We start from the raw sequence: 72,089 nt of genomic DNA, 5'->3' as shown, positions 1-72,089 counted from the left end.
TATCATTAATTAATTATTGTAGGAAAAGAAAGTTAGCGCTTTTATTTGTTTAGTGCAACGAATGATATCTTCCAAACCGAGTCAAAAAATGCGGCGCTAGTTAGTACATAGAATCATTACCTCCGATCGATCCGGAAATTAACCTCAGTGAAATACCCAAATCTAACACTCAGGTTCTACGAAACTTACTTCGTGAAAATATATATACTCGAATAAGTATGTCTCCTATTTGAAACACATGCAATAGACTCTAGCTATATAAAGACTTCAGAACCCCATTACTTAATTATTCATCCACATAGTCTCCTGTATCTTTAATTTCTGGCTTCTTTGAGCAGTCCTCAAAAGCACCATATGAGTTTTGATTCCATGGATGATCTTGTAAGGCCAAGACCCGCACCTTTGGATCGTGCTTTCAGAGGTACTACTGAAGTAACCTTCAATATCATCTATATCCAAGTACTTAATATGGCAGCAGAAACCAATCCTCTGCATGCCCTTGTTGCTTTTATCTTCTTTGGCCTTGTGGCTTTTCTGCAAATAAGATATCCGGAAAATCCCACCCCATTTCAACTTCATCCAAAGACCACCATAGTCTCCATTGCTAGCTTTCTTGTTTATTGCTTGGCCTTCTTGGGTAGACTCAAGTTTGCTACTACTATAAGGGTTCATCACTTTGACACCATCATGCACGTCTTTGGTTCACTCTCGTTGATTTGCTTGGTGTTGCTGTTGCTACCTAATACTTGGGAATCATATAGTTTCATTATGTATACGTTATGGTTCATCACTCATGTGCTCACCATGATCAGAACCCGTTTCAGGGAGATATGGCTGAAACGTCGACAAATAAGGAGGGTGGTGCGTCCACTGTTGCCATCCACTTCAATGGATTTGAATTAACTGCGGTTCACCCATTGGGTCTGGTTGATGATCGCCTGAAAATTGTACTCGTTCGATCTTTTTCTATTTCAGCATGTGCATGTTGTTGTTGTTGTTGTATTATCCTAATTTCTTAGTCAACTAACTGTAAGACTATGAGCCTAGGAAGTACTGTAATATTGTGACAAGCGTGAACAAGATTGGACTATCTTTGTGTCTTGATTGGATAGATATGTTTTGTTTTATCTGTAGAAATTAAAAATAAGTATCGAAAAATTTATAATAATTTTACGCATTCAGTTAGACTGATGGTTGGATACGTGAATTTGATTGCTTAGTCTCAGTTTCCTTGAAAAATAAAAAGGAGAAATATTATGATTATGTATGAAGAAGTTTCTTCTATATATGAATACGAAATAAGATATTTATTTTTTATTGGTTAAAAATTGAATAAAAAAAGGGAGAAATAGGAACTTAAGAAAAATCATGTGGGGTCATTAAGTTATGTGTGTTTTGTGCAAAATTGCTATCGATCATAAGTCATGGGTAACGTTTGTTTGCATATTTGAGAAAATGATGTCAAGGACATAACAAATTTGACATTCATTTTATCCGATTTCAAAACATTTTTTTGGCATATACATTGCTCTATTTTATTTTCTAAAATCTAATTCAATTTAGTTGCCTTGTAATTAAACCGTTCAGTTTTAACGAGAATGTTTGACTTATAGGCCGGGGAGATTCTGAGTCAGAGGAGACATCCCAGAGATTCCCAATAGGTATTAAAATACAAATAGAGTATCACTTAGTATATGTTTGGATTTGCAAATAATCTTCACATTTCACGTCTGATTCACATTAAATTCTTTACAAAATATAAAAGCCAGTATTGGTTGCTTTCACTTTTACGTGCTCCACCTTTCAGTAATGTCGTCGAACCAAACACAACGATTATTATTAGTGACAACTCTCAACTCTAGTTGCTATAAAGTTCCTTAGAAAGATGCATTACACAGGCTTTATTTAGATAAAACTTCATAAATATTTATAGGAAAAGAAGAAAAATAGAGAAAGGTTAGCTTATTCAAAAGTTTGAATTAATTTATGTACAAGTTAATTCGAATTAAGTTTTTTCATATTAACTTTTTCAAAAATTAATTTTAATTTATGTATGAGTTAAATTTAACTTAAATAAAAACTTATTTCGATTTTTTTTTATTCTTCTCCTATAAGTGTTATAATGAAATTTATTTAAACATTATTAGGATGTAGGTAGGAGAGTATTCCAAGCAGCTAACATAACATAACTGCAAAGCATGATATTCACATTCCACGCTAAGATTTGCATTGTAATGATCATGTTAGTTTTGGTGAATTTCGGATCATCATATGTCTTTTATATGCTGACAAGGTTAAAATGCATTTGATTGAAAATGTGAGAGGTGATGTAAGAGAGAAATATAATGATTTGAAGAACGTGATAAAAACTTTGCAAAATAATTATTTTGTCATGATTTGTGATAGAAAGATGATATATATTAAGAGCCAATTATTTTGTCATGATGATTTGTGTTTTTTCAATACAAAACTTTGCAAAATCATATGTAGAATGTATTCAGCACGTGTTCTTCTTGCCCGATAAAAAAAATACTTATATCAAATGAATAACTCAAGTTTAAACTTTAAATTAAATAAATGATCTATTAGCATACGGATCTAAAGGGGTAGGGGCTCAAGCCTCCTCCTTTAAAACTTTTCATATATATATATATATAAAAGTTAATTAGTATAAAATTAATTTTATATATTTGTATTATAATAATGATTAATATTAGTTAGTATAAAATTATGTAAAATTAAATTTTTTTGCAAGATTAAAGAAAAATTAATATAAAATTTTATAAAATTAGTTGTGTGTTGATTATTATTACAATAACAATTAAGGTTATAATAATTTAATATAAAATTAATTTTAATTTTGATGTATAAAATTAATAATTTTTTTTAAAGATGATCATTTATCAAAATTTAGACATTTAAATAGTTATAAAAGAATATTTTTTCAAACCCTTTGTAAAGTTTCTAGTTATCATCAATTCATTTTTTAAAGCAGTAATGTATTAATATACGTTATTTAATATATGAGAAGAAAAATTCACGTGTCATTATTCTAATTGAAAAACTATTATGTAATAATGTTGCCATACCATATATATATATATATATATAATATTGGACTTCATCCTAGATACTTTGGTAGTGGTACTGGAATAGAGTATGGTACCAAGTGAACTGAATGTTGTGGCATTCCTTTACATGTTTTGCCTGTCATTGGCAGCATGTTCATATATATATATATATATATATATATATATATATATATATATATATATATATATATATATATATATATATATATATATATATATATATATATATATATATATATATATATTCAGACAACTAAAATTCTAAAAAGGCCCAGCCAAATTAGTGACATTTTTGGGGTCCTGGACTTTTGTGTATAAAAAATAATGTATAATATTACTGGTCCACAAATCTTGTGTGTAGAAATAGGTCCAAAAATAACAGGCCCATTGTATTGAGCTTAAACCAACTAAGGTTATGCGAGCCACTCTGCACATATACACACATCCAGCCACATGAAGAACATGGGATGTGCACGAGAGATTACAATTAAATCAATTTTGTTCATTTTCTGTGCTGGGTTTCGAAGTTGTGGAGTCTTCTAGGTTTGTCCAAAATTTGTAGCTGCTTTAGTGGTTTATGTGGATTTTGAAATTCTGAATGTTCCCTCTTTGGCTCGCCATGTTTTTCAGTTTTGATTGCCATAAACATTAAGTGTGCTCACGAAGATGAGGACATTTGTGTCCAAGAAATTCATTAAACAACCCATGTGCCTTGCATGTGACCACTTGGAGGGGTCAACATGTAATAAGTTCATAGTTGAGGGGTACAAATTTATTATGATTAATAAAGTTTTTAAGATAATTTTTAAAAATTTATTATAAATAATAATATAAAATTATTTTACAATACATAATATATTTTTATAAACTTTATTTTGGTTCCATATCCTCTTCTTTTTTCTTTTTTTTTCAATCAACCAAACAACAAACCATGAATAGTGAAGCCATATTTTTCAAACACAAGAAACTGGTGGTTTCTCTGTGTAGATATATGACACGAAGGCTCTGAGCAAAAGTGAAAAGTGAAATAGAGAATATGGAGCAGCGCTGACGCATACTTGAATTTGGAGCTGTTCTTGCTTTGCCAAGGGAGAAGACGAAGAGGAGGAAGGGTGCTGAGAAGTATATTTTTAATCGTTAATATTTTTAAATTATTCATAATTTTAATTTTTAATAGAACAAAAAATTATTTTAAATTAATTTAAAAAATTAAAGATTAAAATAATTTTTTTAAAAGATCAATCTGTAAAAAAATGATTAAAAAGGTAATTTAGCCTATATTTATCTATTTAGTGATTTTCACGCATTTTGATAAAAACTCACCTATATAATATTTATTTAAAAATACAAATACATTTTTCTTGTGACAAAATTGTAAAATTATCTAATAAAAGAGTATTAACTTGTGCGTAATATCGATTCAAATATTTGATAAAGACAGAATTTATATGTAGTTTTTTTTTTGTAAATACTTTTAGTATTGTGTTTTAATCAAAATTGAAGTTCTATTTTGATAATCTATATCACAAAAGTTTACATAAAGGTTGTTGAAGTGAAACTTTTAATTGAAGAACAAGATAAAAAAGACACTTAAAGAAGTGCATCGAAGTTTTTTCTTTTGAGAAGAAAACTTAAAGTAATTCTTTTAGATACTTCTAGTATTGTTTTTCAATTAAAATTAATGTTTTATAATCTGCATAATAAAACCTTGTATTAGAAATTATAACTTCAATTTTAATTAAAGAATAACATAAAAAACAGTTAAAACAATAATCTAAGTTTGTCTATTTGATTTCAGTAAAAAAGAAAAGTCCATTGATGAAAGTAAGTATTTGTTTTCTTTTAACCAAGCTTGGCTTCCGTGTGTTTCTTTAAACCACACCCACATAAAGTATATTATATCAATTGCTTTGTGACGCCTAGGGAAGATTTTCAAAGAAAAATTCAAACTAATATTCTGTAGTCTTCTAGAATTTATATTGACATTCTTCCTTTTGCATTTTGTTTTTGGAAAAGAGAATTTCTGTAAATAACTCTTGGGGACCCAAAAAGGCCTCTTAACTGATGTTCTTGGAATGGAAGATGAGTTGTTGAAAAATTTATTTCTCTTGTTTATTATTAGGAGGACCTATTGCAAGGCTAAAAAAGAGCCTTATCTGTTCCCCGGAAACAAAATCAATAAAGGCTCATACACAAAAAACTTATCAATGTGTTCTAGGCTAACTTAATTAGTGATTTTGGGTTGAAATTCAATTATCTTAAATATTTAAAAGAAATTTTTTTATCATTTATAATAATCATGACAAATTTCAATAAAATTATCTCTTATAAAAAAATAGTGTAAATGTAATCTATAAAATAAACATTTCAATTAACTAACATCCGATTATTCCCATCTGACTAATGATATTAAATTTAAATCTTAATTATGTAATGATATTAAATATTCATAATAAAAAGTTTATGGTCTTTAATAATCTTATTTAATCAAACAGAATTCTACCTATAAAAAATAATTATAACATGGTACGAAAGAAAACATACATCACTTTATAAAGTAAAATAAATCAATGTATAATCTTTAAATATTTATTATAAGCACTTATAAAGTAAAAGCACTAGTTCAATTTTGGGTGGTGGCCTGGCCTAGCTATAGCAGCCTTAACCAGCCAGTCAAAATCTCACCTGCTGCTGCAATATTTTGGCGTGGAGTTTGTGCTCAGAGAACGATGCTTGGAGCTTCTCAAGGGCCTACAACTCTTGACCTTTCTATAACAATCAATCGTGTCGTGTTCCAATTTCATATAATTTTTGTTCTATTTATTTTTTTATGGACATTAAGTAAGTAAGATGTTATTAGATTTTGTATATACAGTTTTTATAAATAGTTAATGAATATAGATTTTTTACTTGCTAAAGTTGTGCAAAATTTACTAGAAGCATTAGCTTGGTCTTAGTTACATGTATTATTTGTTAAAAGAAACAATTTTATTCGAGTCTTATAGAATTATTATTAATAACAAACTTTTTAATAAATATTTAATATAATTTAAATTTGATTTTAAAATAATCTTGAAGTAGTTGATTAATGTATTTGGTGGTAAATGATATTATTTGAAGACTTAATCTTTGATATTATAAAAAATATTTTTTAATAAAAAATAAATTTAGCTTTTAATTTTGATAAATGATAAGTATTGATTACTTGGTCCCGAAAATTGATAGCATTCATTTTCCATGTCTCTCTAATCTCTATCACTTTCTTCCTTCTTTTTTTTGGAGTAGTATTATTTAACTCTTCCTCTTTTTCTTCTCTTTCTATTATTCTCTTTTTTCTCACCCATTAAATATTACAACGTCAGAGAGGCATTCGTATCATTTTACACCTGCTCAATAAAAAAAACGAACATATTCATATAAATACTTCTACTGCAGATTCAACCTTTCGTTCTCTGACAGTTCTTTCTCCAAACCTACCTTTCTATCTTTTCTTTTTCATCGGAGCATTATTTGATACCCTCTTGAGTCCTCTCTGCAGCAACGCATTTTTCCTCATTCTCTTAAACAATTTAACTTCTCCTCGTTTGATCTGCATAAAATTGCATTAATATAAAAAAAAATGAAGGTATGGCTCATTTCATACTTGTCAATTTTGATTCTTCTTTATTTGCTTATTTCTTTTCTGAAAATGGACAATTTTCTCCTTTTAACTTTGACTCAAAACTTGAATTCATTGTTGATTCACTATGAGCTTTATGCCTTCGTTTTTTTTTTCTTTTCTCTTTTCACTTCCTCTGTTTTCTCCTTTTTCCTCCTGATTCAAAGATCTGGGGTACCCTTATATGAATTTTGATATTCCCTTCATCAGAATCCTGGTTTTGGATTTAATTTGAATATGTGTGGCCATATGTGGGATGGTTTAGATCACAACTTTTCCAATATATAATATGCTTTTGGTTGGTAGAAAAATTTTGTTTTCAAGTGTCACTTTTTTTTCTTGTTCAGATATTGTATGTTGTTCTGGTAAATATTCTGTCATTGATTAAGGTTACAAAAGATTTATTAATTTGAATATGGGTTGAAACGGTTTCTAATTTTGCTTACAGAAGTTTGTACTAAAGTTAGATTTGCATGATGACAAGGATAAGCAGAAGGCCTTGAAAACAGTTTCAACTCTTTCAGGTACTAAATAATTTTGTTGTTCACTTTGCTAGTTTGGGTTGTTCCTCCACTCTTTTTTTTTTTTTTTTTTATAAAAAAATTTAACCTTCTATTATCTTGGAAAATGAATTATTTAGAATCGATCAAGAAGACAGTAGTAAAGGGCTGCACGTCTCTTAAACCGCGGTCATCAGTATTTTTGTCTAAGATACTTTAATATCTAATTTTTTATATTCTGAATGTTCAAATCAGGGGAATGAAAGATAACAAAAAAAGAGAAACTAAAAATGGCCAATTTTTTTTTATAAAAGAAATACTAATACTAAGATCTCTATGCGTTCTTAAGTTTCTTATGTATATTTACTTATTCTAATTATTTAATATTAAGTATACTTTTTTTAATGTTTGCGGTATTCTGGAATATAATGTTTTTTTTTGGGTCAATTGGGAGCCCCTCGAAAGTAACTTATTTATTCCCTTAATTAAATCTTACCTCGAAAAACTAAGATGATCCACCCCATTTTGTTTCCCTTGAGGACAGAACATGCTTAATACGAAACATGGGTCTAAAATGACTTGATATTGCGTAATAAGTTATTTTGTTTTCTATAGTTGAAACTGATCAACAATGCTCCAATTTTAATTAAGACAAAGATATGTAATTATGTATACATGTCGATAAATTCTCCAAAGGTTAGAGAACAGAGCTTCTGATATAGCAATGCGAAAAGCAGTTATATATACTTTCATCGAACAATTTACATTATAATTTGCATCTAATATGATTTTTTTAACAGCCAAATAATATATATATTATGATAAAAGCAAGTTAGTTAGCACAAGGAGTGATAGCCAACTAGCTAAGTTAAAATTGTTTTACATAACAAAAAGAACCCAATATACATTTATATTTGTCTCTTCTTTAATTATAACCATTCAAGCATTTCCATGCAAACCGTAATGCTTGCCACAGTTGCCTTACCCACCCTTATCTTCATATGTTCCATAATTCCTTTGCACCCCATGATTTACATTAGATTCATTATTCAATTTACCGGATCCAACCCCCACACATAAAGTGAATAATTAAACCCTCGTACCTTTGCTCTGCACCAACACCAAGTCCTATATCTTGCCTCATCAAATATTGCTTTGGTTTGCCACTCTCCTCTGTTAAAAGTCACCTTATTTCTATAAAACCATATTGTCTAGATAAGACTCATCCACATAGATCACCATGCTAATTTTCGGTTCACTCCTCTCAAATTACCAACATGTTGCCAAAAATGTTGTTGATTATTTGCTGCTAATACTTGTTGATCACCCCACCACGTATAGCATTTGTTCCACAAATCATGTGTCCTCCTGCACTCAAAGAATAAATGCATCGCGGATTCCACTTCTAGGCAACATAGATTGCACAAATTTTTTAATCCCACTGGTATGATGTTCCTCTTGCTAAGATTCAGCTTTGTTTGCACACGATATAACTCAGCTTCCACACAAAACCTTTAATGTTTGATGGAACTTTTAGCTTCCACAGTTGGCAAGAAGATTCCTCCTCATTCGAGATATTCCCTGCATGTGGCTGTAGATACATCTCCTTCACTACATACTTCTCTTCTTCCCCTTGATTCCACTTCCAACCATTCTCTTCGTCCCTTGTAAGTGCTCTCACGCCAATGGCTGTCATCATTTACTATATCAACTTATTTTCCCATTGAAAGCATCTTCTTCTTCTCCATTCCAAATTACACCTCCATTCATTCCCTTCTCATCCTCCCACCTCCGAAATACGTCCCTCTTTTGTAACCAAGATAGAAAACAACCTATTAAATTTTCTTAAAAAAACATTCTTGACCTCCCCATGATGTATACCCAAAACTCACGTGTTTCTCATTCCACAAAACTCTCTCCACTCTATTTTGAAACCAACCTCTACTCTCACCCCCCACCCCACATGTGAGTATTAAGTCATTCCACCATTGGGACCCCTCAGAGACAACAATTTCATGGATGAATCTATCTAAATCCTCGATACCATATTTTTCCAACACCATTTTTCTCCAAAGACCCTCATCCTCACTCAATAATCTCCACATCCATTTCCCCAACAAAGTTTTGTTAAATGTTTCTAAATTTTTAATCCCCAACCCCCCATGTCAATGGGTGAAGCAACCAAATCCCATTTAATCCAAGCCATTCCTCACCCTTTGCCATGATTGACATTGATTAAATAAACTCTTCAAGTTGTTTCCTGGCCAAGAGAATTCTTGTTTGATAGTTTGGTTCTGATTGGATTTTGGCATCCTTCACATTTGAAGTTATAGATAATTTCTTCTAAGAAAAATATTTGTTCTGCTTGAGGATTTATGTTTCCAAAGAGAAAAAGTCCTAATTAATAACAAGCTTGTGCAACATCTTAGGAATTGATGCCATAGCCATGGATATGAAAGAGAAGAAATTAACAGTGATAGGAACAGTTGATCCGGTAACTGTGGTGAGCAAATTGCGCAAATACTGGAAGGCAGACATAGTAGCAGTTGGACCAGTGAAGGAACCTGAGAAGAAGGAGGATCCCAAGAAAGCAGAAGCAAAGAAGGAGGGAGAAAAGAAAGAGGAGGGAAAGAAGGAAGAAGGAAAGAAAGAAGAGAAGAAGGAGGATGATAAGAAGAAAGAGCCAGCCCCAGATCCTGTTTTGGAATGGGTCAAGGCTTATAGGGCATATAACCCCTACATGACCACAAACTACTATGCTCCAAGCATGGAAGAGAATCCCAATGCTTGTGTCATTTGTTGAAGGATAAAACTTAGATGTAATTTTGTAAGTATATTTGGTGTTTATTTTCGACCAAAATTGAAGTTTATCTCGATAATCTACATGTAAACTTCTATTATGTAGATTATTGAAATAAAACTTTAATTTTGATCAAATAACAAGGTTATAAGGAGCCTAAAGATTTGTATGTAAGTTTTGTTCGTTGCTAAATAGTAAGTTGTCCAAACACAAGGGAAGGACATACCTTTTCAATATGGTAATATATTCTATTCTCTTTCACTCCCATATGAGCGATCAGCCAAAAGTAAAGGAACTCCTTGTATATAATATGGTGATGTCTTGTTGAGTTAATACTGAGAGATATTTTCAATGTGTAGAGAAGAAGGAATAAAATTTTGGGGATGTAATTTAAGCATACATTTTTTCCTGTAATATAAAAGTTGTTTTATGATTGTATGTATCACCCACATCCACTAAATTAGTGTAGAGTGTGTGCTTGTTAAAAATATTATTTAAAATAAAATAAGAGGCTATTTTTTGTGGGGTTGGGTTGGGAAGCAGCCCCAACTCCGGATCTACTGGCACATCTTCAACCACTCCAAACCATAAAGAAAATGTCTTTTTTATTTGTTAGTCCGTAGCATTGTCATTTCTTTTTTCTTGTGGGACATGGTGGCTGAAAAGCATAGTACCCCATTATTGAGATTCTTTTTTCATTTCAGAGCTTTGTCTTTATCTGCATTTCGTGTTACACATATAGGTCCAATTAATCTTCATATATCAGGTAGTTGATTGATTGTTACCTTGATCAGAATTAATCACCACATACGACATAAGATTTATTACCTTTGATGCACGACAATTGTGAGGTTCGATGATTGAAGCGTCATGATCGCTAAGTGCACTGTTAGCTGGTCATAATTGCCATCATCATTGTTTTTCTAATGTTGTTTATAAGATAATTGGCCTTCATCATTCGGTCTTATCTAGTAAGAAATAAATATTAAACTTTTGGTTATCTATGGTTTGTTTTGTTATATTTTTGTAAATCTATTCATGCTCATGTATTAGATTTGTACTCATTCTCTAATACACTACTTAGTGGAGTATGGTTAAAGTGATTCCATCACCTCGCTCTCAATAACTTTTTGTTTGTCATTCTCTCCAAAAGAAAGAGCAAATAACTTTAACTACCGTTAACTTTAGTTAGGCATAATTTCATCCAAGCTTTGCCAAAAAGAATAAATAAAAAATCATCCAGGCGTTTTTTTTTATTCAAGAAAAATTATAAATATCCAGTCATTTTTCCTTCACTACATTTATCATATCTATCATTTTTTATTTATTTATTTTCCTTATCTCAAAATGAGATGTACACAATCATCACACTATTTTCAATCCACCTGGAGACTCTCTTCCGCTATTTAACTAATTTGCATTTGATCAGTTTTTTTTTTTTGTTTTTTTTTTTCATATGTATTATTTACAATCATAATCAAAATATAGTCAGATACTAAATATAATTACATAGTAAAAATTTGAACATTAGACAGTTAAACCACGTTGTAGGACACGGGTCCATTTTAATTGCCTATGAATCAATGCAACACATGCTTCCTTCTGAAATGTTCTCTCAATTATTATTTTTTCTTTTTGCCAATATATAGACAGTACACCCGTGGAGCTAGATTAATTTCTCTTTTTCACCTGGGCTTAGGCCCCTCTTTTTGCACACACAAAAACAATCTCCTTTATTTTCACCTTTGGTGATTTCAACCTTTTCTTTTCATCAAGGCAGTTTATTTTAACCTTAGATATTTAGAAGCTAGTGACATGAGAATTTAAGACAAGGCAGAATGTCTGATACATCAATTTAAGGAGATAAATAACTTTTTTTAAAAGCAAGGACATTTAAAAACTATGCAACTAAGTAGAAAGAAAGACAAACAATAATGTAAATAAGTAGAAAAATGGGTGCTAAAATTTCATTCATATAGATAGAAAAATTGGCAGAAAGAAACCATTTAAGTAGGCAACAAAATAAGTGAAAAATGATGTTAATAAACAAAAATGGGTTGTGTAATGAACTATAAATTTTCATACATATATAAAGTAATAAAATATACATAAATAATTTTAAAGTATTTTTTGTTTAACATAATATTATTTACTATATTATATAATATAATATATGTTTAATTACTCATTTATCTTTTGTAAATAATAATATATATGGAGAGTAATAAAATATACGTAAATAATTTTAAAGTATTTTTTCTTGTCTATAATTTTTTTATTTGTATATTTAAACATAATATCATTTATTATATTAAGGAATATAATATAATTTTAATTACTCGTTTAGTTTTTTCTGATAAATTACCCATTTTGTTTTTATAGTTACAATTTTTTTCTTTTTAATCCAAATACTTAAAAACATTTCTTTTTATAGTTCTTACACGTGATTATTCCCTTTTAGTATGGCATTAATCCCTTTTAGTCTTTAATTTTCAACCCAACTATAATATATTGGGGAATATTCGATTAATAAAAATTCAATGGGCCAATTTAAGAAATAAAATCATAAAAAAAGAAAACAAAAATAGTTAGGAATAGCTAAAAGGAAAGATTTTTAAGTATAGGAATTAAAAGGAAAAGATTTTGTAATTATAGGTATCAAGTGAGTTATTCAGCCCAACTATAATATATTTGTGAATATTCGATTAGTGAAAATCCAAAGGGTCAATTTAAGAAATAAAATCATAAAAAAGAAAACAAAAATAGTTATGAATTTCTAAAATTTAATAAATATTAGAAATGCTATTATAAATTAGAAACAATGTCAATACTTATGAATTTTCTTTGAAATTTTGTATGATTTGAGAAAATTATCACCACGATAAGTTCATTCATGCTTACTTTCTAGTTACAAATTTGAGTACTTATCTTCTTTTTTATGACTTAAGATGCTTTTTAGAGTTGTTATTAGGTTAATTAGGTTTTTCTATTTTATTTTCCACTTTAAGTTAATATCTACGGTTTTTCATTGTTTTTGTAGGATTGGATAGCATAGAATCAAGTCCATATTGAAAGCCTTGTTTTTTCTTTTTCCCGTTAGCGCAACTTGATTGTTGTTCAGTGTTATCTTAAACGATAAAATATCCTAATATTTATCTGATAAAATAACGACAAAAAAATATTATGTAAAAAGTTTTTTAGTTTTTGAAAGCAACATTTTTTCTTAGAGTTAAATTGGAAAAAAAAGTTAGTTACTAATTGACAACTTTTTTTTAAAGGCACTCGTTGATAACTTGTACGAGAATAAAGGGAGTATTTATTATATTAAAATTAAAAAAACACAGCAACTGATGAAGGTATTCTTTTAAATTTGTATTTCAAAATATTTAATACTTTGGCATTGTATATTTTCTGATACACGATTATCAAATAGAATATTCAAACTCTTTATCATTCTAATAAACATTAATTAAAAGTATGTTTAAACTTCTTTTCTTCCTTTTTAAAGAACGATAATGGAAAATTGAAGCCAACTGATGAAAAACAAAACGTAAGAACTAGAAGAACATTCAACAGAGTAACAAAACTTATATGGTTTCCTATTTCTTACGACTATTGATGACTTCATTTTTTTTAATCAATCAAGGTCACCGATGATGGTCGGTGAGTGAGTGATATATTAATCTTCGTCAACTTACGCATATATATATATATATATATAAAAAGTTCCAACTGGTCAGAAGAAATGAAGAAGGCTTATCCAAAAATAGAAAACTGAATATCAGAAACATTTTTGGGGTTGAGGAGAAGGAAGAGTAGGGGGCATAAACCATCAAGCAAAGTTCAAAACGATAAAAACAATTAATATTAACCAAAAGAAAAAAAGGCAGGAATGATAAGAACAATAAACAGTAGCAGCATGAATGAAAATCATGCAAAAAAAGTGTGAGTATTGATTGTTATACAAGTTTTCTGCTTCAAAATTCAAACTGGATTTATGTTTTTGTCGGGGTTTTTTCTTTTTGGTTTAAATCAAGGAACACGCCAATGCATATGTCAAAAAAGCATATGTTGTCTCAGTTGAAAATACGTGCAAGATATAAATGCAACTAACTTCCATATATAAACGTCAAGGAACAAACACAAACACGTAGGATTCTTATCCTTATATATAAGGACGGTGTTTCCAATCGCAGTGCCTGTACCCCCACAGAATTGGTGAAAAGATTTCAGAACTTTTACTCCTTGATGCTTCTAATTACTGTAATTAATTAGAACATGGATCAACGTTGAAATTTTTTTGTTGACTCAAAGTCAATGTACATATTAAGCGTCAACATACATTTATGGTTGTGTTGCACAACATACAACATATATGAATTGTCGGTGATATATCTCATCTCTCAAATACAACTTTGCCTCATCTTTTTTCTTCTTCTTTGTTTTAACCACCACATAATCAGAGTCTTTGATTTCAAGTGTACGACCTCGAGATATTTCTATCAGATTTAATTTTTTGGTGGATTATGAAACTAATTATTACTTAATCACACTTAAAATTTGAGGATTAAACCTAATTTTTTTTTCCACAAATTCAACATGTCAATTGAATTATATATATTCATTGAAAATATATAAATTAATAAGATTTGTTTTACAGAATTTCTTTTTTGTTAATCATACAAAAATGTAAAGTATTTATTAATTTTGTCAAATGATTAAATTTTCAAAAAATATGACAAGGTAACTATTTTTAGCAAAATCTTCATTATCAACAAGTTTTTTCATTAACATTAATATTCTAATCTATGACCTTATAAATTCTGAACTTAAATTGAACCAGCAACATTTAAGTGTAAAAAGTTGTATGTGATTAATTAATCTGAACTCATGAGAATTATTATTTTTAATGTAAATATTCTAAAAAGTTAATATAAATTATTCATAGGTGTGTACGACATGCAATTTATAACTAAAACACTTATGAAAGAAACTCTTTACACCATATATAGTGTGTAAATGAACATGCAGTTGCAGTGACAATCCTTGTATAAAGTTTGAAGACGGTGTAAATGAACACCTCAGTTTCTTAAATTAACCGTGCGCATGTGAGGGGCAAGCATAAACGAAGTCAAGAGACTACTACTAATAATTTGGTTTTTTCTTTTAAACTAGCGATTGACTAAACCTAAAAAGCATTAATGGAATAGATTAATATATAGTAATGCATGGTTGGGTCAACGACATGCTTTGGGTCAGAAATCTTTGCCCTCAATTCACTTCCCCACTGCCTGCGATCGATGTTCTTTCTTATGGTGTCCGTCCACATCGCTAAGCTAGTCGATGCCAGCTATATGGACAAATGGTTCAAATTCAAAATACATTTTTTTAGATCCTCACGCTACGTTGGTTCAAAGAAATTAAACATGGAGAGAAAAAAGGAGAAAAGATTAATTTTCTTATTTAATTTGGCCAACGGGGAGTGAAGGAAATGAAAAGTGAGAAAATGACCCCTCTTGTTTTTTAGGTGTTTAAATGATCCTCTTATTTAATTAACAGGGGAAGTAGAGGAGGAAAATGCATGATATATAGATATTCTTAAATAAAATTTGTGAATAATAAAATGCTTAAATTGGTCGGTAATAAAATTTGTGGATAAAATTAGTCCTTATATGAAATGGATTTGTTACGTGTTTCTCTATGTCAGTTTCTGATAGTGTTTTTGGAGTTTTCAATTGGAATATTGCATTTCAAGACTGTAATTAATGTAGTTGTATTGTTGTTTTACGAAATAGACTTTCTACATCAATACTGAATAGTCATCATAAACAATATATAAAATTAGTTTCTTCATTAAATATATTGTAGAAATAATGGATATAGACATTGATTCTAGCCATACATTCTAAATCGCTTACAGAAAAAATTAGAATGTAAAAATCTACTACTAAAAATCTTTTTTGTACTATTAAATAGAAAATAAAAGTCATCAATAAACTACAAGTTTTAAACCAAGTATTTATTGAATATATATGATGAAAACTTACAAAGTAGAAAATTTTAAAAACAAAATAACTAACATATTTTTTTTTTTTGCAAAATGAATAATTAATACTATAAAAACTGGTTAAAAGCTAAAAAAATCAATTGAAAGCTAAAAGTTGTTAAATTAATTTATTGAATTATAAGTGTTTAATAAAATTATATGTTGAGGGATATAATAAATGTAAAATGATAGAAATATATATGTTTATACTACATTTTTATATTATTTTATATTGATAAAAATATATTTGAATGCATTTATAATTTTAATTTTAAACTCTTGTAATTTTCTTATTTATAAAGCAATAGTTTTAATTGAATGTTTTAGTTTCAGTTATGTTTTTTTTTCATATTGTATATTCTGCTATCGATCTTATATTATATCTTAAAATATTTCTAATAAAATTTAAAATAAAATAAAAATAATATATATGGTTAAAATAAATAATGTAATATAAAATATCTAAAAAATAATGTTAAATGTTAGTTGTTATGGAGTTGAAGAAAGAAAATGCTGGAAAAAAAAAATAAGGAGGGAGAGAAAGGAAAGGTCGTTTAATTTCATCCTTTCTTGTAACTTTTAAGTATGTGAATATCTCTTTCTTTACGAATAAGTTTGTTTAAACTCATAAAAAAAAAATTAAAAAACAGTTCAAATATATATGTATTTTTAAGAATAAAATAAAATACATATAAATTTTTTTATTTTATTAAAAAATTCTTAAAACACATGTACTTTAAACAAACGGGTTCATTTTTGTTTACCTTTCATATAATACTTTTTTCTTTTTCTTTTTTTTCTGTGAACTGACTCAAGTCTTTGAAACCTTCAATGATGTTTTTTTTAGTGATCTGGCTTGTTAATTACTCATTTTTATCTCAAATATAAGATTATTTTAATTTTTTTATATTAAGATCATTTTCTAATTTTTAAATATATTAATTATTTTTTCTATACATTCTTACTTAATTTTTCTTTTTTCAAATATTAATGAAAAATAATTAAATGAATAACAAGATAACAAAATATAATTTAAAAATAACAATACAAACAATTAATATATTTAATGTAATTAATTATTTTTCTTAAAAGATGTAAATTATTTATAATAATCTTATAATTAGAAAATAAAAAATAATTAATTTTCGATATTTTTGTTTTATTATGTTGTGTGATAGACAAAAGAGAAGATATACAATGTAAATCATATTTATTTTGCTTCTTTCTTTATTATCATTACCTTATTTTATTTTATTTAAATTTGCATTGCACAGGTATATGTTATTTAAACTATAAGGTCAATACTAAAAAGGTGTAATTGATAGAGTAAAGTGGGAGAGTGTTATAAATTCCAATTATCTATAAGGTCAATAATAATAAAAAAAAACTTTTTTTGGGATAACATTGTTATATTCAATTATCTAGACGCGTTAGAGTTTGTCCCATAGACTGTACCATTCCATTGGGTCCATTACCAATAATTACTTGTTAATCATTCCCTTTAACACTACTTAGTCAAACTTATTGAGTCAACATTCCTAACTCATCACCCAGGCGACCATGTGATAAATTATTCGTACTAATTCATTTAGATATTGGTCGGTCTAATTTAATTTTTACTTTCTTCTTTTTATAAAAAAAATGTATTAAAGATAGTTTTATAAAATTTAAAAATAGAGTGATTTTAAATACAGATTTTTAAAAAGTACTTCCAAATAAGTTGATTTGAAGAACTTTATTTTATTTTTTCTTTTCTATTCCAAAATTTAAGATTATTAAAAATGCTATACAATAAAATTTAAACTAAAATAATTTTAAATTAAAATTATGAAATTAACAAATAAATTTAAATTTAAATTAACATTGGTTTTTAAGGTTAATTTTAAACAACTAAAGTTAAAAAATGTTATTGACAAGAAAACATTTAGTACGTATTTACTTTAATTTGTTTTGAGAAAACAATAACTTTTTTGAAGAACTTAGTGATTTTTTTTAAAAAAAATAAGATATTGTTTTCTAAAAACAAAAAAAAACAAAAACTCTTCTAAACATACACTCAATTCACTTTTCATATTTTCAATTTTAACTATACATATTAGTTACCGAAAAAATTCGTTGATACTTTACACTTACGTACGTAGAAGATAACTAAAAATAAATTAAACTCCCATGGACAAGATTAATATTGTGTAGCAGTTGGACAAATTAAAGAGTCAAGTTCATGGTAGTTACAACACTTATCCATTAATAAAAAAAAATTGATATTTTTACATTTATTTTCTTTAATTTGCATCTGTTATTCCCCCGTACATATTTTCTCTCCATCTATTTGTCACTCTCAGTCTCTTTTAATCACACAGTCCCTCTTATTTTAGCCTTGTATTTTTTTTTTTCCTTTGTACTCATTTCACACTCCACCCATGACGGGGAACATTACCCTATGATATATAATCATGAAAGGGATACGTTGCACAATCTCCCAATAGCCAAGTGGCTGATCAACTGAGTCACGTTTCATTTCAAACGAACCTTCGATTCTATTCTGCTGCATATATATAATTGACCTAGATATTTAATTAGTTTGTTATACATATGTGAGTATGTGACCATACATTCTTAATCTAGATTCAAAGGTAAGTAGGTAGCCAAGGATTAAGAGTCTCAAGTTTCGAGACAGCTGGGATACCACCACATTAAGTAGTAGACCTAGGATCAATTCCTATTATTAATAATTCACGTAATATATAAATTATTAGTGCATGTTGCTAACAGTGTGAAAGATCACTGTCAAGGAACAGGAAATGTTAATAAACATGTCCCAGACGACAAGAAAAGTTCCCAATTAAACAAGTCAATTCCAAGAAAATCTGAACAGTTGGATATACTCAGATTTTGTTTGCCACTTTAGCCCCAGATATGAGTTATCAACTTTGGTTTCAGAGACAAGGATTGTAATTTGGATATGCAATTCATTGGAAACGCAGAATGTGTCCATAGTGTGTGGGTCACTGTGTCCCCTTCTCATGGTGGAGAAAGACCTGAAAAGTTAACACTCAATGGACCTTTCCTTACACATAAACCCGACCAAAGGAAAGAACAGGATCCAACAACTTATAAACCCCACTACACTAGAATTTGGAAAAAGCCATGCTCGCCAGGGATATTTGTTGATCGAGCACCGCATGCAATCACACGTAGTAGAACAACAAAGAATCTAGATTGCAACAAAAGCATAAAACTTGTTTTCAAGATCCATCATGTACATATATACCTTAATCTAGACAAAAGATTTTATTAGATACAGGGGATAATTGGACTGGATTGTTTCTCAAAATAAGCATTTGATTTTAAGAAGAAAGAAAATGGAGGTATCGCTTATGTAGAAGGTTAGTAAAGCTAGTGTTGGGCTACCTTCACTAATTAATATTAAAAATCAATTAAAAACCACTTATTTTAGAACCGGTAAGTAATTTTATTTTTCAAATATAGTTGTCCTCAAATATTATTTTTTTGTTTTAACTTCTCATTAGTATATAACTATAATAATTCACATCAAATACAATTTATTTTAATAAAAAATACAAATTTGAAATTGGCGTGTAGTATGAATCAACGAGCTAGTGGTATATATAATGAGTCGTAGTGCATTCAATAAGAGTATATAAGTTGTTAATTATCATACTTTAATATTTTTTGGGAGAACATTATTGGATTGGATGAGTAGATATGGACATTGAAAATAAGACACTTATTAAGACCCTTTCACATCATATTATCATACTCCCCGCGAAGGCACGAAAGAAGAACAATATTGAGTTTTCCATATATTATTTGTCATCAAGAACCGAATCTTAAAGATGTGCTCCATGTCACACTCCACAGAACTAGTGAAGCCGGCCAAGCATATATATATGCAGCATGCGGTCACAAAAAATTGCGAACTTGAATCAAACAACCAACCTTCAATTATATATCGAATTAACCTTCTTCTTCTTATTATTTTGTTAACATGTGTTGTAAAAAAGAATATGATTCCATTTTAGTTAATTATTAATAGTTTCTATTTTGAATATATTTTCCCCAGAGAATTTGAACATGTGAAAACAATATATTAGATAGATAACCAATCACAATAAATTTTTAATTAACTGACTCACTAAGCAATCACATGCATTAATAATCCCATCTAAATGATTGATACAATCCTTATGTACTTTTAGATGATCACACACATATATAAAAAAATTTAACTCAATTAATTAAACAAGATGTTAAATATTATAATTTTTTTAATATTTTCTTTAATTTTTATCAAAAAAAATATATGGTGTCATATATTAATTGGGTCAATAATTTATAATAGAATTGTTTAATCTCATTTTTGTTTGAGTAAGCTAGGCAACCCAATATAAAATAGCTAAAATAAAGCCATTTTTTCCCATTCATGTATTAATTACTTCAGTTGCACAAATAGTTGCAGTCACACCCTAGCTACTTGACTGTTAGCCGTTTGTAAATAGGACAACCTACACACAAAATATCATAAGCAGCAAACACACTCTAGACACTAGGTATAAATAAACCCTATTAGCTAAAGAAAAACAAAACCACATCTAGCTAGACTAATTAATTTCAAACGCATGCAGACTCGAACAACATCATTATTATTCTTGAAAGATATAAACGCTCGTGCAGAACCCTGATTCAATTAATCAAGTAGCTCCAATAAGTGGTGACGTAGGAATAGGTGAATGAGGAGACATAACACTCTCCTCAAACATCCTTGAAGAAAAACTGAGCCTAAGATTCGGTTGCCAACGTTTGAATCCCACAGGTTTCTTAGTTTCTTTACCCACGAATGCACGAATCCTGTTGAGTGCAACATCCACAGTTTCATCATCCATGTTGGCAAAGCAAACCCTAAACCAACCAGGCTCAGAACAATTGAAGGAAGAGCCTGGTGAAACATTGAGCTTCACCTCATGAATAATCACACGCCATAGCTTCAACTCAGCTTCAAACGTTGGTTCCTCCAACAAACACTTCAGGTTCATCCAGCAGAAAAGTCCAGCATTGCTTGGGAATCGAGTAATGTTAACCTCTTCAAGCCCCTTCATGAACTTGTCATGCCTTTGTTCCAACCTCCTCGAATTCTCCGAAAGAAACCTAGTTACAAACTTTTCATCCGAGAGCATTGATGCCAACATGTGTTGAGTTTGCGTAGAGACTAATCCGAAACTCGACATTTTCCTTCCACAATTCACCACTTCATCGTTGAATGAATAAACTATGCCAACTCTGAAGCCAGGGTACCCCATATCCTTAGACAAACTATAAATCACATGAATTAGGTCACGTTTGCAATGTTTCATTTCTTGAATCACTTCAGCAACGCTCACATAACTAGGGGAGCTGAAAACAGTGGCAGCATAGATTTCATCACAAACCAAGTGAATGTTTTTCTCGTTGATGAAGCTCACTAGGCTCTTCAACGTGTCCTTGTCTAATGTTGTGCCCAAAGGGTTAGAAGGGTTTGTTATGATCAACCCCTTCACGTTGATGTTGTCTTCTTTGGCTTTTTTGTAAGCTACTTCAAGAGCTTCTCTTGTTATCTTGAAGTTGTTGGAGCTATCACAGTGGACAGGGATTAATTGCACCCCAGTTCTCCAACACAAGTCACGGACGAATCTGTAGTAAAATATGAAAATTAGTATATCAGTCGTTTTCATTCTGTCAAAAGCATTGATGTCATTCTTTGTGTTGTGTAATGGTAGAGGCTTGCGTGATCAAACATTGATATGACGTTATTAATCAATTAATTTTGCCTCCTCTTAATCGTGTTATAACTTTTTATAATATGAATCTAATCACCCAATCAATAGTTTAATTCTGCTTTGACCGATCGGTCATTGTGTATATATAATGTGTATTGTGGTCCATACGCATTAAGTGGATAGGTGGACAAAGAATTATAATTAAGGGTCTTGAATAAAATTTTATATAGTTATTTTCAATGAAAAATACAGTTTTTTAGAACATTCTAATTGTAAAATTAAATATATCAATGCAGAAATCAATTTCTAAAATGAAAAGAAAATTGTGTTTGGTACAACAGCAAATTCTTTGAAAAATACTATAGGATTATTTCCTTAAAAAATACAGAAATCAATTGTGTTTTTGTAAAATTAAATTTTTCTCAAAATTTGTTAATTAATGTCAAGATATCTGACCGAAAAAGAAATTCCAAAGATAGAGCTGCATGTGTGCGTAACTATAGGATTGTGCTGACGTTCCTTTTGGAATATGAGGTGACCGTACACACATTTTCATGGTTTCAAATTTTAAGGTCAATATATAGTTACCATCAACTTAGCTTGTATGATGGAGTGTATAATTTGGATTTAACATATGAACAAGAATACCATACGCTTGTGTTGACAAATAACACTGTAGCAGTTAAATTATTATCCCATGCTTGTTGACAAATAAGCTTGTGTTGACAAATAACCCTGTAGCAGTTATATTAATTAAAAATATTTATAATAACTCTAAACTAGAAGATTATGAGAGAAGTTGCAAGAAGCTACATTACATATATATCTCAATACAATGTTTCATTCGTTTAGAAACAACTTTTTGCAAAAGTTTTTCAAATTAAAATAAATATAGCATGTTAAGACATTGAATTCTACCTTAATTCAAAACAAAAATATAATTATACGGCTTTATAAATGCGTGCTTTCCTTTTTCCACTTTTAACGTGTGATGGGTGAGTACTACAGTGACATACATTGAATGAACACAAGTATAATGGAAAAGAAGGTACATACCCTGGATAAAATGGGGTAGGAATCATAAAAGCATCTCCAGGATCAGCCAAGCAGAACATGATTAGTTCATTTGCCCCTGTTGCCCCTCCACTCATCAATATACGGTCTGCATCAAATTTGACCCTACCTCCTCTCACTTTTGACATAAAATTTGCCATTGCCTGAATTTTTTAAAAAAAAGAACAGAAACATTACTTATTAACAACACAACACAACACGCGCTTACTGGTTATAAATCCTTTTATATATAACATATTTCTTTTAATTTGTTTACTTATATTAAATAGAGAATATTGAATAGCTATTTTATATATTTAAGATATTTAGTACATGTATTTTTATTAATATTTATTTTTATATAGTGATATGATAAATATTGAAAGAAAATATAAAGAGAGAAAATAAAACGAAAATTTCACGTGAGGTGAAAGTTTTACGTGAGATGATTATTCTCTTTTAATTAAGAGGAGTACGTAATATATTTTTCGTGACATATATACTGTTTTAATTTTTATCCATTAAGATTTATTAAAAACTATAAAATAATGAGTGAATATTAAATAAAGAGTGAGACTAACATAAGTTTTTTTATTTCTAATAAATTTTTATGGTATGTACCAAATTAGAGTATGTTAAAATTAAATATGTGTTGATATATAGTTGTTAGAATTTTTCTTCTTTAACTTATGTTTTTCTGTTGCTTACATTTGTGAACTCTCGCAACCCATGATAGTCCTGAAAGTTAGCAATATTTCTGAACTGATGCACTCCTTCAGGAGTGCAAATGGAAGTCTTGGGATTATTTCTTATCCACTCTTCAATCAGATCAAAGCAGAGCTGGAAAAGAAAAAAAAAATGAACACCCCCATATGAGTCAACTTATTATAATATCAGAAAACTGCATTTCATCTTTGGCTACAACAATATTTTCTAGCTCACACACATACCTGATTTTCAGCAAGACCCATCTGGATAACACCTTGAGGATTTTTTTTAGGGTGAAATGGGTTTCTATCATATGCCTTCAACCCATCAAAATATGGAGAATTCTCTCCATGTTTGTCATTGTTGGCAATCTTGGACAGAAGCTGTTGGTTCTGCATGTTTAATATTAGTTTCTCCGGAAGGTATATATATTTATATGATCACTCTAGTTTGAGTTGCAAAAGCTGTGGATTGTGCTTGCTAGGATAGCAAATTAACAAGTGCTGATGAGGAAATGGGAGAGAATATTGGCTCATATTTATAGGCAGAGGTTGAGGGTGTATCGTAGAAGATAAAAGATGACGAGGAAGAAAAATCTATTTCGAACTTCAATACTAACAAAGACTGAAGAAAAAATAAGTTAATAATGGATTTGTGTTGGTCAAATGCTAATTAATTCCGTGCGTTCTTATCATTTCATTCATTAGCTCATCACGTGTGAAAAGACCTATACGATCGACCACAAGTCACAATTAAATCCACTGTCAACTCTTTTTTTCTTTTTAAAAAATATTTTTATTCTCGGTTTAGTTGTTTAAATTAATGACTTTAGTTTTTTTATTTTTTAATCGAGAAATTTATTTTTTATTTTTAATTGAAATATTTGGTCTCTTATTTTTAAAAATTTATAATTTTAACCTCTACAATCTATTTCAAACATTTACTATATACTTTTTAATACTTTTTATAAATTAAGTTTAACAATAATTAAATAATTATATATATATATATATATACACGTATATCAGTCAATATTATGAAATTTTGAAATTGATAGATTTAAAAAAATAGAAAATGAAATGTTTCAATAAAATATGAAAGGATTAAGGTTTTTTATTTTTTAAAAGTAAATTATAAAATATTTTAATTAAAAAACAAAAAAACTAAGATTACAGATTTTAAAAAAATAGATAAATGAAAATTATATTTTAATCATTTAAAAGTTTCACTTGAAAGAAGATATATTAGACGCATTTTATATTTAAATTTTTATTGGATCTTATGATTTGTATTAGACTTAAAGCCTTTTTTATTAATTTATCTGACTTTTAATATTTTTTTATCTTATATTTGAGTCTTTATTAATAGCCTTGATAGCCTTTACGTCAGTATTTTATCTTATATTTGAGTCTTTCCTCATAGGCCTTGATAACCTTTAGGTGAGTATAGTAAGCTAAATATTGATCGTGCAAATTTTTATTCAGTTTAACATTGTGAGAGAAAAACTCTATTTATTTCTTATAGGAACTATTCTTAGTTTTTATTTTTAAATTTCTTAACTGAGAGTGACGAATTTTCATCTTGATTTATTAATTCATTTGAATTCTGACATTATTTTATCATTTATTATCTTAATCCATATTTTTTCTTAAAAAATTAGCTAAAAAAATCAAGGGTTCGATGCTGAATTTTTTATCAATAAAAAAACTCTTATCATTTGATACCAGAGCTACATTTTCAGCATCAAGTTGTTTAGGATAATGCGATAATTGTTCTAGCATTGGAGCTTAATTTTGTTGCGATCTCGATTCGTGAATTTTCGGTTCAGGCGAGTGACGTTGCAAATCTGATCGGTGCAGAACTGAGCTTGCGCCAAGTGTTGATGCTGGTTACGTGAATTGGATGTCAAATTCTAACTTGTTTGTTCTTCGGTGGATCCAATCCTAGCCTGCTTGTGTGCGTGTTGCTGTTTTTGGTGCTGTGCGTCAATTTCCTTTGCAAATTCGTGAGTCTTCTTTCAATTAATCCTTTTTTTGTGCGTGCCTTTGATCTGTTTGCGTCAATTTTCTTTGCTTTGTCACTTACTGTCACATCTTTTTTTGCAAACTTTAGTCTCGTGTTTGTTTGTTTTAAATTGAGTCAAATTCTGCACTATATGTTCTTGAATGTTCTTCTTAATTTGTTCTTGAGAGTTGTGGCAAATTCTTTATTTTGATCCATAAAACTTTTGGTTTAAGTAAACCTAGATGCTGTTTTTTTAAATATTAAAAAGTTTGAGGACTTAGTAGCAATAGAAAAGTACTAAAAGGTAAAAACAGAAAGTGTTATGACAAAAGTAAAAAGAAATAGTGGCCAAATTACAAATATGAAACGTTTTGGGGGCCAAAATGCAATTTAAAAATACCATTGGATAAAAGAAAAACCTGCTCAATACAAATTCATTTTACACCATTGCTTAATTCTTTCATTTTTATATACTTTTGTGTCATTTTATCTCTCTTGAATATATTAGTTCTTATATAGTTGAATACTAAATTCTAGGTTTCTTAGTTTGCTCTTACCCTTGTTTTCTAATCTTATCTTTTCTTAGCATTTTAATTTGAGCTTCATTTCATTTCTTTTTTACTTTTATTGTTTGTCTTTAAAATGTATATTGATTTTGTCTTTAAGTTGTCTCTTTCTTTAGAATCTTAAGTTGAGCTTAGATTAGTTACATATTTTACTTTGAATACAAATTCTTAATTAGTGATTGAGAGAACTTCTTAAGAACTAAAAAACTAAAAAAGAGGTTGAGTGAAAAAAGGATAAGTGCGCTTATAATATAAAAAGTCTTAAAAAAGACATATACAAGTGAATATTTGAGTGAAATATTAAATTGAGTGGTGAAGTCCATGATTTTATTATATTTGTGTTAATCACTCTCTTGTAGGTGTGGCTTCATCAAGTAAAAAAAATCTAACAAGAATTTTTTTAGAGAATACATAGAATTCAAAGTAATATTGAAAGGTTGGACAGAATGTGAAAGGGAGGAGATTGAGCCAAAAAAAAAGAGCATGGAGAAAAGAAGCAAAAGAAACACAAAAAGAGAAAGTTAGGGAGCATAAGAATATGAAGGAAATGAATTATGAAGAGAGTATTAAGAGAAATAGTCATAAGGAGAGACATGAGAGAAGTAGAAACAAATAGAGAAAGATAGAGGCAATAAGTGGTATGACAAGCAATAACTCTAAAATTTAGATTTAATTGATAGTAAATTTTGATTAAGAATGATTAGAATTTCACTATTTTATTGTTGTTTTTGATAGAATAATAGGAATTTTAATATCATTTTGATACTTGACCTATCGAATTCAAAAGAAAGAAATTATAAGAGCTTTGGAAGAAAAATAGATGAAAAAACGTGAAAAAAAATTAAAAATTGGGATAATTCACTTAACGCATTAGACAAATCTAATGTGTCAACTCGCTCAGCAGTCAGCATAAACTTAACGTGAAGAAGCATAAAGACACACTTAACGTGAATCTCGTGTTCAACATGTCATTATACCTGCTAAGCCCAAAAGGGTGCGTTTGACGCGAGTTCGCGTGAATTTTAAACTATCTTAAGCTTATAAAATAATTAGAAAACAAAGGAGAAAAATACACCGATACTCAAAACTTTCTGTTGGATACACCCAAAGTCTGAGCATCTTTAATACGAGAGACCCTTTTTCTATAAAAATTCTTTCCTTCTCTTCCTTTATCCATCACTTTTCTTCTTCTATCTCTATCAACTTATAAAATGTAAAGCCTCTGATAATAATGAGAGACTAAATAGCATTGTTAAGAGTCTGACAAGATAAACTCTTGTAATGTAACTCTTTTTTACTATCTATTTAATGTAATTTCAATTTTATTGTTCCTTTTTATGATTTATTGTTATTAATTATATAGCCTGATCACCCATGTTCATACACCGATTTAGGAAATAATGCATTGAAGTTGATTATTTTCTAGAGAATTGGAAAATAACACCTAAATTAAATCTTGTCCATGAAAAGAGTGACGTTTGTTTAGTCTATTTTATGTATATTTAATCTTAATGTGATATTTAATCTTAAGGTGATTTATTATTTTACCTTTGCAAATGAATTTAAGAAAAAAATAAATAAATTAGATTCTTCGTGTAAAAAATTAAAGAAAGAGTGTGTTTTTGGACTAAAAACTAGGATAACATTAGATAAAAAAATTATTAACATTATATCATGAATAATTTTGACATCTTAAGCTCTAACAAATTCACATTTTGAATTTATTTTTCACATTCCAAAATAATAATTAGAGAGAATTTACTTAATTTAATTCTTGCATAGATAATGAAGTTTGCAGAAAAAAGTTTTAAATATATCATTGTCGGTGAACCCCTATTAAGCGAATCTACTGAGTCAAATTAAACATAACTGCATGACTAAGTTAATTAATATTTGGTATTTTTTTTAATTCTTAATTATTCTTTTCTGACTTTAATGTTTAGTTGGATGGTTCAGTCATATATTGACTTGATCATCCGTGTTTCTCGGTGGATATAACATGCATATAATTATTACTCGTCATGAAAAATTTTAAAGCAAAAATTAATATGTAAACGAAAATGAAATGAAAATTAATTTCGTTGAATATAAATATTCGTCTCTAACTTACTTGTAAGCCTCAATTATGTAATTTATATAAAAAATATTAATTTAGTTTAGAATAAAAATGTCTTAAATTTATATTTTTTTCAAAATTATCGTGTCATTGATAACCATTTTCTCTTTTTTATGAAGTATTTGTTTGTCATTAACTACTCTTTTAATTATAAATGTTTTAGTCTAAAAACATTTAATGCAGAAAATATTATTAATTGGGTCTTACTATAAAAAACATCAAATACTATTTTAATTTGAATCTTATAATAGAACAGAGAGATTAATTTTAATTTGAGTCTTATATATAGAACAAGAGATGAGAAGATCAGAATATATAATCGGAGACATATTAATTCCTTATACGTTTTATTGTGTTTAATTATGTTGAAAAAATAATTCTTTATATGACTAATTATTTTCAAATATAGGAAGATAGGCACTGACTTGAAAAAAGGAATACTTGGCCGGTATTAGACTCTACTGTGAAAATAGTTAAGTGAAGCCTAATTATGGCACGTGCATATCGAAGCACATTAAGTTATGTTATAGACAATTAATAGAAAGTTTGAAAGGGTCCAAACTCCAAATGGCCCTAGGGCTTGTGGGACGGCAACAACGTATCAAGCTTTGGCCCCCACACCTTTTTCAAGTTCCTATTTTCAAATTGTTACTAGAGAATGTAAGACCAGCTTAATTTGCCATGTATAGTAAACAATGACTATGAGACTAATTAATATGGGGTAGGGTTCCAATTTTCATGGGGAAAATGTCGAAACATTTTTTGGACGTGGATCACATGTAGCATATATAGAATGCAAGCTTCTACGAGGAACCGTACTTGAATGAAACTTTGAGAGCATGCATTAATCTTGGCTCAGCTAGCTAGGGTCGTCAGGATTCTCACGCGTAATTTGATCATCGCTCTTTTGAAAATAGAAGCCATGAGAAACATGAGTTTTTCACCAAATTGGCTTATAAGTTATTTTCGTTTAGACACTGCCTCTTTTTTTCATCTCTAGGACCAGATGACCAGATCAACGCAGGCACCAAAACTAACAACACCCTTTAATTTAATTTGCAGCGCAATTATCTCCTGAGCTAGAAAATTTATTATCTCATGCTAGAAAATTGAAACTCCATATGCATTATTTGGTTCCAATTCCATTTTTTCTTAATTAGAAAATATAAGGTTGAATCAGTGATTAGAAAAGAGAGGAACACAAGTTATAGATTTGAAATCTTTCAATTAAAATTTCTAATTAGATCTAATAATAAATTAATATTTATCGATAAAAGAAATTATATTTTTGTTTGCGCGCAATTTTTTTATGCATGAATGCATCTTGTTTCTTCTACGTACACATGTGTGCTGCTTGCTAATTCTTTTTTAATATTGTTTATACTTTATACATTTGCTCAGAGCCTTCCACATGGCCTTGCTAGTTAATAAATGTTAGTTAATTTCTGTCCTTTACATTGCATGTTACATACATACTCACTCACGTCACGCCTGCATATATGCACATGTATGTAGAAGAGGAAGAGTATAACCATTTTTTATCATATATAATGAAGTATTAATATTAAAAAAATTAATTTTAACTGTATGAATTAAAAAAGAATTAAAATATAAATTATTATAAATAATAAAAAATATATTTTTAAATTATAAAAAATAAAATATAAACTATAAAGAATAAAAAAATTACTTTAAGTATAAAAAATAAAAATATTAAAATTATAGAAATTAAATGAATAATTTAATTAAAAAGAAAAAGGAAATGTGAGGAGTTTTAGCCTGCTGGCGCATAACAAGTTTAGTACTTCCACTTGTTATTGGTATAATATAATATCATTGGCCACCTTGTATTATATATGAGGTTTTATGAGACATCGGAGAATTACATACATTGATCATATGTAATGCACATCTTAACGGCAAACCACAGGCCACGTATTAGCGAAGCATGTTCGTTATTGGTGAGATATATCTATTAATTTAATTGATTTTCAATTTTTATAAAAAATTTAGTTAATCGTTTTTAATGATTGTTTTAATTATATTTTTTTATTCACATTATTCAATCTCCAGACCTTATATAAGAGGTCTCGAATCTAATTTTACACAACATCAAGATAATTTATTGTCATCATTAGCTTAATTATTAGATTAAATTAGAATTGTAATTTCTTGTTAATTTCTTATTCGCAATTTTGGTCCTCATTTTCTTTCACAAATTTGAGTCCACTATTTAAAAAATTATGCGTTATTCAAATTCTTAATTTTACATAGATTTTATTTCTTTTGATTTTTTTTTCAATAGAACCTTATAGACTTAACATCATAACATGTTAATTTAAGATACGAAGAAAAAATAATTTATTTAACTAAAATGTAAAATGTAAAAAAAATAAACATATGCAAAATTAAGGATAGAATTAAAATTGCAAGAGAGAAAAATAGAAAGATGAAAATTACAAGAATAATAATTAAAAGAAACTAAAATTATAATTTAATTTAATTATTACAATAATTTAGGTTTTTCTAATAACTATAATTAAAATAATGATTCCTAATTATTGTAAGACAATTAATAATTACATATAATTCATTAATGTAAATAATATTAAACTCAGTCTTTTCAATTAAGATCTTTAGAGTCTTATAAATAAAAAATATGATTAAAATATCATTAAAATTGATTAATCAAATTTTTCATTAAAAATAAATTATTAATAAAATTGATAGATAATTCATACCAATATAATACTACTTTACAATAACTAAAACTAATCATCTAAAAAAATCAATTTTCATCTTGCATCACATGATTCAAAGAGTATTTCTCAGCTAAAGTACACTGCCCCGTTAGTGCATGGGAAACCCAGTGTCCAAGATAAACTCCAAACTCAATTTGTAATTTTGCAGCAAAGTTTTTTGGAAAATCCCTTTCCACTTACGCTTCAAGCAACCAACAAATCAACTTGCTGACGACCGATTTGATGAATTCCGACAGATATACGTATACTGATGTACATATATACACGCGTGAGTGTGATCATGAAAATTCAAGAAATAACTAGTGTGAGTGTGATCGTGCAAATAGTCGTATAATAGAATATAATGAGGTTATGACTTGGGAGATTTGACTTAAACGAGATACCTCAGAAGGTTAAAATTTTGAATTTAAAATTACAAGAAAATAATGAAAACACTGGGCATCAGCTTTTCGAATGTTTCCCAAGGTTTTTTTTTTTGAAAAATGTAAATTATATTAAACCCAAAATGATACAACAATAAACGGAGCATACCCCGTAGCTAAAAAAAATTAAAAGTATCCTTAATACAAGAAGATCTATATCAAGATGCTAAAACAAATACAACAGGTGTGCTTGTCTATACAAAAAAAACTTAATCTTGCTAATAACATCTATTACAGAAAATTGATAATCTTTAAAAATCGGTTTGTTCCTAGACAGCCAGATGCAGTAGATTGTAATTGCTATAGCCAGACAACGAAATTTTCCTTGAACACCTGATGTGGATCTGTCCCTAATTAAAGAGTCAGTAATGCGTTGCAAAGAAGTGAAACGCTTGCGAAAAGGAGCCAAATCACGAATGTGAGCCCAAACTTGGAAAGATTTCCTGCAAGAAAAGAACAAATGAGCATTTGACTCAGTCTTATTTGAACATAAAGGGCAGAGAGAACCCTTGTTCAAAAAAACAGCTTTGTCAAGAGTAAACAGCCGGTTCCTTTTAGCAAGTCATAGAATGAAAGACATCTTAGGGGGGATTGCTGGGTTCCATATAACAGAACACCAACTAACAGTAGGCTTGACACCTCTAATGCATTCATAGACTTTGCCAACAAGCAATTGTTCATTGGTGCTCCAAGATTGAATCCTCTTTTTGGCCTCTTCCGTACTTAGCTCTATGGAGATAATAAAGTTCCTTATTTGAATGATTTTCTTTATCAAAACTGAATTTGATGAAGAAGTATTGTAATTCCAGACATTGCTCCCTCTGAAATAGTAATGGTGAACCCACCGAACTCATAGAGAATCTTTCTTACAATGAAAATCCCACAGGATACGAGAAAGAAGCACAAGGTTTCAGTCCTTGAGATTAAAAAGGCCTAAACCCCCTTCTTTTTTCGGAGAACAAACTACTGACCAAGCAACCAAGGGCTTGTTTTTGTCAATATCCGTTTTGTCCCACAGAAAATTACGGCACGAAACATTGATCTGGTCCAGAACAGATTGAGGCAAAGGAAAAATCCCCATCCAGAAATTCACAATTCCTTGAATAACTGCTCTGATCAACTCTAGCTTACCTGCATAAGATAAAGACTTCCTGCTCCATCCCTAAATCAAGCCAGTAATCTTGGAAAGCAAGGGAGCATAGTGACATACATTTAATCTAGATGATAAAAGGGAAACACCCAAGTATCTAAAAGGGAAGCCACCCAATGTAAATCCAGTAAGCTGCTGAATATAAGAAAGCTCATGAGACCTAATACCGGCTGAGTATATGACAGATTTATTAGAGCTGATGGAAAGTCCTGAAACCCTACAGAAGTGCTAAAGCTTGGCAAACATAGTTGACACGGAAGGGATATCTCCTCTAGATAGAAGCATAATATCATCTGCAAAAGTCAAATGAGATAGCTGAATATCTGCACAGTTGGGATGAAATTTAAAATTGGCATCATCCTTAAGGCTGCTCATATCTATGGAAAAGTACTCCAAACAAATCACAAACAGATAAGGGGAAAGAGGATCCCATTGTCTAAGACCCCGCTGCCCTTTGAAGTGGCCATAAATGGATCCATTGACTGTCACACTAAAAGAAGTGGAAGAAACACATTCCATGATCCAAGTACAGAACTGGGCTGGGAAGCCAATGGACTTAAGCATCTAATCCAAGAATTCCTAGGAAATGGAATCATAAGGTTTATGCAAGTCAATTTTCAGGAGGCATCTCAGAGAGGATCTTTTTCGGACATATTTGCGCAAAATCTCTTGAACTAGGAAGATGTTGTCCATCATCTTTCTGTTCTTAATGAAGGCAGTTTGAGTTTCCCCAATAATAGTCTCAAGCACTGGGGCTATGCGGTTGACTAGAATTTTAGACACAATCTTGTATAACAAATTACAGTAAGATATGGGTCTAAAATGGTTAACCTGGGAGGCGTGATCATGCTTAGGAATAAGCGCAATAATAGCATGGTTGATCTGCTTTAAAATTTTTCCAATTGTAAAGAATTCATTAACCGCCGCAAAGATATCATCACCAATGATATTCCGAGCCTTCTTGAAGAATAAAGCATTGAAGCCATCTGGCCTAGGAGCTTTATTGTTATCCATCACAAAAATAACGTCCCAAACCTCTTGCTTAGAAGTAGGACAAAGTAAGGCCGCAAAGCAATCGGTGGGAACCTTAGGACCCCTGTTGCAAATCGAAATGGAAGGAGTTTGGGTCAGCTTATGAGCACTAAATAAATTCCTAAAGTGATTCACAAAAGCAAGGGCAATTTCATCTTGGGAGGAAGTGTTATGCCCATCCTCTAGCCTTATGGAAGCAATAAACCAGTTGTGTCTGTTGCGCTTGATTAAAGCATGAAAGAATTTGGAGCATTTATCAGCCTGCAGGAGATATCTGTTTTTGATGAGCTAAGCAAATTTCATAGACTCCATTTTTTTAAGCATAATGGTCTGCCCTCTAGTGCGGTTTGCCAGAGCAAGAAGGGAAGGATCCTGAGAATTTTGCTTTAGAGAATTAAGCACACTGTTATATTCAGCCTCAGCTAGCTCCACTCGGTTGGAGATGTTGCTGAACTCCTGCTTAAAAAGATTCTTCAAGGGAGCTTTAAGAGCTTTCAATTTCTTACAGACCTTGAACATGCTACAACCATGAATATTTTGCTTCCATCCATCTGCAACAATTCTTGAGAAATTTGGATGATCCACAATAGCATTGTTGAATTTAAATGGAGAATTACCTCTAGGCATTACCAGCTCAGTGGTGACAACTAGAGGAGTATGGTCTGAAATAGAAACAAACTCCATAACTTCACAAGTAGAATTTCCAAAGGAATTGAACCAGGCCTAGTTACATAAAGCTCTGTCCAGTTTGCTCCACACCCTGCCATTAGTCCACGTGTACAAGGGGCCATGAGTGTTGATGCTCCCCAGCCCCAGGTCAGAATAACAATCAACAAAATCTTGCAACTCATAAGCATTGGGCTCAGCTCCATTGAAACGGTCGGTGGGAGACAGAATGGAATTGAAGTCACCAATGAGGAGCCAGGGGCAGTTCAAATTAGCATTGATACTATTTAGATTTATCCAAAGAGATCTTCTTGCCACAATGGAGTGAAGACCGTAGATGAATGAAACCTGAAAGTGCTTGGCAATGATTTTACAATCAATAGCACAATGAATCAATTGGGCATTTGACTCTAAAACAGAAAAATGGATCTTATCCTGCTTCCAGAGGATAAGAATTCTGCCAGCATTATGAGAAGCGAAGTTATGGGTGAAGTGCCAGTCACCAAACTTTCTTCTCATGATTTCCTCAACTAAAGCCTTATTCAACTTAGTTTCCAACACAACCATGACGTTAATTTCCTTGCAGCGAAGGAAGCTCTGCATCGCATGATGCTTCAGAGGCAAATTAAAGCCTCTGATGTTCCAAGAGGCAATGATCATGGATTCGGATGGGAGGAAGCCTCCCCAGCCCTAGTTACAGCTTTATGATTTCTTCCTCTTTGGACATTAGCTTGCATATCCTCAATACGAGTTGTCTTTATGAGTTGCACTTTTTTACCTTTTTTCTGGTGTTTTGTTTTCACCTAAACAAACCCCTCTTCTATAGGATCACCAAACTCAGTGTTCCCTGTTTCTTTGAGGTCAGAAGAATTCTGAAGGACAGGAACATGATTTGCAACCAGAACATGTTTTCTGTGTGGAGGGACAGACAGATTAGTCTGGACATTCTTTGGATTATCAGAGGGGCCAGCTATATTGGTATGTGGAGGCATTGCTGAATCACCCACTTGTGGCTGATCCAAGGTAGGGCAGGCTGTGATGAGAACAGGCTTATTCGCAGTGACAATTTTACAATTAGTAAGGCGGTGCCCAATCATCTTGTAGTGAGTGCAAAAAGAAGGTCTATTTTCATACTCAATCTTTTGCACCAAAGTCTTCCCTGTAGGAAGTCTAAATCGCACTTCATCGATGAGCTCCAAAGAAGCATCAACCTCAACTAAAGCTCTAGCAAAAGAAATAGACCTCTTAGAATCAGTAAGATGGTCAGATCGAATGGGCGAACCAATCTTGAACAGGATTTTCCCTAAGGCTTGAGGATTCCAAAGCTCCAGAGGTAGATTTCTGAGTTTAACCCAGACAGGGATCTTGCTGAGCTCCTCATTGCCAAAGTCAAAGAATGTTGGCATAACCTTCAGCAATAGGGGTCTTTGAAATATGAAGTAAGGGCCTACAGAGAGGACTTGGTTCAGATCTTCCTCAGACTCAAATTTAAACACCAGCCAACCACTTTCATGAGCTGAGTATGAAAACTTGACTCCCCATTTTTGGCAACAATCCAGCAGAGCTTTCTTTCCTGGGAATCGGTCAGCCACATAGCCAATAAGGCTATGTCCCCAAGCCTCTTCCAAGGGTTGCAAATAAGTTTCTTCCAATAACACTTCATCATCAGAGGGTAGAGGGGAGAACTTCATTCCAAAACCTTTGGAAGAGTTTCTGTTATCTTTGAACAGATTGACCCAAGGAGTGAGAGCCTTATTGTCGTCTAGTTGCGGTAATGACTTAGAGCCACATGAATGAGATGAATCATCATCAGTGGTTCATTGTCCCCTAAGGTGCAAGAAACCTCTGGGAAAGATTCAGATTCAGCACTGCATTCAGACAAATTATTAAACACTTGGTGTGCGACATCATCAATTTTTGCAGAACTTGTCCCTGCCTTTTTTACGAGCACCTTGCCTGAACCTGAGGTAGTACCTTTCACCATAATTTGCTTTGCAGCTGAGTGCGATTGACGACCCTTGTTCTTCCCCATCAAGAGCAGTTCAAGCTGGCAACTACTTCATAGCCCAAGATGAGAAAAAGCGATAGGGCACGCGATTGGAAAAAAACAAGGAAAAACTTTGGAGACTGAGGTAGTCAGAACTCCCAAGGATCAAAGAAGGAACCCCAACGTTTGTAGAGAGCAAAGACCCACTCCGTCGGTGGCCAAGCCACTGGGCAAGGACGGAAGAAACCTAGGTTTTGCTTTCTTTTGATAACTGCACTCTACTTCTACGAATGTTTCCCAAGGTTTGTTATCAATTAAAAAGGGTATCTCGAATAGATTTTACGAAATATATTTGCATTTATAAAGTGGCTTATATAGGTCAATAAATTTAATAAAAAAAGTATTATTAGAATAAACTCTCCTTTAATAAAAAAGTATAAGTAAATATTTGATTAAACTATTTATTTAAACGCACTGTAAGTCAGTTTTTAAACACATTGTTGGTGGGTATGACTTTTTGCCTCACATGTTGTCTACTTGTCTGTTAAATCTGTTTGTACTTATTTTCAAAATTATGTGTTAAATAATTATCCTTCTTATGCTATGAGAGTGGTTTTAAAAAGGCTTTACCAATCTTTAGTCCCTCTCTAGGTTTTGGCATTTTTTTGGCATTTTTTGGTAGCTGATTTTGGACAGGTTACTAACTAAGGTTGTTCTGATTTACAATATAAATGTAATTTCAGACTAACAGGAGGTTATGTATTGTTTTAATTTGTAATATATGCTTCGGAGGATTCGAATTCAAAACTTTTTTTTCTCCTGTCCTGGCTTTTACAAAAGTGTGGTCTTCTAATTAATCTATCTATATATAAAAGGTTGAGATGGGCAGTGGTCTTGCCAATTTAATCGTGTCTCATTATCTTCAATATGGAGGTTTACTTAAAAGAATTAAAGAAGACTTGGAGAGTTGCATACATATATTTTTTGTCATGTAACTGTTTGGTTTTTTGAGAATAGGAATTGCCTTTTAAAAAAAGTATTCTCTCAATTTGTCTCTAATTTCGATTTAGATCCCCTTTTAAAATTATTGACGAATTTCGTTCTCCTATTTTATCCAATCACGCAATCTTGGTCTCCCAGTCTAGAATTGGACGTTGACTGTTACAAAGGAATGTTTACGTGTCACGTTCTTATTGAATGATGACTGTCACGTGTCATATTCTGATTAAATGTCAACTTCATGGAAGATGAAATACATTGTTGTTGTCATTAGCTAATAAAAAAAATGAAATGTGATAGTTATGATCCAATAAGAACGTGACACGTGACAACCAACATTCATTTATAACAGTTAACGTCCAATTCTGGATTGGGGGACCAGGATTGTGTGATTGGATAAAATTGGAGATTAAAATTCATCAATAATTTTAAAGGGAAACCAAAATCGAAATTAAAGATAAATTGAGAAAACAAATTTACAATTTTGCCTTTAAAAAATGCCTCATATATTTTAGCTTAGACAATCGAAATTACCAAGATTGGTTCTTCTCACCATGAAAAAACTGGTTCTTAGATTTGGTTTAGATAAGTAGTTAGGACTTAGGAGGATCCAATTATTATATATATATATATATATATATATATATATATATATATATATATATACTTCCTTATTATTTTATATTAGAGACATATATATGCCTCTTGTATATAAATTAAATTGTATTCATCACCAAAAAAAAAGTAGCTCTTGTATTGATATAGATTCAATTTGTCTATCAAAATTTAATCACGAATGTAAATTATAAATCTTGTAAATTTACGTAAATAATGTGATTTAAGTATTACATTAACATTTAATATAATAATTATATCAATTTTCTACATTAATAAAATTATTTATTAGTATAATATATATATATATATATATATATATATATATATATATATATATTGATATAGACTTTTATATTTATACAAATAATTTAATTTCGAATTTAATTACAATACACTAACAGTGCACATGTGGAGAAAATTTGTTAACCTTTTAATAAATAATTGTTTGAAAAATTTATACTTAAAATATTTTTTTTATTAATTGACAATACATGAAAATCATTTTTTTATTTTTATTAAATGAAAATATACTATGGCAAACTACAACACTTATCTGTTTGTATATATATAGAATTTTTATCATAGTGTTTGCTTGCTTTTTTTTTTTTATCTTTTTAAGACAAAAGAGAGATAAAAACACCTCAAACCCCACAGGGGAAAACAGTCTGAGGAATCTCCCAGAAGAGCTAAAAAAAGATACAAATCAGGAGGATGGAACTTTTAAAAATCCTAAAAGGAACGTCAGTATATATGAAGGCTATACCAGTATAACTAGCTAAGGAATAAACCTAAAAAGTCCTAAAAGGAACGTCAGTATGAAGACTATATATATATAGCTAAGGAACCTAAAAAATTCTTAAGTTTGTTTTTACGTTTTTGCACATTTGAAAGCAACACTGAAGGCCACTGGGCAAAATATAATTGGATTGGCGGTTGTTTTAAACGAGATTCAAACACACCTTATAGTGTTTCTTTGCTGAATAATAGAGGAGTGTCCAACTTTTATTACTACTGTATGAGATTAACAAACATAGACACGGCCAAAGACCAAGAGTAACATTAGAGAAAATTTAATAAAAACAAATTATAGTATAAATAATTATCTAAATGGTTAACTGTTTATAAATTATAATTGTTCTGACTTCAAGCTTACTAGGATTATTAAGGTACTGCATTCGAGATACTGTCAGTGTCAATTGGTACTATAACTTTGATAGTTTTATTATGAGAAGGTACTTCAATGGTTTTGAAACAAAGAGAATATTTATAAATTATTTTTTTCTTGATAATAAAACTATTGAAGTGCTAATGAATATTTATAAATTACTAGAATTTATAAATTATTTTTTTCTTGATAATCCAACTGATTCTTATTATTTACTACTTTCCAAGTTGATGATGTTAGAACAAATCTCTTTTAACCTGTGATATTACAAACTACAAAAGAAACACAGGTTATTAACAAAATACGGAAATTACAAATCAAAACATACTTCCAGTCATTGCGAGTTTCTTGTTTTGGTTCTTCCAAGCTCTCTCTCTTCCACTCTCTAGATGGTGTATAAGACTGAATTCGAAGGGATGAGCTCAGGGACCAAATTCATGTGCTTATATAGGCATTCTACCATCAAGAATGCATTTACCAGTCATTATCACTCATTATTGGCTGTTACAATTCATTATTGGCCATTATCATCCATTAACAGCCATTCAATTTGGCTTTCAAAACTGATGAGCGTTACAAAATTTCAAAATGTTATGACCAAATTATTACATTCTCCCACTTGGTCCAAACATTTTGACTTAATGCTCAATCTTCAATCTTCTTAAGAAATGAATATACGAATCATAGCGATAGTTCCTCTTATAACGAGTAATATCATCCATGTATTACAATATACTCAATTTCCCAAGCAATATACTCAAAGTGGTAATAAAACTTAATGAATAAACCCAATGTTTATTCTTGGTCCAAAACATAATTTTTCTCAAATAAATCAATGTGCACCCAAATATGAGAAAATATCATAATATAAAAGTTTCAATTTTAACATATAAGTATACAATCATAAAGTGGAACCAAGTTCCATTCTTTCTACATGATCCTTAAATTTAAACGATGGCATGCCCTTACTTAAAGGATCAGCGATCATCAACTCAGTGCTTATATGCTCAATGACCACTTTCTTGTCTTTTACTCTTTCTCTAATGGCTAAGTACTTAATGTCGATGTGCTTACTTCAACTTCCACTTTTGTTATTCTTAGCCATAAAGACAGCAGCTGAGTTATCGCAAAAAATTCTTAAAGGCCTTGAAATAGTATCAATTATCTTCAGCCCAGAAATGAAACTTTTAAGCCATACACCATGTGATGTAGCCTCAAAACAAGAAATAAACTCAGCTTCCATGGTAGAAGTAGCAGTCAAAGACTGCTTAACACTCCTCCATGAAATAGCTCCACCAGTCATCATGAAAATGTACCCAGATGTTGATCTACGAGAGTCAACACAACCAGCAAAGTCTGAGTCTGAATAACCAATCACATCTAGATTGTCTGTCTGTCTATACATAAGCATGTAATCTTTGGTCCCTTGAAGGTACCTCAACACTTTCTTAGCAGCTCTCCAGTGGTCAATACCTGGATTACTCTGATATCTTCCCAACATTCCAACTGCAAAAGCAATGTCAGGACTTGTGCATACTTGAGCATACATGAGGCTTCCAACAACTGAAGCATAAGGAATGTTTTTCATTTGTTCCCTCTCAAAGTCATTCTTTGGACATTGGTTCAAATTAAACCTATCACCCTTCACAATGGGAGCAACACTTAGTGAAACATCTTTCATCTGAAATCTCTCTAGAATTTTGTTAATATAGGTTTCCTATGATAGACTCAAAAATACCTCGAGATCTATCTCTATGAATCTTAATGCCGATGACATAAGATGCATCACCCATATCCTTCATGTCAAAATTCTTAGAGAGAAATTGTTTCACCTCATGTAGCAAACCCCGATCGTTGGCTGCAAGTAAAATATCATCTACATATAAAACAAGAAAACATATTTTACTCCCACTAACCTTGTGGTATATGCATTGATCCATGGGGTTTTCATCAAAACCAAATGAAGAAATTATCCTATGAAACTTAAGGTACCACTGACGGGAAGCTTGTTTTAAACCATATATAGATTTATTAAGCTTGCAAACCAAATGCTCACCACTATTAGAGGAGAAACCTTCAGGTTGTTTCATATAAACCTCCTCCTCTAAATCACCATTAAGAAAAGTTGTTTTCACATCCATTTGTTGCAACTCAAGGTCAAAATGAGCAACTAATGCCGAGATTATACGAAGAGAATCTTTCTTAGATACTAGAGAAAAAGTCTCTTTGTAATCTATTCCTTCCTTTTGAGTAAATCCCTTAGCAACAAGTCTTGCCTTGTATCTCTCAATGTTGCCTAATGAATCCTTTTTGGTCTTAAAGACCCATTTACATCCAATGGCCTTTGCCCCATTAGGCAACTCTACAAGGTTCCAAACTTTGTTACTCTGCATGGAACTCATCTCATCCTTCATGGCATCCTACCATAAATTTGACTCTTTACAACTCATGGCTTGATCAAAAGTTTCAGGATCATTTTCAGCTCCAATATTATAGTCAGATTCTTGCAAATATACAATATAATCACTAGGAATAGCTGATTTTCTTACTCTAGTAGACCTCCTTAATGTTGCATCAACATTTTCTTGGGGATCATGTTGTTCAACTGGTTGTTCATCATTTTCATGAATTTGATGATCAACTTGATCTACTGGATTATCAACAACAGTTTGTGGAATGCCAATCATGTGTTGTTCATCATCCCTTTGAACTTGAGGGGTATGAATTACAACCAATCTTTCATTTGACGTGGAAGGTTGAGATTCTATATAATCAATTTCAGAACCTAAGTCCCTCAATTGATCACTCCCACTGATCAAATCATTTTCAATAAATTTGGCATTTCTTGATTCCACAATCCTAGTAATATGATGTGGACAATAAAACCTATAACCTTTAGACCTTTCGGCATATCCAATGAAATACCCACTAATGGTCCTCGGGTCAAGTTTCTTCTCTTGTGGGTTATATATTCTCACCTCAGACGGACAACCCCAAACGCGCATATGTTTCAAACTCGGTTTCCAACCTTTAAATAACTCAAAAGGTGTCTTTGGGACAGCCTTGGTTGGAACACGATTTAATATATACACTGCTGTCTTTAGTGCTTCAGCCCTCAAGGATTTAGGAAGATTGGAGTTGCTAAGCATACTCCGCACCATGTCCAATAATGTTCGGTTCCTTCTTTCTGCCACACCATTCTGATTCGGAGAACCAGGCATAGTGTATTGGGCAACAATCCCATGTTCTTGAAGAAACTTTGCAAAGGGACCAGGTGCTTGTCCATTCTCAGTATATCAGCCATAGTATTCTCTACCTCTATCTGATCTCACTATTTTTATTTGCTTGCCACATTGGTTCTCAACTTCAGCCTTAAAGACTTTGAAGGCATCCAATGCTTCGTATTTGTTATGAAGCAAATAAACATTCATATATCGTGAATAATCATCTATAAAGGTGATAAAATATTTCTGACCACGTGCATCCATATCTGGACAACAAATATCAGTATGAATTATTTCTAATATGCTTGAACTCCTGTTAGCACCTTTCTTAGACATGTTGGTCTGCTTACCCTTAATGCAGTCCACACAAGTCTTAAAGTCAGCAAAATCTAGAGTATTGAGTACCCCATCTTTCACTAACCTTTTAATCCTCTCAATGGAGATATGTCCTAATCTCCGGTGCCATAACATAGAGGAATTCTCATTAATATTACACCTTTTAATACCAGTTTGAACATGCATAGAACTATAAGTGGCATTATTTTGTAAACCAAGAAGATAAAGACCATCAGACAATATATCATTCCCAACACATTCAGAATTATAAAATAACTCAAATGATGTGTCTTTGAAATTAAAGGAATATCCAAACGGTACAAGCCTTGAAATAGAAATCAAGTTTCGGGAAAAACTTGATACATAAAAAGTCCTTTCTAATTTTAAAATAAAGTCACTACTTAAAGTCAAAATGCAAGTTCCAATGGCCTCCACATGTGAGCCTAGCTTATTGCCTGATAAAATGCTTTGCTCACTTCCCACTGGTTTCCTTAGGTTTTACATACCCTGTAAAGAATTTGCAATATGAATAGTAGATCCAAAATCAATCCACCAGGTGTTAATATTAACACTAACTATATTAGATTCATAACATATTAATGAGATTGGTTTACCTTTCTTCTCAAGCCATTTCTGAAACCCGGGGCAATTCTTCGTCATGTGTCCTTTCTTCTTGCAAAAGAAACACTTTGCCACCTTCTTAATATCAGCTTGAGGTGGTATTTTACCATTCCCCTTCTGATAAGCTTGAGACTTAATTGCTTTGTTCTTCCCATAAGCAGTAGTCAGCAATGCACTCTCACCCATCTCCATTACAAGCCTTTCTTCTTCCTGAACACACATGGTCATTAATTCATTGATAGACCATTTGTCTTTATGTGTGTTGTAGGAAATCTTAAATGACCCATATTCATATGGAAGGGTGTTCAAAATGAAATGCACTAGGAAGGACTCAGACATATCAACCTCTAGTTTCTTAAGTTGAGCTGAAATATCTCGCATTTTCATGATGTACTCACGCACACCTTTCACACTGGTGAGCCGAAAAGAAGAAAACTTCATGATCAAGGTGCTTGCTAAAGTCTTATCTGAAGTGATGAACTGATCATCAATGGCCTTAAGCAAGTCTCGGACCTTTTCATGCAGGTCAACAAAACCACGTATCCCAGCCGAGATTTTGGTCTTAATGAACATCACGCTGAGCCGGTTGGATCGCTCCCACCGCTCATATAGTGCAACGTCAGCTGGGCTACTTTCATTAGTGATTGCAGGTGGTTCGTCTTTCCTTATAGCATAATCTATGTCCATCCACCCCAATTGTAGAAGAATTCTCTCCTTCCATATCTTATAGTTATCTCCTTTGAGTTCGGGAACATCACATTGAATATCAGAAAAACTAATAGTTTGAGAAGCTGCAAAATTCAAAGGCTTATGTCAAAATTTGAGACATACTAATCTTAATTGTATCTTTTACCAATGTAAACATACCATAAAATTAAATCTTGTGAAATAAAAATTGCGTGTGGGCTAAATTTTTAATTCAATAAGAAACAATTAAACCTTATGATAGAATAATCAAATTATTTGCTCAATATTCATGCTTTACGGGTACAACATGAAAATAATTTAATTTCTATCGTAAATATTTACTTTATGATAAAATCGACAAATTATACATATATCATTATGCCTGTGGGTAAATCATGAAAAATAATACGTCATTTTATCCCAATTAATTATACAGATATAATAAAAATTCTTGTGAGATAAAATTCATTATATAAGTAAAATTAATTACAATATTATGTCTAATTTCTTATATGATTTTTAACCAACTTAATATATAATTTTAATCAAATATAGATGCTGTGGCTAATCCATAATTAATCAAAATTATAAAGATCACTTAAACATAAAACTTTATTATATGAGAATAAATAGTATTTTGCATTTCAAAATCAAGATACAATATAATTATGAATAAGATTCTCATATAATTTTATAATTGAAATATAATATTATGCATTTGATTTCATATATATATGCATAGAATAAAATTTTCCAGAATATATTCATACATAAATTAAATCAAAATTCCAAAAACTGTAAAGCAGAATAAGTATATAATGTATTAAAAATTATTACATATTAGAAAAGCTTTACTGGTTTAGTGGTTTGCTTGTACTACTGCATTCTAGGAGTCAAGGGTTTGACACCCAATTAGTGCAAAACATAGGTTTTTTTTTATTTATTTATTTTTATAACACTGTTCATCATCTTCAACCTTTAGCGGGTCAAACCCGACCCATATGCAGACCCGGACGTTTTTCATTCATTTGGACACCTTTTTTCACGATTCAAAAGCCAAAATTAAGGAAATCAAACGAAATTCAGATTTCTAATTTTAGTTTTACGAAACAAGGCCCTTCATACCATAAACGAAATCAAATCGAAAAATACCAAAAAACGAAAATGGACAAGGCAGAGGCAAATGCTGCTTTGATACCAAATGTTAGAACAAATCTCTTTTAACCTGTGATATTACAAACTACAAAAGAAACACAGGTTATTAACAAAATGCGGAAATTACAAATCAAAACATACCTCCAGCCATTGCCATGAAGAGTTTCTTGTTTTGATTCTTCCAAGCTCTCTCTCTTCCACACTCTAGATGGTGTATAAGACTGAATTCGAAGGGATGGCTTTCAAAACTGATGAGCGTTACAAAATTTCAAAATGTTATGACCAAATTATTACATCTGAATGTGTAGCTTTACCTGACTGTGCTAATGAATCCATATACTTGCCATGTTCCACCTTTTTGAAGTCAGAGAGAATGTCAAATTCTAGAATTTTCTTTTTGTTTTAAAGTAGTCCCCAACAAAACAAAAATTAGGACCAAATTCGCGATGCGTACTGAGCAAAAGTTAAAAGTGAAGCCAAAAATTGCTCTAAATTAAAGTTGTTGTTTTTATATATAATTAAGATTTTAGGGAAAGATAGTTCGATTTAAGATAGGAAAAGCCTTCAAATCCTAACATACTAATATAAGAATATTCATTTAAAGAGACTCAAGCAGCACTTACACTTTCAGAGGAATTATGAGTATGACTGGTAAAAAATAAATGGTGAGGAAATGGTGGGGGGAAATAAATAAAAGAATATGAGTATCACACCAATATTCTATTTCCTCACTAGTTTAAGCATAAATTAATAAACAGTCAATATAGCTTTGATTGACATTTTTTAGCAATATTTTCTGTACCAATTTGAAATTGCCAAAACTTACATGACAAAATAATTTTTTGACAGTTTTTCGAACTATATCCAAAACCGTCGGAAGTTGCATGGCAGGCGAAATTTGTGGCTATTTTTAGAGTTTTCTTACAGTTTTAAAAGTATTTCACTAAAAGTAATTATCAATTTTTAAAAAATAGCTTATTTTTTTTTCTTCTTTATTTGTCCCAAGTTAAACACCATTAGGATCTATTTTTTTTATTCATTATAGTTTTTTTTATTATTTTTTCTTTCTCCCTAACACAGCTAGATGTTTTGTTATTACACAGAAAAATATAAATGAAATATCACATGAAACCAATTTTGACCAATCCAGCAACAGCAGCCCGTATTCAAAGCTTCTATTATGAGTGGGCGATACGCGGATACCAATTTTCACAGGCCAGCCCAACAAACCCTTCAATTATTGACTAGTCATGGTGAAAGTGAAAATGGTTCCATTTATTATATTGCATACTAATTTCATTTTTCGATAATGTTTAATTTGTACTTCTATTTTAAACCCTCATTTCTTTTTCTTTTTCTTTTAAATATTTTATTGAGATTTATATTTTTTTATCGTCAACTAGATTAACTCATCATTATAGTTATCTTGTTGGCCTTGTGCTAGGCATGATCATGTGTAGAATTATCCTTAATCATATAAAATAATTAATACAAATTTATTTTAGTTCACTAGTGATTATAAATTTAAATTCTTAATATATATATTGGCGCCAAATTCTTAGGAAAGAGACCTTAGCCACCCGTTGTGATTCTTTCCAATTTAATAAGAATTGTTTTCCATAAAAAATGCTTTGAATGAATTAGTCTTTATTAATATATATATATATATATATATATATATATATATATATATATATATATATATGTGTGTATCTTAACAATTAGATTGTCGATATACATATGATAGAGCTATTCTAATAATATGATAAATCATAAATCCTATCAATAAAAACAATTTTATTGGTATAAGAAAATTGAAGCATGTTATCAATAATTTAAATGCTAATTTAATATTACATCACAACAATATACAAACCAAAAACACTTCTTATGTTTAATATAATATGTTAAACAAAAATATTCTGGATTGGACTTAACTCTTAATTTGTATAGTAAATTAAACATATGTCCAAATCTTAAGTGTTAGTTAAAGTAAATACTAAGTGCAAAATTTTTGAAATATAATTGTGAACATTATTTTATCGATCCAAAAGTTACTACTATATTGGTACAGTAGAATTAGATAATATCATCTCAAATAACCTCATGCTAAGGAATCCAACCACCACTAACTGCTAAATATAATTAGAATTATTATAGATAATATTTCTTACATATATATCATTGCTTTAGTGAAATAGTAAGTGACATAAATATTAAAGTGTTCTTTACAAGTATTCATCCTATGATTGAGGTGTCTCAATTAAAAAGAACGACAATGTTCTTAGTTAAGAGACTTCAAACATCATACCAGTTTATGTAAAATCCACTTCAATTAACACAATCCACTTCAATTGAAGAAATAATAAAAGTAAAGCTATATTTTTTTATAGGAAAAAGTTATATATTTTTTTAATAACATTCATAATTAAGACTTTCAATGGTGTATGACACCCAAATTGAAATTCGATGTTGACGAAAAGTTACACCTACTCGTTTAACAAAACTTTTTCTAATTGAATTAAATGAAACTTTCATCCAAATTGAGATTTTTTTCTTAAAGTTATTGTTCTCTTAGCTTTTCCGTTATACATAAAAAAGTCTAAACATAAATCAAAATTACATTAAATCTACATTAACTAAATTTAAATTTATAAAGTTAAGTTCAATAATCAAATTTCACTTTTTCAATTAATTGTATTCCAAACACTCACTAACTTATGTCTTAGTACACAAATTATATTTCAATTAGATCCAATAACAGGTAAATTATTTAATAATCTGGAGTAAATAAACACTTAAGCGTGTGTACTAGTGTCGAATCCACCTTTGAAAATGTAAAGTCAAATCCTGAAAGCGGCATTGACGTAGACTCGTGAAAAAGGCCTTGCGCTGTGTATCTCTTGACATTATTTAATAAAAAATTATTATAGTATAAGATAATATTTTTTAATCTTAATTATAACAACTATTTTATTGTTAATTTTTTTTATAATTATTATGATATTTATTAGTGATTACATTTATTTTTCAATGAAAGTAAGTATATTTATTGAGCCATCAATAAATTAAGATATATTCATTGGTTGAATTAAAAAAAACAATTATCTTTTCAACCATTTAATGAATGGATTATCTTAAATGAAATTAAAATTTATTGTAAAATATTTATTTTAATTATTATGATTGGTGTTAATAAATTAGATAATTATTTCTTATATATAGATTAGAGGTAATATACCAAGAAACATAACTAAGATGATTAGACAAAATATGTAAGCGATGTAAATAAAAAGGAGTCGAGGTAGTATTTTTTTCATAATTAATTATTATAAAATTAACTTTATGTTTAGTAAATTGTTAATCGTAAGGTAATTTAAAAAAACATAGGATGTATAACTTTTATAACATTTTCTTTTTTAAGAAATAGAGTATAAATATAATTTTATTTAAGTGAAATGTTAATAAATAAATGTATATGAAAATATAAATAATATATTTTAATATTTTTTAGATACCTAGCGTTTTATGACAAAATTTGAATTTTGAAACATAAGTAAAATGAATGGTGAACAAACAGAACATGCATAATTTACGACACATTTTTATTTTATTTTGTCATAAAACATACAGTTAAGTTTTAGTATTACAAACTTACAAGTTATCACTTCATTTTTATTCTCCAGGGTCGTTTAAGACTTATAATCACACATTACATAATAAATAGAATAGAACAATGTATTTTACCACTAACTGAGTAGACCACACACACAATCAAACTGGGCCACTTTTTTTTTTGGGGGTAGGCACCGGGCCACTTAATTTGTTCATCTCCTCTAACCACTTTTTGTTGGTGAATCAATCTCCTCTAACTGTAATATTGGAGTCATTGCCTAAACAATTTATAAAAATTATGTTAATTAATAATAATAATAATAATAATAATAATAATAATAATAATAATAATAATAATAATAATAATAATAATAATAATAATAATAATAATAATAATAATAATAATAACAACAACACGACTATGACAAAGACAACGAAAGATAAAAGAATTTCTGAATTTAATTATAAATTAAACACGGTAATTAAATTCTTTTCAAAATTTAAATTAATCTTGTCACATAACATACTAGTAAAAACTAAACTTCTGACACAGTGTATTATAACAACAGTTGAATAAAAAGACATACCCTCGCCAGAAATGCCTATCGGTTTTGCATGGCAGAGTTCAGATCAGTTTCCAATGGGATATCATCTAAGAACAATTTGAATGTCACTTGTAACAGCTTGTCTGTTTTGACTGTACCTGCACACAAACTTTCCATCCTCTCGCAACGCCATACTGTGAATTCCTCCAAGGACGGGAAACTTAAACTCCCTTTGTAGAACCTTCTCAGCTTTCTTAATCCTTCAAGTTTCAAACAATTGAGCTGCTGAAATATTATCTCATTCTCATCTGATTCATCCCCTTCCTCTGTTGAAGACACTATCTCTTCAATTGAATTACACCAACTTATCTCCATTGTTTTGAGTTGACCCAAACTTCTTGCTGTTGAGGATGTGAACAAATATAGCAGACTCTTGCAACTTTCTACTTTCAAATATGTCAGATTGGAAAAAGACACTGTGCATGGTACCAGATTTATTGAACTGAAACAGCTGATTACTTGCAATGTTTCTAGATTTCTGAGAAAGGGCACAATGCCAGAGTTCTCTGACCCAATGGAAACAAGCTCTGGAAGGGAGTCCGAGCATATCACTTTCAGCTGTGAAAGCAATCCCGCCTCATCCACATTAAGACTATCAAAGCAGAAAATCTCTCTGAAGAAACCACCAAGCACCTCAAGCTTCTCTATATTGGGCACCCGTTGTACAAATACATCGGACTCAATATGAAAGAACAGAGCAAGAACTTTTAACTCGTTTAAGTGGTTTCCCTGGAATTCTCCACTCAAAATCATGTTGAGTTCATGTTGACCGAGTGTCAGGTGCTCTATGTTGGGTGTAAGCTACGAAGAGAAACCAACAATGAAGAAAAAGCAGGTTAGGGCAGTTATAGATCCAGCTCTTTTTTATATAATTGAAATAATGAACTTTCATGCTAAAATAAGTCTAATAATTAATGACAAATTAACCAAGTCAATTCAATAGGAGCAAACAAGTCATTAGGAAGGTTATAGAAGAAAATAACGAGAATAAGGATCATACCTCAAATGCTTTTTCACATCATGAATATTGCAACATGTTCCATCATAAATTCATCATGATCAACATTGAATAGTAACTGTATTATCTGACTTAATGTAGATAAATCATAAAAAAATGGAAGCTAATATGCGTAGAAGATGGATAGAACACTCAACATGGCATATATAACTGTATAAGGGAAAGGTTCACAACTTTTTAATTTTAACAGAAAGGCAATTTGTTCGTATATATAGAAGTAGTAAAGAACACTAATGATGGCAATTTGGTTCATATAGAAGTAGTAATGATACCTTTTGAATACAGACTTGATTTAGATGTGTAAATGGCTTCAACATGTCATACTTTAACTTTGGCAGATCACATAGTGCCAATGACTTGACTTGGGGGAACGTAAGCTCAACATTTGAATTCCAAACATTCTCCAGATTTGGCAGCCGCTCTAAAATCAAATTCTTGAGGGCAAAAGGGAGTGGTCCCATAGTTGTCATATCAAATATGATTTTCACAAAATCACAGTTTCGAACTTCCAATGTTTTCAAATCAGGTAATAAAGGAAGTAAAGAGAAAGGTAACACCGCATCTGATAAAAAATGGCAGCCGTCCACAATCAAGGTGTTTAACCAAATGAAGCAGAAGTGTGGGGGGATATGCAGTGAGTGAAGCCTAAGCCATATCTCTTGTAGTGGGCTATCTTTGAGGTCAATAACGAATGCCGTATCTGCAGACTGCCAAAACTGCAGACGTAAAAGAATAAAAAAAAGAGTAGTATTATTCTGTAGGAAGAAATGCATCCCCAATCGCACCAAATAACTCATGTGCTCTCAATTTTTAAAGTGTAATTATTTTTAAAATAATAAATTATAAAAAGTAACAAATTTCTATTTATATTCCAGATTTCCGTTAACCGTGAATGCTCTCTAACAAAAATTCTGCCTTCAAAATGATTTACACGAGTGATTTTTTTTATAATGATTATATCCCATGTACTCTTTATATCAGTGTAATTTATATATAAAAAAGACTTTTTCATTGATTATATTTGTAATGATATAAAAATCACTTTTTATTAATCAATATAAAAAAATCCTATGACATGTCAATAATTTTCATATTTCACCATGTGACATCAACATTAAGTAAGCTTGTTCCTTAATTAACTAGGAGATCATGAGTTTGATTCCTGGCTTATGTGAATGAATAATTATATATCAACTACTTAAATAAATCTTAATATCTTAGGGAATTAATTCTTTAGCTTTAGATCACAAAATACCTTAATTCGCTCAAAACAATACTTACACCTTATATGAAAATAAATTTTTTACTTTTACCTATTTTAGTAAAATTATTGGCAAATATCTTATTGTATATACCGCACCGAGGGGGAAAAAGTAGGTTACAAATATAAAATGGATTTGTTTAAAAAAAAACATTCATACTATTTGCACGTGTCCTAAATAAAATTATGACAATAATTATTTACGAAAATTCAGATTTAGAATTTCATTTAATTTTCGTAACATCTAAATTTGTTTCAACTGTTAACTCAGTAATTTGGCAGGTTAAGAGAATATCAGTTCTAGTATTGATTAAAACAAACTTAAATGCTATTATTTAAAGTTTTTTTTATCACATAACACCTAAAGTTAGGCTATTTAAAGTTAGTATAAAATAAAACTAGTCTTGTATATATTGCTATTATTTTTTTAAAAGCTTGTATGTTATAATAATAATAATAATAATAAATAAATAAATAAAAAAGAATAGTTAATGTAAAATTATTTAAGTGATCGATGCAATAATTAATGTTATAATTAATATAGAATTAAAGACGTGTTTGTTGATTTTTGGATTAATGCGCCTAAAAGTTTTCAACTAGTTGATTCTATGAAAGTATTTTCTGGAATATTTTTTATATGTGTTTGTTGCACTAATAAAAAAGTTTATAGATATTTGTATCAAAGAGAGTATATTATTCTTCAAAATTCAAAATTAATCATTTGACAAAACATACGCATGATCAAAGCTAGATAGTGGAGTATTTCTTTTACCTTATTTAGAATTTTTTTTAAAAAAATTCAAATCATTTTTACAGTGACTTGAAAGAGTTTGGATGCATTTTATATCAGTGTTATTAATTTATATATATATAAAAGTTAAGTAGCATTGATAAAGTACATAAGAAAATAAATTAAATTACTTAAATATTATGAGTTTAACGTAAATAGTTAATATGAGCCAAATTTGATTGGCACACAAATGTTGTTTCCGTGAATTTTTTGGTTTTCCGAAAAATTGGACGACGCTGAGAATCCAAGATAAATTGGATGAGGCCAAAGTTAATTTGAAGATGAATCTAATTAACCTAACGCTGTATATTTTGCATTATAACAACAACATACACCAATATCAATCATATTTAATCAAAATAATTGAAAACGTACCTTTTTCCTAAATGCCTCCCGCATGGTAGAGTTCAGGTCATTTTCCAATTTGATAGCATCTGATGACTCCTCAAGTTGAACTTGAACCAACTTGTCTGCTTTTAGGGTACCTGGACATAATGTTTCCATCCACTCGCACTTGATTACTGACAATTCCTCCAATGATGGGAAACTTAATAAACTTCCTCTGTAGAACCTTCTCAGCTTTCCTATTCTTTCAAGTTTCAAACAATTGAGCTGCGGAAATATTATTCCCTCCTCATGTGATTCATCCCCCTCCTTAGAGACTACTACCTCTTCAATTGAATCACACCATTTTATCTCCATTCTTTTGAGTTGACCCAAACTTCTTGCTGTGGAGGATGTGAACAAATATAGCAGGCAATGGCATCTTTCTACTTCCAAATATGTCAGATTGGAGAAAGACACTGTAGATGGTACCAAGTCTTTTAAACTAGAACAACCTATTACTTCCAAGGTTTCTAGATTTCCCAATAAGGGCTGAATGGAAGAGTTCTCTAACCCAATGGAAACAAGCTCTGGAAGGGACTCCAAGCATAGGTCTTTGAGCTGTAATAGGAGTCCAGTGTAATCCACATTAATCTCCTTGAAGGAAGCATTGTACACCACAAGCTTCTCTATATTGGGCGCCAGTTGTAGAATTTCATATGGGAATACATCCGACCCATTATGAAAGCACAGAGTAAGAACTTGTAACTTGTGTATGAAGTTTCTCTGAAATTCTCCACGCTTGATCATCTCCAGTCCTTTTTCACCGAGTGACAGGCACTTCAAGTTGGATGTAGGCTACGAACAGAAACCGATAACCAAGCAAAAGCAGGTTAGAGCAGTTATAAAGATTGTTTTTAAAGATTTGAGAACCATCCATACATGATATTTGATAAAGTAAAATGGCGTGTGTAAGATTCTCTGTAATTGTCTGTATTAATAAGAATAAAGCTCAAACCTAAAATGTCATTGTTGTATCATGAATGCAACATTTACCCTTAAGTGTATTCTTTTACTTATTTATGTAAAACATATGAAAAATGGGGGTTAATAGTCATAGAAGATAGAACACAGCATATATAGTAATGTACGTGAAATTCTCACATTTTAATTTTAAGACCATGTTCATATCACTCATTGAACAATAAAAATGATGTATAGAAACTAATGGTGGTAATTCAATTCTTATAAAAGTAGTGCAATTATATTTAATTTACAGGCATCAGTTCTGCAGTAAGAAAATAGTACCATTTCATCTTCGTTAGGTGTCTGGAACATGTCACACTGCAGTGAGCAGTAATAAAAATACTTGAACTTGGGCAAACCTTGTAGTTTCAATGACCTCACACAGGGACAAGGGAACGTAAGCTCTAGATTGTCTTCTCTTGGATCTGCATTATCCTCTGCAACAATTTCCATCAATTCCTCACAGTCTTTGACAACTAGTATTTCAAGATCTTTGGCTACTGATGCGGGAAACACACTTGTAAGGCATTTACATTTCTCAACAATAACATGTTGTAGAAGTTGCATGGTTAGAATTCCATGAGGATCTTCATTCCAGACATTCTCCAGTTTTGGCAGCCTCTCTAAAGTCAATTTCTTGAGGGAAAAAGGGAGAGGTCTAGGGAAGGCTGCTGCTCCCAATCCCGTAGTTGTTTTCACGTCAAATATGCTTTTCACAGAACCACACTTTCGGACTTGTAATTCTTCCAAATTAGTTAAGAAAGGAAGTAAATAGAAGGGTATGACAACATCTGTTAAAAATTGGCATCCCTCCACAGCCAAAGAGTTCAAGTTACTGAAGCACGACTTTGGGATCCGCCGTGAGTCAAGCCATATCACTTGTAGTGGGCTATCTCCGAGCAGACTAAGAGATGATACAGTACTTGCAGACTCCAAAAGCTGTGCATGCAAAATAGGATATTATTTACAAAAGGCTAATATGTCAGTTTCATAGCTGGCGATTACATTATAACAAATAGATAGATTAGTCATAAATCAGTTACTGTATTAATATTTAGTTAATAAAAAGACAAAGAAAAAGAGAGGAACTTGATATTAGACATAGAGACGCATGAAATCAGTGGCGGAACTTTGAGAAAAAAAATATTGGAGGAACCAAAATATTTTTTATATAGTATAATTTTTTTTTTTTTACTTTTGTCTGAAAAATTAAAATTTTCATTTCCATTTTTTTGTGTGAAAAAATGAACCTGAAACATTTAGTTTGTTTTTCTATATACAAAATATTTGTGTGAGGATACAGGGAAAAAAATCTATGGATTTTTTTAATGAAATTAAAGAAAATAATCATATTTTTCTCTCTCAGAATTATAACAATTTGTAGAAAAAAATCATAGAAAAATCTGAATAAAAATTCAAACAAACATGGGTTTAACATATGAAAAAAAATAGCTCTATATTATAAAAAATATTATTAATTAATAAAGAAAGCCATTTATAATATAAACTATAAGATCATAGATTTATTTTATTATTTTTAGATAAACGGCCATAAGTAAAAATGTAAAATTATATATATATATATATATATATATATATATATATATATATATATATATATATATATATATATATATATATATGGAATTAAATATATATGTTAAAGATCAATCCATCTTATTATTAATTTTGATAAAAAAAATTATTATTTATTTACTATTAAATTGTTAACTTGATAGATCTGGGTTAAAATTAAACTAGAAATTATAATAATAATAATAATAAATTCTTTTATAATTTTAATCTAATTTACTTTTAAGCATAAAATTATTATTAAATAAGATAATAATAATGAAGACAAATTAATATATCCATAACAGTCTTTATTGAACAAAAATAATTAATTTTATTTATTAAATTATATATATAAATAATTCATATGTGGAAGACATCATTAAATTAATTCAAGTGAGAATTCTTAATTGTTAACATTATTTTAAACTTTCAATGAAAAATTCTTAATAATAAATATAATAATTATTTTGCTTTGAGATTATCATATTAATTAAAAATATATTTATTATATTTTAATGAAAAACACCTAATATCTTAAAAATCACTAGTCAAATGGATAATAAATATAAATAAATTTTTATATAATTAATAATTAATAATAAAAAATAAATCCATCAACTCTTGCTATCTTGGCCAACACCAAAGAATGATGGGACTGAGTTGTGTGGCAGACATATATTAATTTGGAGGGGAGCAATTATGTCCCTTGTTTATTTTAAAATTACATTCCAAGTTTCATCATCAGGGGACCATTAAAACACCTTTCTTCCTTCCATCAGAGAGAAACAAAACTAAGATAATTGGCGTAAGAAAACTTGACGGCATCCTTGTTTCTAACTTTAATTTAAATATTTTTAAAAGAAAACATCAATTATTTAAAATAATAATACATCCTAACATAAATTATTTTTCATAATTTTAAAATTTAATTTATATGTTAAAAATTATATATTATAAAATTTAATTATATGAATAAATTTGTTAACTTATTATCACGTTTATATGCTATTTTATATATGTAAATTCAAATGCAACTTGTTCCATTTCACAAATCAACAAGTTATTTTTTTTAATTAAGTTTTTAACTCTCATCTTTTTATATTCTAATTTTTACCTCTTTTTTTGACTATTTTCAATCTTTCTTTAAAGTTTTAATCCCTCTAAAAATGTGTTGGTCGATCAAATATGAATTTGTTAACTTATTAAATATAACATAAACAATAGGATTAATAATGAGCAAAAATTTCTACAAGGACTAAAAATGTTAACAAAAAATTAATGGATGACAATCAAATATGAATTGAAATTTATTTATTTTGATTAAAAAGAAAATTTGTAAGATGAGGGAAAGTTTTCTTTATGATTAAGCTGACTACATGAAGCAGTCAAATTCGTATTATTTTAAATTTTACGAATGAATTTTTTTAAAACAAAAATGATTAATAAATTTATATAAATGCTGGTTTTTTGAGCTAACATATTTATATCTTAAGAAATTTAACATACTTTCTGGTTAAGGCTTTTTATGGCAAAAACAAGGATTTATAATTTCCATTCATGGGAAGTAATTTTTTTTATCTCATGAAAGAAGAAAAGTTTGTTTTTTTAAGGAAAGAAGAAAAGTTAATAAAAACTAGCAGAATTTGAAATAAATATAAGTTTAAATATGTATTTGATAAATGTAAGTTAATATTTTTTTATTTTTGTCTCTGGTAAGTTTTTTTTTTAATTTTAATCCTTAAAAGTTTATGCTTTTTTAATTTTCATTTCTGTAATATGTTTTACTCATTTTTTATTTTATAAGTTTGTATTTTTTTAATTTTAATTTCGCGTGGAGGATTATAAATGAATATTTTAAAATATTAAAGAGACTAAAATTATAAATAAAACATTAACGTATTAAGAATGAATAAGTACCTGATCTTCCCAAACATTTTGTATGGTGGCATTCAAGTCTCCTTCCCACTGCCATTTGGCTTCCTCTTTTCCTTCTTCATAAGCAGTAACTATGTTTTGTAACTTTGCTGCTCTTGCGCCACCCTCCGTGAATCTTTCCATCATTGGGCATTCTCTCACAATCAATACTTCCAATGACGGGAATTTGAATTCACACTTCTTGTAACTGCAAAAACTTTTCAGCTTTTCTAGCCCCTCAAGTACTATAGTAATCAATTTGCCAAACACTATTTGCTCTTCTTCTTCATTTCCCTCATCGCTTACTATTTCCTCTAATTCATCACATCTGCTTATCTTCATGGACTTAAGTTGAACCAAGCTTTTTGCCGTTGAGGATGCCATTAAATTCCTTAATCTAACACAATCTCTTACTTCCAAATTTGTCAAGTAAGCCAATGATACCGAGGGAGGAGCCAAATTCCTCAATCTGTGGCACTCATATAAGCTCAAAACCTCTAGTCTCTGTAGAACTGGTTCTCGTTCAAATCCTATATCCATTATCTCTGACTCCCACAAAACCAATTCCTTCAGCTGTAATACGGTTCCCAAACGTGACTCCGACGACTCTTTAAGCAAATGTTCAGCTTCCCACAACTGTAACTTTTCTAGATTTGGCATTCTGTACAGAATCTGACAGAGACGTTCACCATCATTAACTTGGCTTAACCTAAGCTCTTTTAAACGGTGCATTCGATGCTTCACAGTGTTGCTCAATAACCACTTCTGTGCTTCGTCAAAGTCAATATCCAAAAACTCCAAATTGGGGAATATCTACAGAAAAATAAAAGAAAAGTAAATAGTAAACTATGAAGAAGGAAGCTTATCCCTGATGGAGCGCCCCTTGCCTGCACATTGGTTACTCTGGGTCCCATCAAGACTAAAAAATGCTCTTAAATTATAATAATTAATCAAACATTCCCTTGAATTCTAAATTCTAAATAAAAGAGGGATTAGGGGACGAGAGACGTTAAATTAATAATCCATATTATATTTAGCAGGGCTATATCTTTTTTAAGTATGCCACACTTCTTACAATATCACTCTCCATTTATGTCTCACTATATGACTTACCTTTTCAGCTGACATAACTGCTTCATCTTCTTCATTGCTCCTTTCTCCGGTTCCGAATGTTTTTAGCTTCTTGTTACATTCCCTTACTTCCAACTTCTTCAATTTTGGACACTCTATAGGATGTCTCCCCCTGTAGAAATGCTGGATGCTTGATAGGTCATATAAGCACATGTCGGTTAGTTCAGGAAACACTAATTGTTCAGTGTTTGTTTCGGATCCATCTTCACAGGCAACAATTTCCACAATTCCATCACACCATCTGACCGACATGTATTCAAGCTTTGGAACATCTTTGGCCACAGAAGCTGGAAATACATTCCTCAGACTTTTACAATCATACATCTCTATGCTCTGCAGTTTTCTGAAGTTAAGAATTCCTCCTGGATCCCTGCTCCACACCTGCTCCAACTTTAGGAGTCCCCTTACATCAAAAACCTGCAAATTTGTGTCTATCCCACCAGATGCATCTGCTTGCTGAGAATCTTTGATTTCAAAAATCACTTTCACTGACTCACAAGAATAAACCTTCAAGCTGTTCAAACTCGCAAACCATCCTTCCATGTGACTCGGAAAAATTTTGTCTAGTTTATCGCAACTCTTAATGTACACAGAAGTGAGACTAGAAAAGGAATCAGCACTCACTTCAGCTTGCCATATGTCTGTTAACTTATCCATGTAGTCGAGGTGGATTTCCTCCAACTTAGGAAAGACGCAGACCTGCACTTTGATGAAAACAAACCATTATTTGGTAATCAAACTAAACAGAAATGCATAACATTCAGTCAACTATAAAAATTTACTTATTTACACCTATACACACCTTGCCTGCACTATTTCCTTCTGTGCTAAAAATCTTCTCCATCATTTTACACTTGCTTACAAAGAGGCCTTTCAGTTTCCTCAAACTGCTGGCCACGGACATTGAACACAAATATCTCAAATTATCACAATCATCCACAACTAATTTTATTAAGTTTTGAAAGCAGAAGTTTGACGGGGGCTGGTCGCTCCATATCTTCTGGATCTTGTTCATTGAGATTAAATTCAAGTTCTCTAAGTTTGGTATTTCAACCTGCAAGCACATACACAATTAACATATTTACAACTGAAAAATAATTAGTCACAAACTAATTAAAAAATTTAAAGGAAAAATATGCACTATCATACCAGTTCACCAAAAAGAGGAGGAGTCATAACAGTAATTTGTATCTGATCCCTGTTTGTAGAAGACCCCTCTACTGTGGTATAAAAACTAGTGAATGATGATAATGATTCAAGTGACAAAGACATCAACTTAAGAAACTCAATCTTATCAGAATTGTCAGGTATTTTAATGATCTCCTCTAAAGAACCACAATTGGAGACACCAATTGTTTCAAGACTCGCAAGCAATTTAACCATGCAAAAGGAGAAAAGATTCTTCAATTGGTCACACTTCTCGACCTTGATGGTTTTTAATTTGGTGAATGAGCAATCTGTAAATGGACTAAAACATATCATCTCTGTACCTGAACTAAAGTATATCATCTCTATCTTTCTTAGTTCGTAGAGACATAGAGATTCCAACTTGGGAAAAACATCCTGAGGATAAAACAAATCCTTTGAGTTGATGATATATTTGATGCTAGGGTTGTTTATGATGGATAAGTGTTTCAGATGTGGAAATCCATCCAAATTCAACTCATTAATAACATCTTGAACACCATTCAGCTCTCCCAACAACAAATTTTCAACTCTTTTAAACAACAACTTTATTCCTTTCTGAGAGTGAATATTGTCAGTGTCATCCTTCAGCTCCAATGCCAAAGATTTGAACTTTTCATACTTATTAGGCATCCTGAAATCTCCAGCTGAAAGCGTTTTGAAGTTCCCAATCTCAATCTTGTAATCACTTAAGTTGTCAAAGAACAATTCCTTGGGAAAAACTTGAGCACATGGAATGCTTAAGTCCACCACATGCAATTGATGCAAATGCTTTAGTTGAGAAAGAAACGAAATTTGACAATGGTTTCTCTCTCCTTCCACCGACACTTCGATGAAGCTCTTTCTTACATACAACTCTTCCAACGAAGTCAACCTTGACATAAACTTAGGCGGAATTCTTTTGACTACTGAACAATTGCTGATGTCTAGTAATTGTAGTTTATCCAAGTCCTTTAACTCAGCTGGCAAATTTTCAATTCGAGATCCAGAAAAGCTGAGAATTCTTAATTTTTTCAGCTTCCCTATGATGGATAAGTTGTGATCTAAAGTGCATCTCTCCAAACAAAGCAATCTGAGGTCTGATAGGCTTTCAATTGAAGATGGTAAGCTTGATAGTTGAATACCAGTCAACATTAATACTTTGAGCTTTTTCATTCCTTTAAAAAAACTGTCGGGTATTTTTAAAGATGAAGCATCGCTGTCAATTTGAAAAAATTTAAGTTGAGGACAATTTATTTCTTCTGGAAGCTCATCAATGATATCACTGTTGCATATAGAAATAGAAGTGCACCTCTCGAGTTCAGGCCAATCATCAAGTTTCCCATCTCTCAAAGTAAATACATTTTGCTCCTTCTGTGCTATAGACAAAGCAGCATCTCGAACCAGATCATGCATATTGAAATGAATACTAGAACTTCCATCCAACACCAAACCTGAGTTTTTCAGCTGTTGGATTGATGTAGATATTCTGCCACGAGCTTCCCCAAGCGAGTAGACCCCTTTAAGTATTCCCAAACCAAAGCAATACTTCACCAAGTCCATAATTAGGGGTTGATGACCCATTTGAGCACAAAGAAAGAAAATGGACTTGAGCTCCTCATTTTCTAGACGGTCATAACTCATTTTTACAGAAATCTCCATAGAATTCTGAACACCCACCAGGTCTTGGTTTTTAAGTTTTTCCCACTCCGAGTCGCTCTTTTCTCTTAATGCCCTTCCAACTGTAACTATTGCCATAGGTAACCCTGCACAGTACTTCTTAACAATTTCTTGTTTCCACTTGGACATTTCACCCTGTATTCTAGCCTCCTTCCGAAACAACCTCAGAGCATCATCGTCATCTAATTCCTCTACACAGAAAGTTGACTTAACTTCCATTTTATCAGTTAATACGTTTTTATCCCTTGAAGTTAGCAAAATTTTGCAGCCCTTATAATCACCAAGAGATTTTTCTTTAGTCACCTCTTTGGGACCCTGTTTAGCATTGCTTGTCTTCGTGTTTAAATCATTATCATCAACATCACCATCAAGTGGAATCCCTAACTTATTCAAGTCTAATCTGTCCCAAAGGTCATCCAAGATTATAAGGGTGTTCTCCTTCTCTTGCTTTAACCTCGTCATCAGACGATGAGCTCTAGCATTCTCACCCTCCCCTTCCAATCTCAATCCTAACCGGTAAGCAATGTCTTCCTGGATTTTTTGTGGATTGGGATTGGCTGTGATTTCTGATACAGCCACCACATTAAACAGCTTCTTCTCCATAGCTTTCTTAGCAATTGCTTTGATTAAAGTGGTCTTACCCATGCCACCACTCCCATGCAGCCCAATCATTCTTACAGAGGAATCTTCAAGTTTTGCAATTATTTTTTCCACTGTAGAATGTCTAGAAGCAAATCCCATGTAGCCCGGATTAGACAAAGTGAAATCATTAAATGTTAAGTTGTCTGTGTAGGAAACATCATTGAACTTGGCCGACTCATCTATTAGATTCTTGACAATCTCTGCCATCTTCTTAGCTTGTCTGCCAAGTCTATGCCTATTCCAAAAGTAAGGAAATAAAAATAAAACATTGGACAACCCTGTCTTTGTGTGGCCTTCATCGTTCCTAAACTTCTCTAGTTCAGTCTTGAACTCATCTACTTTCCTTGACCATTCTTTGACTTTGGCTTCAATGTTTTGTAAATTATTCTGAGCTTGGTCACATCGACGATCTATGGACTCTTTTTCAAGTTCAAGACTCTCAAAACTAGTCAAGAGTTCATCAACATTTTGCCTGCAACGGAGGATGTAGGCCAACTGCCGAATAATGGGGTCCACCGCAAAATTAAAGGTTCGTTCCACTATCGGGGACAACACAGACTCCATTCTGTCAGCTTGATACTATAACTACATCTCTTCCCCACATAAATAAAAACCATATCAGTCTATAACTAATTAAGGAAATACATTTCATCAATCAAAATTCACAAGTTCATTTAATAATCAATGAACAATGGGAAGGACTCCATGGTTTAAAAACTTTCATTTTCAATAATATTTTTAAATGATAAATATAATTTATTTAAATAGAATTCAATAATTTCAAATATATTTTGATGATCGCAGTACAATTGTAAGACCAGGACGCTAAAAAATAGTTTATTTAAATAATAAAAATAATTTATCCAAATGATCCCTAACATATATGTTTATGATCACAAACAATTGTAAGACAAGGACGCTCAAAATGGATAAGTCAGTGCATTTATCCATGCATTTCATTTATTTTGTGCACATTAGCATGTGGTTTATTAAAAGTTATGTTTTAAAACATAACTTATTCACAACTCCGTAATAAATTCATATAGTTAAATAATGAAAATATACATCACTATTAATTCAAAAGTTTGAATCATCCTTAAAAAAAACATAATTATCAATTTGGTTCCTAAATTATTTTTTAAAAGGTATAGTTTGGTTCTAAAATTTTAAAAACAGATAAAACAGATCAATCTCCTCTTTTACGTCTAATTAGGTTGGCATCTTTTTGTTTATGAATAGTGACGATTTTTAATCATTTCTTCTTCTTCCTGTCATTATATTTATTATTATTTAAAAAATAAAAGGATTCTTATTTTTTCTTCTTCTTCACTCGGCACTTTGGCTTAACCCATCTAATTAGGTTGGCATCTTTTTGTTTATGAATAGTGACGATTTTTAATCATTTCTTCTTCTTCCTGTCATTATATTTATTATTATTTAAAAAATAAAAGGATTCTCATTTTTTCTTCTTCTTCACTCCTCACTTTGGCTTAACCCAACCAAACCACACGCACTCAAAAGTTGACCACTGTGGCGTGGCACCACCACTTTGCTTTGGGAAATCCTTCCGAGGATGAAACCAAGCACAGAGCCAAAAGTCAAGAAGAAAAAGAAATGAAATTTGTTTTATTTTTTAAACTAATAATAAATATACTAATTGCCACTGTTCATAAATAAAAGCCGCTGAAATTTGAAATCAAATTAAACCTTGAAGACCAAATTGATAACTAAGAAACAAAAAGCTAGCCTGCAAATATATTTATTTATGAGCATTCATTTCTGAATATTCCCCTCGTTTTGAAGCTTATTATTGGACATTTGAATGAAATGAATTTTGTCAAAATTTTGTTAAAGAGCTACCAGTTAAATTAGGAAAAAATTATAATATATTGTTTTTTTGTTAAATTAGCCATGAGAGTTGAAAGATCTAAACGAGAACTTTATATATCCATCTTTATGAGTGAAATTTCTTCAAATCTTGAATAAATGAACAAAAGAAGTAGCCAATATAATTAGCTATAAAGAAAGGAACAAACCTCTATTCTTGGAATTGGATGACCGTGAGTTGTGATTTGTCTTTACTTGTCACTATTCCAAATCCTAAGCAATAAACTGAATGTGAGAAAGAAAGAGCAGATTTAGGAATACTGAGAGCATGACGAAAGAAACCAGACAACATACTCGATCAGAAGTGATAGCTTGTGGGTGCAAGTGTTAAAAGGAAAATATGGCAGAAATGACAGCAATCCGAGCTCTTTAATTGTTTAAAATTCAGACTCATTTCTGTGGGAGTCCATTGCTAGTGTTTGGCATGATTAATGGGTTGATGACAACACTAAATTAATAGATAAGGTTTCTCATATTCTGTGTGATATGCTTCAATGTTCTGTCATAGACACTGATGCCAATTGGATTTCTGGTTTTTCAAAGAGGATTGGTAGAGGAACAACCTTTGGAGGAGGGGTGTGAATACAGGGAGAGAATGCTTCTTCAAAACAATATTATTCAATATATTTTATAAATTCTAATTAATAATTGTACGGCTTGGTTAAGTAATGGATAAGTAAAAGTAGCATTATTTGTACAGTATGTTTTTATTATTAATTTTAATTTTTATAAAAAAATTCTTCTATTTTTCTCTTTTATATTATTCATTTTACTCCTAATTACTTTTTACTATTTCTTTCTATGTCTCTCATAATTGTAAAAAAAATTGTATTTTGTAAGATTTAGCCGTACGAAGATAATTCTAAGTATTAAGAGTTACTATATAATATGATAAACAAACATATGGTATAAGAAACTATAAATTATAAAGCTTATAGTTAAATAAATCTAATAATACAAAAGCATAGTTGTTTGTATGTTTTACCAAATATGTATCTTTTCCCATTTTGAACAACAACAAAAAAATCAATAATCCTACTAAATGCCCTTTTCATCAACTTATAAAAAAAATCAGAATATCTTATAATTAACCGTTATGCATATTTTATTATTATTAATATTAAAGTTTAAAAAACCAATATAATCCTACTAAATGCAAAAAATAAATATGACTTGCATACTCTTAATATAGGTGAAAAAATATCCTCTTTTCTACATATAAAGACAACGGTAACAATTTTAATGATTAGTAATCCTTATAAAGTTTGAAACATATATATTAATCCTTCTTATATTAATAAATTTAATGATAAATGTTAATTGTTTGTTCAAAATCGAGTTTATTAACATTCTCCAAAAAGGACACTCTTAATAATCTTGTAAATACTGAAATCATTAAAACAACGCTCAATAACTTAATGGACACGGTATACGACCATTCAGGTAATATTTTTAAAGAAATTGCAAATGGTTCTAGACCCACTAAACCTATGTTACAACCTATGTTACAAGCAATAATACCACATGACTCAAACACTAATCAAACATTTCAAATATAACAATACAAAAAATGTATGTATTATTCATATGAGGATTCAATATAAGAAAACCAACTCATTTTTTCTTTTTCCGAGATTACAAACATTTTCTAAAAATAAATAAATAAATAAACATTTAAACATAATTAACGACCATATTTAATTAATAAAATCACACTATTCAACAATTCTAAAAAATATTTTTTTTTACAATAAACACATTTAAAGCATTTATAAATTAACTTAATTAAGAATATAGATAATATTCTTCCTCAAATTTAATATAAATATTTTAAAAAACAAAATTTTTATTGATAAATATATATTTTAAAAAGTATTAAGTAAAATAACAAAATTTAAAGAAATTTTTGCAATGCATGGATTTAAAATCTAGTTTAGAGTAAATCATACTTTTTTTATTAGAAAAATATAATAAGAGATACTTGAATAAAAGTTTGTCAATTATCGAAACCTTAGTTTCATCATAATCAATGATTATATATTTTTTTTAACAATTTTATTTAATGCAAAATTATGTTGTTTACAATAATCTTATTTAATATTTTCTATTTTTTTTATAGTATAACTTTTTTTATATAAAAAAGAACGGAGGTAGTATATAATTTAATAATTAAAAAAATAAATTTGATCATTTTCAATAAAACACTATATAATATACAATTGTAATAATTAAATGTTTATTTAGATAATTTTAATTTTAAGTAGTAATGTTAAATGTTTTATCACTACTTATGCTCATTTTCTACATTAGTTACTCTAATATATATTTCATGAGAAATAATAATATATAGAGTTATCTCTCTTATATCTATAATAAAGTTCAACTGAAGTTTTCTAATCATTAGATTGATTATTTAACTTTGTAATAGTAGTCGGATGTAATTTAATTTAATGCTCCTAGCTAATTACATTTAATAAAAAAATTAAATTGCTAACATTAATTCTATTTATATATAATTTTGATGATAAAATGTTAATTTATACCATTTTCATATTAATTTTTAATATTATATTTATTATATACTTTTAAAATTAATAATTAAGGATAAAAATTAAAATAAAAGTTATTATATATATATGAGTATACTTTATTTTTTAATTTAATTTTATTCAAACTATAAATACTATGGTAGGTGTAGATTGAAGACTCTTTAATCAAGCGATTGAACACAAATAATTAATATATTGAAGTTAAAGTTAAATTATTTGAATAGTACCATAATTTGATGTTTAGCGCAAACACATTTAAGTATTTATAAATGAACTTAATTAAGAATATAGATAATCTTCTTCCTCAAATTTAATATAAATATTTTTAAAAATAATAATTTTATTGATAAATATATATTTTAAAAAGTATTAAGTAAAATATAAAAAAAATTAAAGAAATTTTTGCAATGCATGGATTTAAAATCTAGTTTATAGTAAATGTTACTTTTTTATTCAAAAAACATATAGTAAGAGATACTTGAATAAAAGTTTGTCAATTATCGAAACCTTAGTTTCATAATAATCAATGATTATATATTTTTTTAACAATTTTATTTAATGCAAAATTATGTTGTTTAGAATAATCTTATTTAATATTATCTTTATTTCTTTTTATAGTATAACTTGTTTTTTATAAATAAGAACGGAGGTAGTATATAATTTGATAATTAAAAAAATAATTTTGATAGTTTTCATATTAAGTAATAAAACGCGATATAATATACAATTATAATAATTAAATGTTTATTTAGATAATTTTGATTTTAAGTAGTAATGTTAATCGAAATTCACAAGTTCATTTAATAATCAATGAACAACGGGAAGGACTCCATGGTTTAAAAACTTTCATTTTCAATAATATTTTTAAATGACAAATATAATTTATTTAAATAGAATTCAATAATTTTAAATATATTTTGATGATTGCAGTACAATTGCAAGACCAAGACGCTAAAAAATAATTTATTTAAATAATAAAAATAATTTATCCAAATGATTAACATATATATGTTGATGATCACAAACAATTGTAAGACAAGGACGCTCAAAATGGATAAGTGTGTGCATTTATCCATGCATTTCATTTATTTTGTGCACATTAGCATGTGGTTTATTAAAAGTTAAGTTTTAAAACATAACTTAATCATAACTCCCTATTAAATTCAAAAATTACTCATCTTGATAAATTTTTCAAAAATAAAACTACCCCTGTTAGGTAAAAAAAAACCTAAATTGGAATACGGTTGTAGGTCTAATAAACTATATATTATAAAGCATATAGTTAAATAATGAAAATATACATCACTATTATTAATCCAAAAGTTTGGAGCATCCTTAAAAAAAACTTAATTATCAATTTAGTTCCTAAATTATTTTTTAAAAGGTATAATTTGGTTCCAAATTTTTTAAAAATTCACTTTAATCACAAATTATTTTAAAATAGACAAAACAGACCAATCTGCTCTTTTCCGTCTAATTAGGTTGGCATCCTTAAGATAAAAAATTTCAACTGATTTTGTTTATGAATAGTGACGATATTTAATCATTTCTTCTTCTTCCGTCACTATATTTATTATTATATAAAAAAATAAAAGGATTCTCATTTTTTCTTCTTCTTCACTCCGCACTTTGGCTTAACCCAACCAAACCACACGCACTCAAAAGTTGACCACTGTGGCGTGGCACCACCACTTTGCTTTGGGAAATCCTTCCGAGGATGAAACCAAGCACAGAACCAAAAGTCAAGAAGAAAAAGAAATGAAATTTGTTTTATTTTTTAAACTAATAATAAATATACTAATTGCCACTGTTCATAAATAAAATCGCTGAAATTTGAAATCAAATTAAACCTTGAAGACCAAATTGATAACTAAGAAACAAAAAGCTAGCCTGCAAATATATTTATTTATGAGCATTCATTTCTGAATATTCCCCTCGTTTTGAAGCTGCTGCCTCTTAAAGCTTATTATTGGACATTTGAATGAAATGAATTTTGTCAAAATTTTGTTAAAGAGCTACCAGTTAAATTAGGAAAAAATTATAATGTATTATTTTTTTTGTTAAATTAGCCATGAGAGTTGAAAGATCTAAACGAGAACTTTATATATCCATCTTTATGAGTGAAATTTCTTCAAATCTTGAATAAATGAACAAAAGAAGTAGCCAATATAATAAGCTATAAAGAAAGGAGCAAACCTCTATTCTTGGAATTGGATGACCGTGAGTTGTGATTTGTCTTTACTTGTCACTATTCCAAATCCTAAGCAATAAACTGAATGTGAGAAAAAAAGAGCAGATTTAGGAAGAAAGCAGAAATATGTTGGCAAGCTAAACATGATTTAAGCATATGGATGGCGTACTACTAGTCCGAAGAAGACCAAGATCAAGTTAAAGAGCAAGAGAATACTGAGAGCATGACGAAAGAAACCAGAAAACATACTCGATCAGAAATGATCCTCCCTGTTTGAGTGTTTGGAATGTAAAAATATCTTAAGGTTCATTCCCTCTTATCTCAATTGTCATCTTATCTTCATTGCATTCTTAATTGTGGTGATTATCTATATATTCATGATGGGCCACAAATAACATTTTTATAAAAAGTACAGGGATTAAATAAACAAATTGATGCCCCAGCTAAGGACGTAAACGAAATAAGTGGGGAAGTAGGTTGATATAATGGAGAGTAGAAGTGGTCCTGGCTTTTTCTTTCACGGGTGTAAATTAAAGATTCTTTCAGTTTAAGCTTATAAATGAATGATCCATCCCTGCCAGCCTGTCTCAATTGTCCTCATTGCATTATTAAGTAAGGAAATAAACAATTGGAAAACCGTGTCTTTTTGTGGTCATCATCGTTCCTAAAGTAAGGAAATTAACACACTTCTAGTTCATCAAAGTTTCGCCTGTAACGGATGTAATCCACTTGCTTTTCAAGCATATCCAACACAGAATTAGTTACTGGCTGGACACAGTCTTCATGCTTTGATCTTGATTTTCTTGTACTAGGTACAATTACATCTCTTCTCCAACAGATCCGTCAAGAGCTAATGAGTAAATTAAAGAATGTTATATAGTTGTTCAATCAAAAATCAAAATACATTTACTAAAACCAGATCAAGTAACCATGTGTTAAAAATTACAAAGGCATCTCAGATTTTAAAAAACATAAAAAAGATATAAGTTTGAATGTATATTTGTGTCTTTAACGAAGAATTTTTCTTTTATTCTCACAAGAAAGAAGATTGCCAGCTTCACACTCAAACTTGATCTTAAACACATTAATTCCATCCCATTAATTCACATCTACTAAATTTTTAATTCATTAGCTGTGTATTGATTCTGCATGCATGTATAGCCTTTTTTAAAGTCAGATGAGGGGGACCACTTGTCACGGAGGTGATGTTGCTCTTACGGCACTGTCTCTGATGGGGTTGTCAACGTGTGGAACTCTGGAAGAGCGCAAAGCGTGTGAGATGGGTTGTTTTGATCTGTCGAGGAGGGTTTGGAAGAGTAACATTCCTAGTTTATGAACAATAGTGATAAATAATAAAGATACATCTTTTGTGAAAAATAACTTTTATATTTAATGGATTAAAGGATACCTTAAGCCTTACTAATAATAGATACCTTATAATAGGAATCGATGAAAATATGATGATAACATTCCTTTATAACATTCCTTTATATATATATATATGAATGTTAAAAAAAAAGTCAATATGTTGGTGTTAAAATGAAATTATGAAAATGATACTGAGAGTTGTTAAAACTTAAAACACTGCAAATATGCGGATTATGTTTTAGCAATCATAGTTGGCAGAAAGATTATGTTCAATAAAAGCATGGTTTGTGCTTTGTGTGGAGAGAGACCAGAAAAATAAACTCCCTCACTAAAAGAAAGTTCAAAATTGCCGAAAAAGGACTTTTCATGCTCGGAGGAAAATGATATGTTATGTTTTTGTTTATGTTTTGAGAAAAGCAAAAAGTTGTGTTTTTGTTTATGTTTGTACTTTTTATTTATTTTAAAAATCGTAACTAAAGTTTAAACAATAATATTATTAAAATATTCAAAGAAACATGAGAGTCGTATCCAAGCAACGTGAGTCGTATCAAAGTTGTATCCCGGCTGTATCCGACACACGAATACAACAATTCTTTTCCATTTAATGCTGAAAGCATAAGGGATCATTATTGATGTAATTTTTGTTAGTTTGGATGCTTCGGTAGTCATCGGGAGCTTAGATTAATTTTTATTAGTCTGATCTTCCACCTGGTCTTTGTTTTTAAGTTTTTCCCACTCTGAGTTGCTCTTGTCTCTCAATGCCCTTCCAACTATAATTATTGCCATAGGTAATCCTGAACTTTAACAATTTCTTGTTTAGACTTTGACATTTCACCCTATATTCTAGCCTCCTTCCGAAACAACTTGATCAGCATCTTTTTCATCTAATTTCTCTGCAGAGAAAGTTGACTTAACTTCCATTTTATCAGTTAATACGTTTTTATTTCTTGAAGTTAGCAAAATTTTGCAGCCCTTATAATCACCATCAAGTGGAATCCCCAACCTATTCAAGTCTAATCTGTATCAGCTCTTACATTCTCACCTTCTTCTTCCAATCTCAATCCCAACACGTAAACAATATCTTCCTGGACTTTTTTAGATTGGGGTTGTCTGTTATTTCTCAAAAAGCCACCACATTAAACAACTTCTTGTCTCGAGCAATTTCAGCTGAGATGTATGTTGGTAAGCTAAACTCAAATTAAGAATACTGAGGAAAATGAGAATGCTTGCACGATAGATTTTTTTTTTTTACTAGTTAGCTTCTAAACCTATACCACAAAACTGATATATAAAAACTTGAGTCAAAATTATCCCCAACAATATGGGACTCGATCTTTTGTTATATACTTCAAATTACAACAATCTCTACATATTACAAAAGGTTAAATAAGATAGGTTGGGATTTTTTTTATGAATAGTAAGCTATTGGGTTCACATGAAATATAATGCATGCATCGTCCTAGTGGAACAAGTTATTGAATCACACATTAATTGATAAGAACTTTATAAATTGTTAAGCTTTTTCATAATCACATAAAACAATAACAATGAGAAAAATCAGTTTAGGATAGTTATAGATCCAACACTTTTATGTATAATTGAAAAATGAGCTTTCATACTGAAATATGCCTGATAGTTAATGAGAAATTAATTTTTTCAATTAAATAGGTGCAAACAAGTCATTTTAAAAGAAAAAAAAATATAATTTACTTAAAAGCCAAAAAATTGAACCAGGCTAGCTATTAATAAGGTGGAAAGGTTTTGATATTGTATGTGGGCATACAAATTTGTTTAGAGTTTAAAATTTTAAGATGAAACTTTTGATAAATGAGATCAATACGGAGATGTTATTGAGGGTCCAACGGAGAAGAAAATAATGAAAAATAGTTTACATGGTTGGTAAGAGATTGTTTAGTTATAAAGATTTGAGATCCTTTAACATATTACACTGTATGATAATGGCGTGTGTTAGTAATCTATATGATTGACTGTATATTAATGAGAGAATAAAGCTCAAATCATTTGCTGCAGAAAACCAGTTGTTGACAGGGCTGAAAGTTTTCATCCAGGGGCAATCGATTAGACGATTATAGCAGGCTATATTGCAACTATTGCATTATCCTCTGCAATAACTAGATTTTCAAGTTTCACAAGATCTTTGCCTACTGATTCGGGAAACACACTTTTATGGCAATTACAATTGTCAAC

General features: G+C 30.2%; 3 protein-coding genes and 1 long non-coding RNA gene across 18 annotated transcripts; 2 read left to right on the top strand and 2 right to left on the bottom strand.

Moving 5' to 3' along the window:
• The first annotated feature begins 6,539 nt into the window (after window positions 1-6,539).
• Window positions 6,540-10,190, top strand: LOC100499838 (uncharacterized). Its single transcript, NM_001249783.2, is given in 3 exon segments — window positions 6,540-6,717; window positions 7,199-7,274; window positions 9,680-10,190. Coding segments are annotated over 3 exon segments (456 nt in total). The 5' UTR covers window positions 6,540-6,711; the 3' UTR covers window positions 10,054-10,190.
• Window positions 10,191-20,510: 10,320 nt separating this feature from the next.
• LOC100817401 (1-aminocyclopropane-1-carboxylate synthase) lies at window positions 20,511-24,050 on the bottom strand (the record flags this gene model as incomplete). Its single annotated transcript, XM_014777798.2, has 4 exons — window positions 20,511-21,784; window positions 22,927-23,087; window positions 23,632-23,763; window positions 23,874-24,050. Coding segments are annotated over 4 exons (1,446 nt in total), but the record flags the coding sequence as incomplete, so codon positions are not given.
• Window positions 24,051-48,725: 24,675 nt separating this feature from the next.
• Window positions 48,726-69,001, bottom strand: LOC100783381 (uncharacterized). Of its 15 annotated transcripts, XM_006583210.4 has the most exons (13): window positions 68,683-69,001; window positions 68,519-68,594; window positions 63,923-63,998; window positions 59,550-62,479; window positions 59,203-59,454; window positions 58,383-59,099; window positions 57,273-58,082; window positions 54,327-54,719; window positions 54,063-54,227; window positions 52,806-53,612; window positions 50,652-51,095; window positions 49,344-50,162; window positions 48,726-49,034 (listed from the first exon to the last, which is right to left on the bottom strand). In XM_006583210.4, exons 4-12 carry the CDS (start codon window positions 62,448-62,450, stop codon window positions 49,359-49,361), a joined length of 7,293 nt encoding a protein of 2,430 aa, XP_006583273.2. In that variant the 5' UTR covers window positions 62,451-62,479; window positions 63,923-63,998; window positions 68,519-68,594; window positions 68,683-69,001; the 3' UTR covers window positions 48,726-49,034; window positions 49,344-49,358. The 15 variants fall into 15 exon arrangements, with proteins under 15 accessions (XP_006583273.2, XP_040873234.1, XP_040873235.1 ...); XM_041017300.1 differs by having other exon boundaries at window positions 54,063-54,719; window positions 59,550-62,471; XM_041017301.1 differs by having other exon boundaries at window positions 54,063-54,719; window positions 59,550-62,471; window positions 63,923-63,986.
• LOC121175160 (uncharacterized) lies at window positions 62,918-63,390 on the top strand. Its single transcript, XR_005892339.1, has 2 exons — window positions 62,918-63,099; window positions 63,247-63,390. It is a non-coding gene; the product is annotated as an uncharacterized lncRNA (long non-coding RNA).
• Window positions 69,002-72,089: the final 3,088 nt, after the last annotated feature.

The sequence above is a fragment of the Glycine max genome, chromosome 7 (assembly GCF_000004515.6).
Source record: "Glycine max cultivar Williams 82 chromosome 7, Glycine_max_v4.0, whole genome shotgun sequence".
NCBI classification, from domain to species: Eukaryota; Viridiplantae; Streptophyta; class Magnoliopsida; order Fabales; family Fabaceae; genus Glycine; species Glycine max.
This window is presented reverse-complemented; position numbering and strand designations above follow the sequence as displayed.

Coding starts and splice junctions, on each gene's coding strand:
- LOC100783381 (XM_041017300.1), bottom strand. CDS start 62,450: ATGGAGTCTGTGTTGTCCCCGATAGTGGAACGAACCTTTAATTTTGCG. Junction 59,455..59,549: donor CTCCTCTTTTTGGTGAACTG/GTATGATAGTGC, acceptor ATGTGCTTGCAG/GTTGAAATACCAAACTTAGA. Junction 51,096..52,805: donor GGGAGGCATTTAGGAAAAAG/GTACGTTTTCAA, acceptor TTACGTCTGCAG/TTTTGGCAGTCTGCAGATAC.